General features: G+C 46.5%; 3 protein-coding genes across 6 annotated transcripts in view; 1 reads left to right on the top strand and 2 right to left on the bottom strand.

Annotated features, from left to right (window-relative positions):
* Positions 1–4,818, bottom strand: part of LOC135911294 (sulfotransferase ssu-1-like) — a 7,239-nt gene extending 2,421 nt beyond the window's left edge. Inside the window, exons 1-3 of the mRNA XM_065443494.1 lie at positions 4,671–4,818; positions 2,377–2,567; positions 1–1,402 (exon numbers count right to left, since the gene is read on the bottom strand). The exon at positions 1–1,402 is cut by the window's left edge and continues 2,421 nt beyond it. Coding sequence (XP_065299566.1) covers positions 640–1,402; positions 2,377–2,561 — 948 coding nt within the window. The 5' untranslated portion in view covers positions 2,562–2,567; positions 4,671–4,818 and the 3' untranslated portion in view covers positions 1–639. The remainder of the gene's footprint in view (positions 1,403–2,376; positions 2,568–4,670) is intronic.
* Positions 4,819–16,183: 11,365 nt separating this feature from the next.
* Positions 16,184–34,681, bottom strand: LOC135911293 (sulfotransferase ssu-1-like). Of its 4 annotated transcripts, none has more exons than XM_070531848.1 (4): positions 34,581–34,681; positions 32,246–32,436; positions 20,416–20,601; positions 16,184–17,192 (listed from the first exon to the last, which is right to left on the bottom strand). In XM_070531848.1, exons 2-4 carry the CDS (start codon positions 32,428–32,430, stop codon positions 16,427–16,429), a joined length of 1,137 nt encoding a protein of 378 aa, XP_070387949.1. In that variant the 5' UTR covers positions 32,431–32,436; positions 34,581–34,681; the 3' UTR covers positions 16,184–16,426. The 4 variants fall into 4 exon arrangements, with proteins under 4 accessions (XP_070387949.1, XP_070387950.1, XP_070387951.1 ...); XM_070531849.1 differs by having other exon boundaries at positions 32,246–32,448; positions 34,581–34,679; XM_070531850.1 differs by lacking the exons at positions 32,246–32,436; positions 34,581–34,681 and adding an exon at positions 25,930–25,991 and having other exon boundaries at positions 20,416–20,606.
* A 1,587-nt stretch (positions 34,682–36,268) lies between these two features.
* Positions 36,269–49,605, top strand: LOC135911273 (zeta-sarcoglycan-like). Its single transcript, XM_065443471.1, has 8 exons — positions 36,269–36,530; positions 37,120–37,388; positions 37,587–37,691; positions 40,625–40,712; positions 42,351–42,470; positions 46,182–46,254; positions 49,007–49,130; positions 49,344–49,605. The coding sequence occupies exons 2-8, from the start codon at positions 37,200–37,202 to the stop codon at positions 49,536–49,538; spliced, it is 894 nt and encodes a 297-aa protein (XP_065299543.1). The 5' UTR covers positions 36,269–36,530; positions 37,120–37,199; the 3' UTR covers positions 49,539–49,605.
* The last annotated feature ends 21,712 nt before the right edge of the window (positions 49,606–71,317 follow it).

Below are 71,317 nucleotides of genomic sequence, written 5' to 3'. Positions count from 1 at the left end.
TCGAGAGGGGACAGTGTCCTTGACCACGTTTACGTACGAGGTCTACCAATCGTTACACAGTTCAATAACGCAACGTACTAAAGCACGCATTGGCTAATGCTAATCTTCCATGAAGCAGAGCCATCATCCAAATGAACCATCATATAATATGAGTGAACGTTGCTACTACTCACCTCTTCTTCGTCATCTTAGACTGGTCTCGGTTAATATTTCGGAGTTGCAACCACGCTTTTCCGTTTCACGCTTCTTTCACGGTGTCTCTCACAAAAGAGCAAGTGGTTAGTAGGAAATGCTTGCGCATCATTTATATAACTCCCGCAGGAGATTCTGCGTGTAATTTTTTATGTGAGTTCTCATGAGCGTATATATTGGCTGTTTATAGAATAAACCTTTTGTTAGTTTGGTGCTTGTGTTGTCTGCTTGTTTTCTTCATCCACGTGAGTTTTCATAGGCATAAACCTGAACCAACAAGCTTTCATCCTTGCCACCTTATTCATGAGCTGTGCATTAAAACTACTGACTTGAATTGCCTTTAACATCAATAAAAAGGTTTACACGCAACATGCGACACAGAGATGACAGTGAAACCACGGTGCTAACTTCCCAGTCCCTGCAAACTAACACTTGTTTACTCGGCGTTCAGACAATCCCACCGAGGTCCATATCGGCCCAGATCTCTCGAATTGCTGCCGCGGCGTTCCTCTTCGCAATCCACTCGCGCATCAGGTCTAGATGACGCTGCGTGAAGTGTGACTTCCAGTCTCCTACGATGCCTTTTCTTACGATGCCCGTGCCCTTGAGCTTGCCGGAATCGGACAACGTGAATCGATGAGCGGCGTCTATAAAAGGCTGATCTTTCTCTGTCAACCTCGCCATGGTTGATTGGTCAATATAACATACTTTGGACATGTACGGTACGCTGCTCTTCTCAACAATGTTCCGGTACACGTCTTGGTCTTCTTCTAGTATGCGTCTGTACTGCTCTCCCATGAAGCCTGCTAGGCACAAAACGGTGTTTCTAAAATCGCTCTTCAGCTGTTCGTATGTGAGAAAGAAAACGTTTTCTTCGAGTCGATGCGAGTACCAGGAGAGAAGGTGATCGCAGTAGTCTCCTCGCTCTACTTCGCCGAGAACGAAAGCATTGACGAAGTCGTCGAAGGTGCCATCGGAGAAGTCGTATATTGGGCCGTTCCGCACGTAGTAGTAGAATGAGACGCAGACATCTAGCGGGTTGCGGGTCAGGTAGATGAACTTGGCCTTGAGGTTCTTGGGCTGCTGTTGGTACTGGAAGTGCGTTTTCAGAAAACGTGGTGGCTGCATCTCGTCGAGGTAGCGCATACCCGTCAGCTCAGGGTACGGACACCAACGGTGAAATTCGGCGTAGTTTTCGGCGCTTTCCCCCCTAGATAGCAAAGTTGATAAAGAGGGGAAAAAATAATGCGAGGTTGGCAAGCGCTCGTGCACATAATTACACGATGGAATTGACACTTTTCTTCTAAATTGCAGCCTTACGTGTCAGCCAAATTTTCGAAGATAGAACGATATCGTACATAGAAGAGAGGATTGGAATGAATAATAAATAAATTGTTTATGTTCATCAATGATGTGAAAGAAAAACAACGTCGGAGTTAGGACAGCTACGCCTTTTGACTTACTTAACAGATAGTGCGCTAAATCCTGCAGAGCTTGCACAGATCTTGTCTGACTAAACCAAGAACCTCAGGTTCAAATCGTAACTGACGCATCGGCCTGCGAAGTTGTGACGCCAACCTTGCCATCATCCGGTAGCCGTATCGCGCACGCTGTCGGGGAGCGCGTCCAAGCTTCGACCTACTAGCATGACTTGTTTAAACATTCATTAGAGCTTTCCTTGCCTACCCACCGGAGCTTAGCATGGCTGCTGGCTTCTGAGTGGGTCAATATTTTGGTGGATATCTTTATACATAAATGCACGATAGTTATATGTGCACCGAATGAAAACACCGGCGAACGGGTTGTTGAACCCTTGTAGGTTCAACGGCAAAGTAGTTAAAGCAACCATGTTTCAGCGTAAAAAAAAATCTCCGCAAAACCTGTACAAGTGTTCTCAGCTAGCTCACAGGTATATTTAATCGCACCGACTTGGTAACGAAATACTGAATTATAATGAAATATTCTTTGATTCACTTTTTTAGCCACTCGACATGTGCTAGTGGGTGTGTGGCCGCTCTTGGCTAGTCCGCCAGTTTGGCTATGTAGAACTTGTCACTTACATATAAGGCTGCATTAGGCTTAACGTACAGTTAGCTAAAAGACCTTAAACTTTTGAAAACACTCTGCATTGGCATATGTTCTATCGGCGAGGTTTCTCACTGAGGCACGAACATTTATAGGTACCTGTGAAGAATTAGTTCGATGATTTGTTCCAGCCAGTTGTTGCCACATTTCAGGTAGGACACCAGTACAAGGTCATCGTCGTGTGGAATGTATGCGCGGATGGCGCGCACATTCTCAGGCAAGTACGTCTTCGCGTATTTCAGGCCGTCAATAACTTGGTAGGCAGGAAACCTTTTGGCTGTCATGCCTTCCTGAAAATGTGTAAATTGCAAGAGGTGTATGCACCTTTCATGGTCGTGTTGAGCATACAATAAAGCAGATTTTTTTTCTTCGAATCATGCCCCTTCCATTCGTAGTGCTTATTTCGTCGCCTACCGAGAGTGACTAACCCGGTAGGCAGACACGCATTCTGCACTGAAATAACTGCAGAAAAAAGACGTCAGCGCTGACTTCAATTAGAGGAACTTAATAAAGATGAAGTAATTTAACCATTTTTTAATGTTTAGTGTGCGCATAAACTGCGCACTTGGTGTTTGGCTGTGTTGCTCAATCAAAAAGCAGAATAAAAATATATGCAAGCTAATGTTTTTTACAGGCTTGTTGCGGTTACCACAGAAACAATATGCAGCACCTACGACAATAATAGAAAATACCTTAAATATTCCAGTTGGGTAAATGAAATAGTGATCTTTGCAGCGATAAAATTCTTGCTCTACAGTTGTACTAACCTGCGTCATGAGGCGGGACGATCAACATACGAACCGACATAAGTTGAGACAGGATAAAAACATTTATGAGTGACTTGATGGCATCTCGATAAGTGACGTTTACCACTGTGGCATAATCCCTGCCTCTTAGTTTTATGCTTTCAGTACCTGGAGGATGGAGAGAAGAACGAGCAGATATGTTGACCATAAAGATCAAATGGCCGCGAGAAGTCGGGCTTCCAAAGTTTATTTTCGATGTTCAAAATATATATTTGTAATGTGCCAGAAGTCAGTAACATGAGCAGATGCGTTGGTTTTATTTCCTGCTAATGTCAATAATAAATGAGGTCCATGGCCTGTTTGTCAAGATTAGACCATATTTTCTGATATTCAATGTATATGGACTTACTATTGAACCCTCATTGTTTGGAAACTTGCATTTATATCACATGTACCAATCGGACGAGTGTCACAGCGTTGCCGGTACGGTGAGGTTTTACGATAAAGTAGTGTATGTTTCTCTGTAGCCGATTATTGATTTCTGTTAACACCTTCCTACCAACAACCACTCGGATGCATGACAACGTGCGTCCGAACCCAGAGGTCTTCACGAATTGATTAGCCTACCAAGCGACCAATCTTCACGTCTCTGATCCAGACGGTAAATCCTATCTACCTTTCAAAGTTACCTCAATTGAGGCATTCCTCATGTTAGCTGCATAGAATCCGTTCCGATGTTGCTTCCATTGAGCGCTAAGCACAAGATAAGCACATATCCTTGGCCAGGTGAATAGCGCTGATTGCGAACACTGCCATACACTCCTAAAATGCTGCAACGCACATTATGCGACTATGCAGCGTATTTGTGGGTGAGATGGACTCGGGACAATTTCCTGGCCAGAGTTTACGGGCACCCGCTGTCTGCTCTCCTTTCGGCCCATGGCCGGACTCCAAAGCACGCGAAAGCCGCATTGAAATTTCCTTTGTCCCTCGGGAGCGGACGCGTAATTTAGGTAGACGCGCTGTGTAATGCCCACATACACATTCGCTCCTTTCTTTCTGCTGATCATCATTTATTTCTACGCCTTCATTCGCCTTCCCTCTTCCTTAGCACAGAGCAGCAGGCTAGAAAGCATCTACTCAAGTCGAACTCTTTGTTCTTTTCTTCAAGTAAAATTTTTCTCTCTCTCTTGACCACATGTAGCGGTTCATTGACGTGCACTCAATGCTTGTTACACAAGAGTTCCGCCGCTATGCGGGAGTAACGAACCTGTGACCTCCCGACGCAGCACCGTAACGACACAGCGACTGTGTCACAGTGTTTGGCGGGAAACAAGTTTAGAATGCAACTAAAATCCCTAACTGGGCTACGCAAATATGCGACTTCATATTCGCTACATCAACGAAAGTAGGTGAACTTATGTAAATGAACGTACCACGATTAAGGTCCTTATAAGCGCCTTTGCGTACCTCTAGTTCACACTGTACTTGCACTCCAGTTTAACCGCTATCATGGACCCTATTCAGCAACAATGTTGTGTAATTTCATATCCGTGCAAGTGAGCAGGATGTACTTAAATCATAGTGACAGCGAGAAACCACTGAAGGCACCCCACAGTGCCGGAGTTTGATATTCATAATACATACCCGCTTGTAGGAAGCCTCCTGGTCTAAGCTGTAGCGCTCCAATGACGCCCTGTTTGTGAAGACACCTTCTGTGCCTCTGGAATGGCAACGCTGTCGCGCTTATCGGTATGGGGAAGGGCATCTTTCACAGCTGTTCGCCCTCATTGATAAAGGTGTTGCTGCACATTTAGATAATCCAGTAGAGCGCTTGTACAGCCTCCATATCTTTGTTTGTAATTCTACTATTTCAGAGACAAAAGATGCTTCGCTGTAAATTCTGGGCAGTCAGTGACAGCACCATTTATCAGTGCTCAGTGCTCTAGTGAAAGCAAATGCAGGCAGAAGCTCGTTTTTGGCAGAATGCTAGTGTTATCGTGTTTGTTCAGGTGAAATCGACCGCAGTGAGGAGAAAGAAAGAGAGATAGCTTGCAAATGTCACCAGGAAGGACAGGACGCCTGCCAGATCTAGGACAAAAGTAATAAGGGGCAATAAGGAAAGAAGCCGGCAATGATAACTGAAGTGCCTTGCGTTATGGAGGCAAGACTGATTAGTCCTATGGTTGACACCTTTTCAAGATATGCGTTTTCTTATATTCTGAGCGTTATTGCATTCAATAAATTCCCCGCACGGATGTCTGCGTCAGCAGGCGTTTGGCGTGTTGCGACACCACGTACCCGAGCACACGAGGGTTGGACCCTCCCGCGTGTAGCCGTGCGTGGCTTAGCGGTGTCTGGGGAGAGGGGGATCCTGGAGGTTGAGCCAATGCTGGGTGTTTGGACTTTTAAGGCCACCCGGCGGAGGCGACACACCTTTTAAGCCTCGGCTTCACATAGACGGCATCTACAGATTGACCCACCTGGAGGAAACTGGCACTCACATTTTCCTGTCCTCTTCAACCTTCTTCTTTCTCTCTCACTTTTAATCTTTCCTGTCCTCACTTCTCCTCTCTACCGAGATTCCTGGTGGAAAGGGTTAACCTTGAGTGGCAAGCTAGTCTTGGTTATGCTCTATTTGGTTATAGCAGCGATGTACGGCTGGCATTGCCAGGGCTTCCTTTGCAGGAACTTCTGTCCCGTCACCCTTCTACTATTCGCGTCCCCCTGTTGGGCTCCATAGTGAGTGGTTGGCATCGCTGCCGAAAACCCCATGTATGCTTATGGAGAATGCTTTCCCGCCCCGAGAAACCAGGCCATACCGCAGCTTTCCAGTTTTTCGGACGCCATATCCAGAACTTCCCCCGTTTTTATGTAATCCACTTTGAAAAACCAGACAAACCAGTGCGAGCCATTTCACCGTTGCTTGTTTCAAAGTCTTTGGCTGAAGTTAATGGTCCAGGTTTAAGGCGTCGAGGATGGCAAGCGGTGATCTCTTGGAGCTCCGCGATCAGAAGCAATATGAGGAACTGCCGAAACTAGTGTCATTTGGGCAGACCCAAGTAAAAAAAAGTGAATTATGGGGTTTTGCGTGCCATAACCACTTTCTGATTATGAGGCACGCCGTAGTGGAGGACTCCGGAAATTTCGACCACCTGGGGTTCTTTAACGTGCTCCTAAATCTAAGTACACGGGTGTTTTCGCCCCCATCGAAATGCGGCCACCGTGGCCGGGATTCGATCCCGCGGCCTCGTGCTCAGCAGCCATACACCACAGCCACTGGGCAACTACGGCGGGTGCCCAAGTAACACCACCCGCGGCGTTATGCAGGACGGTGATTTGCTGGAACCGACTGAGGCTGAACTCTTGGAGGGCTTCAGTGAACAGAATGTCATAAATGTTAAACGAATTAAGATGAGACGGGATGGCAAAGAAATCCAGACCAACCACCTGATACTCACATTCGGCTCAAGTGTCCTTCCCGCGTCCATCGAGGCCGGGTATATCAAACTTCGTGTTAGGCGATACGTGCCCAATCCTATCAGATGTTTTAAATGCCAAAGGTTCGGCCACAGTTCACAGAATTGTCGAGGCCGGCTGATATGTGCCAAGTGCAGTGACAATGAACATCTCTATGAAACGTGCCAGAGCACACCCCATTGTGTCAACTGCGATGGCAAGCATGCCGCATACTCGTGGTCCTGCCCATCTTGGAAAAAAGAAAAAGAAATTGTCAGAATCAAAGTCAAAGAAAATATGTATTTCAAGCAGACACGTAGGCGGGCATCATATTTTTTTGTAAACGGAAATTAGGTTCCCAAGGTGGAGGAAATCAGAATTCTGGGCATGTATATCCAGAGAAATGGATACAACCTCACGACAATCAAGAAGTTAGAAGGATATGGGGCGCAGGTCACAGGGATCTTTAGGGGAGTTGCACTCAAAGGCAGGGGCCTCACAGAGCACAGCCTCCTCAGACTCATGCAAGCCTTTATTACCAGCCAAATTATTACCAGCCAGCCACATCGTATCTTGTGTTTAAAAAGAAGTAAAAGAGGAAATAGATCCGATGATTAGGAAGAGCGTTAGGAGAGCCCTAAGGCTCCCAGACTCGAGCTCGACAGACCTCCTCCTCAAAATGGGGGTTCACAACACGCTATTTGAGCTCACTGAGGCAGTTCGAGTGCCTCAGTTGGATAGATTAGCTCAGTCCAAGAGGGAGAAAAATCATGGAATGGGTAGAAATCCAATGCGACAGGGGTGCCCCGACTGGCAAGAAGGAGATTCCGTTGGACGTGCGCAAACGCTTCTGAATTGCTCCCCTACCTGAGGATGGAGATCCTATCTACAACAAAGAGAGGAGAGCTCACAGGGCTAAGGCTCTAGTAAATAAACTTAAAAACACACCGGCGCATAAAGTAGCGTACGTGGACGCCGCTTGCGGCATAGACGGGGCTGCGGTATCGACGGTAGTTGATGGCGATGGGTGCGTTAAGATAGCGTGCTCCACGTGCACGAGGGACGCCTGTACGGCTGAGGAGGTTGCAGTAGCGCTCGCTTGCGCGGGTACAAAAGCGGGAGTCATATTGTGCGTTAGGAAATTTGCTATCCGAAATTTTAGCAAAAGGAGAATCTCGGAAGAGACCCTTCAAATTCTACTCAAAAACCCTCCTAGGAGGAACATAACTTTTATTTGGGTTCCGGCCCATGAAGAAGTCCCAGGTAACGAAGCCGCTCTCGAGCTCGCCAGAGCACTACTACCGGGCAACTCCAGAGCAGCCAGTTCCAGAGATCAAAGGTAACATCACGTACAGGGAAATCGTAGATCATTACAAAGCCGAAAGAAGAATATTTCCGCATCCGCATCGGTCTTTCTCTCTGGAGGACGCTCGCATTTGGCGTCGCCTCCAGGGAAACAATTATACATCACCATATAGGATCTACTTAGCTCAGACGTGGGACTATAACAACGCCTTGTGCAAAATTTCTAGGGAGAAAGGTACCCTAGGCCATGTAATATGGGCCTGTGCTGGCTCCCCAAGGGCCAAGGAAAAGATTGACAGTAGATGAGCATGGGAGGCCTTGCTCCAGAGCTAGGCTGAAGACGACCAGCGTCGAGCAACAGCGCTTGGTCGTTGAAACCGTGAAGACTCGCCGACCTCAACGCCCGGAGACTACTTCGTCGTCCCCCCCCCCCCCCCCTACCTGCCTGTCGGTTATGAGGCGGGCACCCCAGCTCGGTGGAATAATAAAGTTTTCAATCAATGAATCAATACTTGCCTAACAGAAACTTTGCCGATGTGTCGCGTCAGGGAGCAGCGCCACAACTGCCCCCGGCGGCTGTCCGGACCACACACAGTGAGCCGGCAGTGACGTCACCCACCGCCTCGGCGGCTGCGGCTGGCGCTGCTCCGCCATCCGAGAAGAAGGGGCTATCGAACTCCGCGCTGGTGGCCTCAAGGGCCTCATCCTTTGAGAAGAGGCTTTCTCGACAAACAAATCACTAACAAGAGCAGGTGTTCAGCGCTTCGCAGGAGGCGATGGATACGACACCTAGTCAAACGGCGCCACCAGCACCTAAGGAGCGGCGAGAATCTCTCGACCGCTCCAAAAGAGAGAAACATCGCATTACGGGACCGGCAAAGGGCCTTATAACCAAACTTTTCTTGCTAGACACACAGCACTAACCTCGTTCTAATCATGGATACCCAAATATTACAATGGAACGTGACAGGACTTCTCCACAATCTTGACGATGTTCACTCCAAAGCTGCTGTGTGTCCAAGAAACACACCTAAAATTAACGTAGACCAACTTATGCAATATGCCACTGTCCGCAAAGACCGCGATGATGCACTCGCCTCCTCTGGGAGTGTAGCCGTAATAGTCGATAAGGGCGTTGCAGGTCGGCAAGCTCCGAACTTCCCTCGAGACAGTTGCAGTCCGAGCTGTGCTGTTTGGTAAGCTAGTCACAACTTGTTCGATGTACGTCCCCATTGTTGTCAACTTTCTAAAACAGAGCTTCAAAGCTTCATCGATGAACTTCCTCCACCATACATGGATGTTGGTGATCTAAATGCTCATACCCCCTTGTGGGGCGACTCGCGTTGCGACGCGCGTGGGTGCGTGAAATAATTTATTTTTTTTCTTCAGGTGCCTGTTTACTGAAAAAAGAACCAACGTGCTACTGTGCTGCATATAACACATACTCGTCCATAGATCTGAGTATAGTTTCGAGCTCACTCTTTATGTACCTGGAGTGGTCTGTTCTCAAGAACCCCTATTAGAACAACAACTTCCCACTTTTGCTAAGCCTAACAAGACAAGATGCATGCTTGCCACGTTTCCCTCGATGTAACCTCGGATCAGCGAACTGGGAACTGTTTCGAAAACTGACATATTTAGGCGGGGACATTTCTGATTGTAATGTAGACGATGCTGTAACGTACCTAATGGGTTTTATTATTGACGCTGCAACAAAATGTATTTAAAAAATGAACAGACTGACAAAGCACCGGCGCATCTCAGGGTGGAATGACGAATAACGGAAAGCACGCAAAAATCAAAACAAAGTTAGGGGATTGCTTCGTAATTCTCCATGCGCTGAAAACCTTACTAATTTCAAACAGATTAAATCACAAAGCAGGAGAACACGTGAACGTGCAAAAAGAGAGGGCTGGGAGCGGTACATATTTGGGATAAATTTTTACACAGACGAGGTAAAGGTGTGGAATAGGGTGAATAAATTAAAAGGCCCGTAGACGAACCCCTTGCCCTTAGTAAGTACCCAAGAAGATGGCCCGGAAGACCAGGCCGACTGTCTGGGTGAACTCTTTGAATATATCTGCCGACCATCTCATTACACACAATCATTCCTGAGGTTGAAAGAACGTGCAGAGTGACACCCCCTTGATCGGAAATGCACCCGAAATGAAGAGAACAGCCGCCGACACAGTTTAGCTCAGCTTAAAACTTATCTTGCTTGTTGTAACAACTCAGCGCCAGGTGGTGACCCTATCATATATAGAATGATCAAGAACCTCCACACTGAAACACGGAGAACACTCCCCTCACGTTTTAATGTCATTTGGGCTGCTGGGTATATACCATCTTCTTGTACAGAAGCTATAACAATCCCAATACTCAAACAAGGTAAGGACCCGTTCTTACCTAGTAGCAACAGACATATCGCTTTGACAAGCTATCTGTGAAAGCTCTTTGAAAAAATGATAAACCGGCGCCTAGTTTATCTCTTGCGAGCAACAGAATACTAGATGCTTACCAGTGTGGTTTGAGAGAAGGTAGGTCAACTGCAGACTACCTTGTGCGCATTGAGGCAAATATAAGGGAGGTCTTCATACACAAACAGGTTTTTCTCTTTCTATTTCTTGATTCGTAGAAAGCATATGACACCACATGGCGCTTAGGTATTATCCGAGACCTTTCCGCTATGGGTGTCCGCAGCAGTATGTTGAGTATCATCGAAAGTTACCTTTCTAACCGAACCTTCCGTGTAAGGGTGGGCCTTGTCGAGGTCTTTCACCCAGGAAACTGGTGTTCCGCAAGGTGGTGTGCTAAGCTGCGCACTGTTTATTGTGGAAATGAATTCTTTGCGCATGGCTATCTACTCTGTATAAGCAGAAGATGTGCAGATTGGATTTAAATCATGCAACTTTGCTATCTTCACAAACACAAAAACCCGCTACTTACTGAGCTCTATTTCCTTCTCTGTAGAGCGTATATCTCTAACCAGTATGTCAATATATGCTCGGTAGCTGGCCCTAGAGGCATCGAGGGTAATGTACTAGCTGGACAAATGGCCCCAACACTAACATCACTGGTTATTATTCCTACGGATGCTGTCCCTGTCACAGAGATGAAGCCTTTCTTAAAGGAGAAACTGTGAAGCCACTGGAAACAAAGAATAAGCATCCCTTGATTAAAGCACAGTTACGTTTCTGGACCCCGAAAACGAAAACATGACGAACTGATGTCCTATTCTGCCGACTCAAGATAGGACACACCTATGGCACCCATAACTTTTTACTCACTGGAAATGAGCCTACAACTTGTGGTAGATGTAGTGGGAGGCTGACTGTCCTCCACGTCCTGATGGGGTGTCGGAAAGCCGAAGCTGAGAGAAAGAAACATTTTCCTTTTGTATAACGCCGGCACATGCCTCTCCAACCTGCAACATTTTTTTGGTTCAGAATCATTCTTTGACACCAAAGCAGTTCTATGATTTTTGAATGATGTCGACTTGCACGTTCTTAGCCCTATAAATTCATAGCACATCCTTTTTCAAGAGGATGCCGCTGTGATCGTAGTTTTGTACAGCACATGCCTTCAAGCCCTTACATAGAGGGCACGGCAGCTTACCGGCGGACAACATGCCTAAAGCGCCATTACTGCTTGTGCAGGTTTTGCCGTGGTTTTTCGACGTGGTGTCTACAGCAAACAACAGGACTCAACCAGGATTCTTCAATGTGCCGCAACGCGGCAATGACACCGCGGACCGTCTACTTGTCAACGCCCACCCTACAAGAGTGACGTCATCGCTGGACAACTTAGAAAAGGCCAAGCTCGGCATCGATTTGTTCAGTGGGAACGGCAGCTTACCGGCATACAACATGCCTAAAGCGCCATTACTGCTTGTGCAGGTTAGTCATCTGGGCAAGTTTCCCGTTTATCGTAGCGATGATAGGTTTCTGTTGGTCCTGCCGTGCCCTCAAAAGTGTTTTGCTATTTTGTCTGATTGCTGGTCGATGCTCATGTTATTGCTTGTGTCAGGTGACATAGAATAGAACCCTGGGCCCAAGGCTAATGAAATGTTGCAAGTCATTATCGATAGACTGGAAGAAAGCGACCGCAAGATGGACCGCATAAGAGAAGAAATTGCTGCTGTTAATTCTAAAACTGATAAGCTACAAGGAATTTTGACAGTGCTTTAGGATATGAGCAACAGAATTGATAAATTAGAATCGGTTGTCCAACAGCAAGCATTGAAGTTAATTGAGTACGAAAACAGAAGTAGGCGAAACAACCTCCTAGTATTTGGAATCAACGAAAGTGCTGATGAAACAGAAACCAAACTCATAGAACAGGTCCTGGACGGTATTTTTGACGATACTTTGGGGGTCCCCGTCAGGACAGTAGAGAGAATTCACCATGTTGGAAAAACGAAACCAAATAGACCAAAACCAATTATTATGAAGTTCCTTGATTCCAGGGAAAAGGACAGTGTTCTAAAGAACTGTTTTAAACTGAAGGGCACTAATGTTCAGGTGAGCCAAGACTATGCTAAAAAAATAGCGGAAATAAGAAGAAAACTTTGATAAACTGCAGCATTGGATCGGTCAAAAGGCACGAAAGTCAAGCTTATCTACGATAAACTTAAAATAAAAGACAAGATGTACCCTTGGGACGTAACTTTCTTTGCCAGTTTTGCCAGGCAATAGATGAGCAGATCATCCCCTTCAAAGGAAGGCACTCGCTAAAGGTGTACATGGCAAACCAGCCAAAAAAATGGGGATACATAGTCTGGGTAAGGGCCGGTCAGTCCGGGTATGTTCACGAAATAGAGTTTCACGGAGACAACCTGAAGTCCGACCCGCCTGACGCACCCCAGACTATTGGCCCGTCAGGCCGCGTAGTGCTGCGCCTTGCCAGAGCTGTACCTCCAAGTACGTTCCTTTTTTTTGACAATTTCTTTGCGTCCCCAGAGCTCCTGGCACACCTAAAGGATAAGGGACTGCATGCGACATGCACCCTGCGCAGAAACAGGGCAGCTAAATGCCCGTTGATGCCTTAAAAAGAGCTGAGAAAACAAGGCAGGGGCTCGTTCGACAACAAAGTCGATAGAGAGCATGGCATCATTGTTTGTGAGTGGTACGATAACAGGCTCGTAATGGTGGCCTCAAATGTGCATGGTGTCAACCCACTTGTAAAAGTGAGGCGGTTTGACCGAAAACAAAAAAAAAACATGTTGAGGTCGAAAGCCCTGCACTAATCGCAAGGTACAATGAAAATATGGGCGGCGTCGACAAGTGTGACATGGTACTTTCTATGTACCGGACCCACCTCAAGACAAAAAAATGGTACAAAAGAGTAATTTTTCACCTGACCGATTTGGCTGTCGTAAACGCATGGCTGCTATACCGCTGTGTTGCAGCAGAGTGTAAGATGCAGCTAAGCCACTTCAAGTTATCGGTGGCGATAGCACTGATCAAGGCAGAATCAAGGACCACTGTTGATGAAACTGATTTTTCTAATGCACTAGCATGCTCAGCCGCAACGAAACGAAGGCCGCCTGCGAAAGCAAGCTCGGTGTCCGCAGACGTGCGGTACGACAGCGTAAGCCACTTCCCCCGCCAGCAAACGTGTGCAGCACAAAGGTGCAAAATGAATGGCTGCAAGCGGAAGACAACATACCTCTGCGGGAAGTGCAAAGTGTTCTTGTGCATTGACGGCAAAAGTGACTTTTTTTTATTTCATAATGAAGAGTAAAGTGCCATTTTGTTATTGGAAGAACTTTGCCTGGTGAAAAAGGCAAACAAACATTTTTACTTTCCCCTACCGGAGCTGGTATTCATGTTGTCCACTGTAGTGGACATTCTGTATCTTCCAAAATAGACATTTGAAAGAGATGAAAAATTTTTTCCCGTTTTTTCTGATGCAGAAAGACACGAAACAAGAAAAAAAATCACAGTTCGCGCACGTAATTATTCCGCATGCAACAAAGGGTTAAACCAAGTTTTCCCTGTATTTCAAACCGATTCTTCATTTCAATCCACGCACCCGGTTGTCAGTGGCACCTCGAACAGCGGCGGCGCTCGAACCAATGACGACAGAGGAATAGAACAAAGAAACATTTTTAAAAAGAACATTGATAAACTGCCTCTCGTGCGACTTTGTTACACGAAGTTCGTTCAGAAAAATTCACGTCGCAGACTGTAGTGGCACACGCAGAGAAGTCAACTCTGATTTTGTAGCCTCAAGATGCCTCGAGTGCTTCTTAAACAGCGGGAAGATATAATAGAAATGTCCAAAAGAGGTTATACGGAGCGCAATATTGCCCTCGCGACAGGCCGTCCATTGAAAACACTCAACCGAATTATCCAGGCTTACAGAGACGAAGGACGCATAAACGATGCGCTGCACCGCAGGCAATTCCGATCAACAATGAACGACCAAGACCTTTGCATCGTGGCAGCCGTCAGCGACGAACCATTTCTAAGTGCAAAGGACGTTCGAGGGGCTCTTGGCTTGGACAACTTGAGTGACAGCACGGTACGACGAAGGCTTAGAGAAGCAGGACTGCGAAGTCGCATCGCCGTACAGAAACCTCTGCTCACCGCAGCCAACAAAGCAGCTCGCCCGAGGTTCGCTACTGAACACAGCAGTGGAGCGAGAGCGAATGGAAGTATGTAGTTTTCTCTGATGAGTCCACGTTCTCGAGCCAGGACCAACGAAAGAGAGTGTGGCGGACCGCAAACACACGCTTTAGTCCGCAGAATATCCAGGAGGTGGCCACCAGCGGTCGCGTGTCTGTGAACGTCTGGGGGGCGACCTCCCACGAAGGCCTCGGCCCACTGGTGAGAATTGATGGGAGGTTCACCAGTGCTGCGTATTGCACTCTGCTCGAGCGCCAGATGATTTCCTATGTGTTCAACGGGCCGCACCTAAAGGGGTGTTATTTTTTCCAGCAGGACTTGTCTCCCGTTCACACATCGAAAGACGTGGCGTGCCTTTTGGAAGAGCGAGGGGTAATGCAACTTCAGTGGTGCGCGAAGGGTGCCGACATGTACATTATAGAGCACGTTTGGGGCCGTATGAAAGTGAACCTTTCGAAGAGGTCACTAGAATTGGCGAACTCCGACGAACTATGGGAAGCAATAGAACATGAGTGGAAGTGCCTTCAGCGTGATACCGCATTCACCGAGGCTCTCTACGCGTCTCTGCCCCAAAGAATGGAGGCCGTCGTTCAAGTCGACGGTGGCATGACGCGTTATTAGGCCACCAACCAACAAAACAAAGGACGAGCGTAAGCTGCGATGACGCTATTACCTTATTTCATTTGCTTCAATATCTTTTTAATATTCGGCAAGCGTCAATAAACTTATTTTGAACTCACCCTTAAAGACCATTTTCTTCCTGATTTACACGATCTACCATACATCAATATCGAAGTCAGGAACAGACCTACCTTTTGCAACGATTCGGGGCGCTATAACAAAGACATTGTTACTAAACCAAATTTGCCATCACAAGGGATGTGCGTGTGAAGTGCTATACCGAAACTGTGACCTCAGGAATTTCATTGAGTGCATAAAACAACGAAGAAACAAAAATTTGTTCTTTCCAATGGTCAGCGCCAACGCTCGTCGGTATGATGATATTCAGGTTAACAATACTGAACTAAAACAGTGCCTGTTCTCTTTTTTTTTGTGACAGACAACACTTTTAGAGCCTTGCGCTGTATTACTTTTATTATGAATATTATGAAACCATAGATCTGATCTTTACAAGCAGCCGTCGCTGTCGAAGAATGTGATGTTTATAGAAGCATATTGAAGAGGACACAAAAGAATGCCCTGGAATATGCATTCCATTCTGTACTTACGTATTTAAAGCGACATCGATTCTAAGTTTTAAGAAGCCGAAATGATCAAAAGTAAGGAACCTTCTACTAAGTGTCTCAGCTAACCTTCACCAAACCGTTCAACGAAAAAGCAAAAATTGAAAGAGAACAGGGGGAACTTCAGCCCGCAGCTTTCCTTGCGAGAAAGCTTTGCAGCGTCGTGATAGAGTCATGTGCATAATTTTTTTTCACAATGTATTTAAAATTAAAAGAAAACCAAGCCGATATCTAGCCGCTGTATGAAGGCGTTCGTACCAACTTATTGCGCATGTCAGTGCTAGATACAACTATAAAACGTACGGTGTTCGGTAATCAGAGGTGTGACGGCGGAACACCATAGGTCTCTAAATTGTATCTTGCACTGCGTCTTTTGTTAATATTTTTTTTTTGTTGAACAACTCGGCTGCATTGTACCTGGGACACCCTATATAAATCATCTTTTCTTGTGTATGATTCTTTACCACGGAGATTTTTGTTATTCAGCAATTCTCGGCAAAAGAAAAGGAAACGAAGTCACAGAACGGCTTTATGAGAGGCGCTTTTTATTAGTTCTCAGCGTATAAAAATGATGGAATTTGAACACTTGCAATTGTAAGAAGACGATGCATAGGCTCCTCACTGCCTCCTTTTATCAGAGTCAGGATATATTAAGATTTTGCCACTCAAGATTATGCCTGTCATAGTATACTGAACATTACGGGGAGACCTTATTTGCCACAATATGCGTAAAGCAACAAAATCAGCAAAGCGCGTCACAAACATTTCAAACAATTCCACCCAGGTCCATATCTCCCCAGATCTCCCTGATCACTCCAGCTGCCTTTTTTCTCGCAATCCACTCACGAAACACATCTATGTGGCGCTCAGTGAAGTGAGACCTCCAGTCACCTACAACACCTTTTCTCACGATATTCTTGCCGCTCTTTAGACGGCTATTGGTGGTCGCCGTGAAACGGCGATAACCTTCGAGGAAGGGCCTGTCTTTCTCGGTCAGCGAATCCAGAAGTGCCTCGTCAACGTGACAGAGTTTGGACATGAAGGGAATGGCACTTCTCTCGACGACATTAGCGTAAATATTTCCATCGTGCTCCAGCATGTCACGATACTGTTGACCCATAAATCCGGCCAACGATAGCACTGTGTTCTTAAAATCTTTCTTCAGCTCCTCGTACGTGAGAAAGAAGATGTTTTCTTCGTGCCGACAGGGATACCAGGAGAGGAGGTGGTCGCAGTAATCCCCACGCTCTACATCTCCAGCGATGAAAGCCTCGACGAAGTCGTCGAAGGTGCCATCCTCGAACTCGTAACTAGCAGCACCTCTGACGTAGTAGTAGAACGAGACGCAGACGTCTAGCGGATTGCGCGTCAGGTAAATGTACTTGGCTCTGGGATTCTTCAGCTGGTGCTCGTACGAGAAGTGCGTCTTGAAGAACCGTGGTGGCTGCATCTCGTTCAGATACCGCATACCCGTCATCTCTGGGTAGGGACACCGCCGGTGGAACTCGGCGTAGTTTTCGGCGCTTTCACCCCTGGACACGTATAAGTAAAACAGCGTATCATGAGGATTCTTCTATGTTTTGGGATAAATACGACAGCCTCGTTTAAACGCGTGAGCGGATTTTAAACACGTTGAAGGCAATCCCTCTAAAGTAAAAAAGGAGCTTTTTGCGTTCCCTTTTGCTTTCGATTGAGATTTCTTATTTAGTGCTTCATTGAACAAATAACTTCTCTATTTGGAATTTCTTAATGTCCTACATCGATACCGTTCATTGCAGGAGCATCAGAGTCACCACAATACAGCACTCTGAATTGTTTAACGTACACCTGAATGTAGCATCGTAATGTTTTCTCGTAATGTTTCCATTCCTCTGCCGCTTCCAATGCAGTCAGTACAGTCGAACAAGTAATAATTAATGATACGGATATAACGAAGTAGGTATAAAATGTTCCTGTTATGATGGTTGTAGGCAGCTGGGCCCGCGGCTCCCGTCGGATGACGGCGCAAATGCGTGCTGCTGGCCGAGCGCTGCCGAGGAGATAAAGAACGCCCTGCCGCTTCCCCTTCGCCAGTCACGGTACAGCCGACCTTGTTCACCGAACGCACGCTTGAGAGCAGCGCGACACCACTGTGCAAACGCTCCGTCACGTGGCGTTTTCCCTATTTCGCGGGCTTTCATTGCAACCCGGCAAAAAGGACTGCGTGATAGGTGTCATGCCGGAAACAGGGGTGCTATAACGTAAAACTATTCCAAACTTTTCTATTTTAATTCTGCTTTCAGCCCACCGCGATTGGTCAAAAACTTTGTTGACACCACCCCCACTTCACCTGTCTCTCACGCGACGTCACGAAAACCGCGATAGCTCCCCATCCGATATGACGTGTACACACTGATTATGCCTAATTTGACCGAACAAAACAAAAATAGTTATTTCTGATTAGACGCCTTCTTGCCATTAGCCCTGGGCTATTGATCAAAAGTTTTCGGGCTGCACCCACTTCACCTGCATCTCACACGACGTCACAAAAACGTAAAAACTTACCACGTCAAAGTGACGCGTCGCGTTAAAGATGCATTAATGTGCCGAACAAAACTGAATTTTCTTCTGAATAGCCGCAGGCTGCCCCGTTCCGAAAGGAATAAAAGATGACTGCCGCCGATCGCTTCGCCTCTGGCTACTCGCCCCTGCTGGAGAGCATGGGTTTATTTGCGTGTAATAAATCTTTTTGCGTGGCCGTGTAACGTTTTCGAGAACTTTCGGCACGTTTACGACCTCGTTCTGCCAACTCTTCTTTGCTGAGGATCAGGTTTAGCGTCATTCTTAAAGGGACACTAAAGGTTACTATTAGGTCAACGTGGACTGTTGAAATACCATCACAGAAACCTCGAAACGCTTGTTTCGTGGCAAGGAGAGACTTATTTTAAGAGAAAATGCGTCCTGAAGCGTCCGCGTACCTCTAGCGCAGTTCAAATCGCCCGCCCTCCGATCGAGGAGAACTGACATCATGGTCTCATAGTGACGTTGCGCCATCGGTGAGTAGAACGGCGTCCGCAGACGGCGCTATGGCTTTTCTGCGCAAAACGCAAACGCGCGGCCAGAAACAGAGCCAAGACAGAGCCGACAGCAGAGCGAAAGCGGGAGTATGGTGGCTAGCGGAAGGAGAAACTAATTACGTCCCACATTACGTCCCACGGCACACGGAATGTCCGTTTTCGTTAAACTATAGGCTTCGGCGAGCTCGCAGCGTGGTCGGCGTGGTCTGTGAGAAGTGACGAGCCTTTCCGCACTCGCAACAGGGCATAAAACAGTGCGAATCGACGCAAAACTCGGCCTAGAAACGTGCTTCGCCACAGCCGACCCAGATGTCGTTTCCCGCACCGCCACCAGGCGCCGCTACTATACCTCAAGCTCCAGCGCAAGACGCCCATAATCTGGTACTTCATTCTATGACGCAAACTTCGACGCTCGTCGCAATGGACCCTGACACCGACAGATTGGCTCGCGATGGTGGGCTCAACTTCAGCGATTTGAGCACCGACAAGCGCGACCTGCTGCTGAGGGCTCGCACTGCCGGCGTCGTTGCGTACTACGACGGCGGCCTCGACACCGGCTCTCCGGAGCGGGAAAGCAACGAGGGCTTCCCACGACATCACATGGACGTGGCATTCTCGCTGCTTGTTCCAAATGAAAGTTTCGCGAGCCAGCAGAACCCTCACAGCACGACGCGATAACGAAAGTACTGAAACTCCAAAGCGTGCGCGGCGCAGAGTCGTGCGCGCAGAGTCGAGCGAAAACGAAACCTTTCGACCACCCATACTACTGAAGGGTAACGTCAAAATCTTATTTTTTGTTAGAATCGAGTAGACGTAGACAAGTAGCATTTTCTTCCGTCTTATAATCGAATGAAATGATATTTTTATTACGAGTAGTTGAGTATTAGTAACATAAATTACGGGGAGTCCTTTCGTCATCGGTTTAGTACCGGAATGTCGCTGGGGGGTCTCAAATCGTGTCATGCATTTACCTCAATTTCTCGGTTACGAAAGCTCTGTTCGCGATTATATTGACACCTTAGACGTTCTAGAACATTGCTCTACCACTTTAACTTGACTTTCTGGTAACCTTTAGTGTCCCTTTAAGCTTCCGTTGCATGCCGACGCGATTGTCAACGTGACAGCGCAAGCTAACAACGAGAAAGCGGACCAATCGCAGACGCCGGCGCCACCCTCTTCAACCGGTTGTCGATATTTAGTGCAGTGGCTCGGCTCCATCGAATCCCTCTCCACTTGAGCATGCTCCTCGCCCCTTCTGAGCCAATTAGATAAGACAAGCCGCTCAGTGCAGGCAATGTTATTCGTTTTTCAAGCAAAGAAAAGTGACCTCCTATGAACGAGGGGAGCACTTCATTGGTTTGTTAATACAACTCTGCGGGTGACCGCCCGATGCTTGCGCCGGTGGTTACGCAAATTTGACCTCAGGAGATTGGAATAAAAACATATTGGAATAGTTTTACGTTATATGGCCCCAGCTCGATCGGTGGTTTCTAAAGGTGCTCTACAAATCTTTGGGTCCTCAGTCAATAACTACAAAGGTGGGTAATTAAACGTTATTAATGAGTGAGTTACGGGCAAAACAAAAAAAATGCCTGAGTTATTATAGTTTGGGTTCGGTTCAATTCGCTTCCGACGCACGTTTAATTTTTAGAATTTTGGCTGAAATTACGTGGGACACCCTGTAGACGTAAGCAGATACCTATGAAGAATCAGTTGGATGATCTGCTCCAGCCAGTTGTTGCCACACTTGAGGTAAGACACCATTACCAAGTCGTCGTCGTGGGGCATGTAGTCTCGGGCATTGCGCACACTCTCCGGCAGGTAAGTCTTGGCATACTTTAGGCCGTCAATCACGTGGTACACGGGAACATGTCGGCGCGCCATGCTTTCCTGAAATGACGTTGTGAGACATTTAGTTAGACTGTCAAATGAAAGCATTTTTATGTAAAGATCACTATATCAACGAAAATAGGTGCTCATCAAACTCACGGTGTAGCATTCATTATATTGTACAGGCACATGTCATGAAATCCTTTTTCAAATAGCGTTCTGAACGTTGCGCGAATACTGATTTAAAAAAAAACAGAATTGTACAAAATTTGAATAACAATGATTGTTACAAATCCAGTACTTATGACACAAAACTGGCTCGGAGTAGAACGGAGATGGTGCTGAAGTAAAGAATCGAGAGCAATTAAACAACTTTTGAACCGCTTCGAACATGTCCAAACCGCAGCGATAATTATTTCGACTAATTTGCTTCATATTTATCGTCCACTGATCCATTACGCGTAAGGAGATAACTTCGCTTTGTTTCAAATTCTATCTTCTGTCATTGCCATGTGAGCGCAAATTATCAGGAAATTGTTCATTGCAATAAAATATTCAATATCAGGCTAATTGATTGCAGTACCGAATGAGAAATCTAGATATTCACTTCGCTATCAAAAGTTTCGGACGTTAGCAAACCCTTATTAATGAGACTTTTTAAACAAACTTGAATAGTCATAGCCCCACACGGCTACAAACGCGATGTCCACCGACCTCGTCCTGATGGAGACAGGTATACTTTATTGGAGTTAAAGAGACTAACTTAGCCATAGTTTTGACATAGCCCCGCAGATGATAAAAGAGAGCCTTTAACCGCTGTCTCGCGAAATAGAAACCATCAGGCGCTTGTTTACTACAGGCAGTGGCTTAAGTCCAGGAACTTTCCACAATATATTTCAGCTTCAACGAACGCAGTAATATGACAAAGGCGGGAGGAGGTGCCCGTACTCGTCCTTAACGTCATTTAGAACAATATGATGACCATGTTACTACTTTACACAATTATGGCGCTGGAAAACAACACCAAACGCACTTAGCTTTATCACTTCTTAATTCTCATTTTGTGCGATAAAAGGAAGCATATTTGTTGTCACGAAGCACGTAGGATAACAAGAAAATTACGCACTTTCGGAACCACTAGCGACAAATAGATAGAATAAACTTTACTTTCCAACGAATAAGGTAATCTACCCCCCCCCCCCTCCCACGACAGCCTGGTCAGGAGGCGGGTGCTACCGCCTCAGATGCAGGCTGGGAGGTCTTGGGTCCCAGCACCCTCTTCAGCCAGTTGGACGAGCCGGAGCTGGAGCTCAGAGTCAGAGCTGCACAGCATGGTCTCCCAGGTGTCTCTACTACCAATATTGTGTGTCCCCCCGGGAGAGTTCGGGCATTCCCATATTATGTGGTCGAGGGTCCCTCTCGCCCCACAAAGATTACATCCATCGCTCCTGGCCTCAGGGAACATGTGGTTCACCACAACCAGGTGCGGATACAATTGGAAAGGGCGAGAGAGGAAGGAGCCTTCGTGAGGTACATGCCTCATACATTAAGTCACTCCACGTGCCTCGTTCGACGAGTGCTCTTATTATCTCCATGGCCGCTATCTTATACACGTTCGAAAAGCCGACGTTCGATTTCGCCTCGCGCGATTGTCCAGGCTGCGCCGATATCGCGGCCTAGGCCAATCTAGTCCAATCGCGTGAGGCGAAATCGAACGTCGGCTTTTCGAACGCGTACAAGATAGCGGCCCATATCTCGCCCAAAGAAGCTGCTTAACACTGAAAAACGCAAGCGCCACCTCTTCGCAGTGTAGCCGGCAGACGCCCGTGTGGTGAACCAATAGACACGTCCGCCAAAAATATATGTAAACAAACAGACATACGCGTGCAGATATATACAGGGTGTCGTACGTAACTTGAGCCAAGATTTTAAAGATGAAAGGCGCGTAGGAAGCGAGTTCAACCGAACGCATACTATTTCCACTGACCTATAGTAACTCGGGCAGTTTCTTGTTTTCCCCGTAACTTCCTAATTAATTAAGTTTATTTACCCAACATTTAAGTTATTGGCTGAGGACCCCAAGTATTATACGCAGATTTGTAGAGAACCTCCAGAAACCACCGATTGACTTATTTCCCGTACGATACGTCTCAAATAGTTCTTTTTTGGGGGTTGCAAAGAAAGCTCCGAAATATGAAAAAATCCATGGGACGGAGCGGTTGCGCAGTAGTATTGTGCTGCTCTCAAGCGTGCGTTCGGTGAACAAGGTCGGCTGTGCAGCTGGCCCGAAAGAGTGGGAACCGCTGTTGCTACTGGTCTATGTGGCCGGCGCAGTTACTATTGAAAGAGGTGAAAGCAAGTACAGATCACTTTATGCTTTGTCATTTAAAAACGCATAGCTGATCGCTTTATAAAGGTGATACGCCAATATTAAGCTTACAGAAAGCGCTCACCAAGTGCGTGAGTTATGTAACTCATGATGTACGCATTCACGCAATAAAGCATGGCGCGAACTTCGGTTTCGAATCTCTGTTCTTTTTTTTTGGGGGGGGGGGGGGGGTTGCATAGTATTTTCGTACAGTTTAAGTTCGACATCTGATCGCGCGATGACTTCGGATGCTATGGCACATTCATGCCTTTTGTGCCACCTAAGCCCTGAACTGCTCTGGCATATATCTTCACATATAATTAAGCGAATGTATCTCCTTGTTCGGAACAGAACGTGAGTAGACAGTTCTTGTGATGCATCACAGTCATTTGAGAAGCGTCACAGTAGAGCTTTTTTTTAAATGCGGAGCGGTGTTTTTATTTGCAGGTTTCCCTTCCCTTCGAACTGCGGCGGCTGAGCCTGCTGCACAGGAGGAACGGTCGGTCTGCGTGCAAACATGCTGGGGCGAGGGCGTTCTACAGGTCGGTGTTCGGGCGTAAATGTGCCCTCACGTGGCCATGGAGCTCCTCTGTGGTTGACGTCTGTGACACACACCGCCGGTTGCCAGGAAGCGCAGGGTGCGGCAGGTGCCATGTGTTGCGGGTAATAAGCATCAGGTTGTCGTATGATGACGTCACGCACAAGTTCCTGGTGCCGCAGCAGTTCTTCACGCACGATCTGCCGTATAGTAGACGAAAGATCGGCGGACGGGCTCTCATCGATGCTGGCAACGGTTGCCACATTCGCCAGGCGTCCAATTTTGGCTCAGTGCGACGTGTTTTCAACGTCTCAAACGTACGGCAATGACGCACGACATCTGAGATGGAATCAACGTGTTCCCGGCTTATGAGGAAATTGTATACATCTTCTGCGATTCCTTTGACCAGATGTCCGACTCGGTCTTCCTCAGACATCTGTGCATTTACGATTTTGCACAGCTTGAGGATTTCCTCTATGTATATAGTGCATGTTTCTCTGTGAGCTTGAGCTATTTGAGCTAGTGTTCTCTCAGCGCGTTTCTGTTTGGCGTAGGAGTCGCCTAAACACTTCTTAATTTCCTCAACGAAGCGCTCCCACGTTGTTAGGGTGTCTTCGTGGTTTTCATACCACATCAGCGCTGTCTAACTCAGAAAGAGTACGACATATTCAAGCTGAGTGACAGAATCCCGATGGTTGTAGCGGCTCACCCTTGCGTAGTGCGTCAGCCACTCGTCGACGTCTTCGCCCACTTTTCCCGCGAACGAGCGTGCTTCCATGTAGTGCTGCAAAGGTCCAACTGGCGCTGACCTTTGAGCAGGTGAAACTAGAGCTGGCATTTGTCCACCTCCGTCCTGAGCCATAGGGAAAGTCATTGGCAAGAGACCGGCAAGACGACGGCTCCGGCGAAGTTCTAGATGTGGCGACTCCGTCGTACGTTGTGTCGTACCCCGCACCTCCACCACTCTGTTACGCCCACAAAAGGCGTTACTTTGAAGCCGGGTAGCATTAGATGCGATGCCCTTGATCAGCTGAGCGCCTGTGGAAATTCAGCTCGCCAGCCACCCATCGTCTTCTTTTTTTTGTTCACCACTCTTCAGTGCCCCCGAATACTGCTTGTTGAGGCGTGAACCCACTATGCACGCAAGAGCACCACAATATATATATATATATATATATATATATATATATATATATATATATATATATATATATATATATATACTACGAAATTATCATGTTAAGCTCTTTAATAATCACTCTAAATTTGTACGTACATATGCCAACTCTGTGTATCCGTATTGTAACTGCTGCCACCACAATAATCACCGTAATAATAATCGTAACATATAAAACATGCCATCAATTACACACCCATAATAAGAAATAATGTTAATCGTATTAAGGTCGTCAATCGTCTCCAAAGATTTGTTGCGCTATCAATTATATGACGGGGAAGAAAAATAAAAAGACAGCAAATATTCATGTTGAATGGTGGATAGTCGAGAGTAGCAGGATCCTGTTCTATAGTACTGCTATCTTCTATAAACATACTTGTACGGAAGACTATTGTTCTAAGATACGACAGGCACCATTTACCAGACACTGCGACGCGTGTTGTATGACATTTATCACAGATATCTTTGTCCTCTATATGAGCAGCAAAAAAAAACAAGAAAACAAGAGAAATTAGGCATGAGACAGCCAGGTAGACACAACAAACCTACTTAGTTATTTTAGAGCCCCAACACGCATGCACGCACGCACACACACACACACACACACAAACACACAAACACACACACACACACACAAACACACACACACACACTCACACACACACACACACACACACACAAAAAAAAAAAAAAAAAACACGTGCGCACGCGGATCACACGCCACACACGCACGCAAACACGCACGCACCATATCAGTTCAGTTCAATGATTTCATATAATGTACAAATAAAATTGTGTACATTTAAGTTCATAACTGTAAGAATGATGTGGTGTGCAAGGCCCGACATGTTTCAAACCATGACAAGTTTTCAGCTCATTGCATTGTTCACTGTGGCAAAGGGGCGGCAGGCACAAAATCAAATGCTGAAAAGCTATTGAAGTTAGCTCTTGCAGATCCCTGTGTTGCCCACGATATTCAGTGGGCGTCAGAGGAATTTCATTCCACAGCTCACAATAGTACTGAACAGACAAACAAGTGGTTCAGTGAATCGAATGCAGTAGTCATGCACAATGTCTGAAACGTTTTTGAGCCTCGATTCTGGGCTCAAAGACGTTTCAGACATTGTGGATGACTACTGAAAAGGCATCACTGGTGCGTTGTGGTCTGTTCATAATATCAACTTAATGACATCTTCCTCTATTATGGATGTTTGCAATTAGGAAGTGCATGTGCACAAATTATGCCGCTATTATAATTTCGTCACGGAGATGAAGATGTAAAATTTCAACCAATACGTACGTTTTCTAGTATGTCTTCACGGTGGACATCCACAGACGCGACGCTCAGTTAAGCTGTTCGAGGCAGTCTCTTTTTGCTTTGTTTTATCACATTCACGAAGGGCTCACACGGTGTAATCTCGTAAGAGGAAACAGATATGTCTGTCTCGTCTGTAATAGCTTCGCGATAAGAGGTGGACGTCATAAACGGTATCGCGAGTTTGCTCCGTATCTCAGCAAATGCGTAGAAAGGTACGCTGTATTGGAAATCAAATAGCGACTCGCAATGGCTTGTGAAGATAAGCCATGCACAAAACGAACACAGACAGAGCGAAAGAAGCCACACCACAAAGCAATGGAAAGAGTACCGGCCCGCCAAGCAGTTTGGTTTCAAACAGTCAACAAATGTTAGACGGGTCACATGTCTGAAATGTATCCGCTTTGCCAATGTGGGTCTCGAGCATGAGAGACGTTCGACTGCGACATCGAGAGCAGTCAAGAATAGCGCAACTGGTCATACACTTTCATACGCCTAATATGGTGCTTGTAAAACAGGATAGGCAAGGACATTAAGCTGCAGAAAATTTTGATTACTCTCTGCAAAGTCCTCGCTTGCGAATAGGTGGCCCTAGAAGCTTTTAAACGTTTAACGTCCTGTGCGCCATATAGAAAGTTTGCATACTCATAAAAGAAACGTCACCGAATTAATGTCGAAACTTCATATAGTGACCATCTAGCGCTGAAAATACAGCGTGATATCGAAGAAAGGGAACTTTGGCATTGATTGGTTTTCTGCCGAATAAATGAAAACAGACATTTAAACTAATTATTTAATAAGCTAAACTCATTCAGTGTTGAGATTTAGTGTCCCTTAAAAATAAATAAGATTCAAATAACTGTGGTTCCTTCAGCTGTCGTTCGAAATGTAGTTTGATACCCGCGCGGATCTTGTTGCTCTTTCTGTTGTCGTCATCGTCGCTTTGCAGTCGTTGATAAGGCGTCGCTCGAAAATTCAGTCATACCACTCTGTGAAGGTGAATGACCAACGGAGCTGTATATATGGCGATAAATATGCGGATAATAAATATGTTCAGTGAAAAGAAAAGACACATACCACAATGAACTTCGTTTTTTCGCGATTTCCTTGTTGTTTAAATAAATTGCAAACTCAGCGCCTTTTTTGTATTTTTAACCTTCTTTTTTGTTTATTATTTGGTCACGAAGGTGACTATCGCTGTATGATCGTTATAATATATGGCCAGTGGTTCTGTGGCAATACTGGAAAGGTTTTTGGCCAATGTGTAGATTATATACGACCGATGACGCGTCTTGGGCATACCTATCTTTGTGTAATAACCTTTCCAAGAGAAACGCCACGAACCCCTTTCCGCCTGGCCGAGACTTGTCTATGTTGCAATCCCCCACCATTACGATGGGAGTAGAGTCGGTATAGATTACCCAACCATGGTGCAAAGCTTGGCGTTTTCGGCCCGATCTTCGCTCGTATTACGTGCCACCCGCCGTCGTCGCGCGCATTGCCGCTCCTGTTCACGACAGTGTTCATCGTAGGCACGCTGTTCTTCCGCGGTACTCACCGCACGCGGCCTACCTACTGCGCGGGTGAAAGGGGGCTGAGATAAGGTAGCGTAGTTTGCCTATAGATCACGTGAGTGAGTGAGGTAGTAAGTGAGTGAGTGAGTGAGTGAGTGAGTGAGTGAGTGAGTGAGTGAGTGAGTGAGTGAGTGAGTGAGTGAGTGAGTGAGTGAGTGAGTGAGTGAGTGAGTGAGTGAGTGAGTGAGTGAGTGAGGAAACTTTATTGCAGGTCCAGCGAGGACGCGAACTCATCGCTCACCCGGCTAGTCCCACGTCGGGACCGGCAGGTATAGCCCACTGGCCCGGTCGCGGGCACGCCGGACAGCCAGGATTTGCTTTTCTTGAGCAGGGCTATGCAGAAGCGAGTCCCACTCCTCCTTGATGAACTTGGGGTATGTCGACCCGCACTCCCAGAGCATGTGCGCTAGAGTGGAGGTCTGCCCGCAGGAGGGGCAGGCGTCGTCGCGATACGCGCCCGGGTAAGCCTCGTGGAGAACGGACAGATACGGATACGTGCTGGTCTGCAGAAGCCTAAGCGAAACGGCTTGCGCCCTATTCAACTTGGGGTGAGGGGATGGAAAGACCCTTCTAGACATGTAGAAGAATTTAATAATCTCGTTGTGAGTAGCGGGAGCGTCCCTGCGGCCGTAGGGAGGAGGGGAGTCGGTGCTTTTTGCAGAGGAAGCGCGGCCGGTGAGGTCACGCGCAGCCTCGTGAGCAGACTCATTGAGGTTCGGGGGAGCACCCTCGACCGAGCTTACGTGAGCGGGAAACCAGTGGATTGAATGATCGTGAGAGCATATCGACTCGAGCTGTTAAGAAGACGAGCAGCTTGTTTGGCGGTGCAACCCTTCTGAAAAGCCCTAACTGCCGTTTTGAAATCGCTATATATCTCGGACCCACGACCGTCTTGCAGGGCGAGGGCGATGGCGGCTTGCTCAGCGACTCCGGGGTCTGAAGTGCGAATGGAGGCGCTATTGGAAATCTTGCCGCTGGAGTCGACCACAACGATGGCAAAGGTCTTCCCATCGCTGTACTCCGCGGCGCCGACGAAGCTTGCTCTAATGTCTCGTTGCTTGATCTGTTTGAGGATTGCTGCTTCTCTGGCCTTGCGTCTGCCCTCGTTATGGACGGGATGGACGTTTCGGGGCACAGGGGCCACTTCGAACTTGTCTCGAATGCACCTAGGGATCGGGGTACTGAGCATCGGGAATCCCGCAGGTTGGTAACCCAGCTCATCGAGGATGTGTTTACCTGCCGCTGTGGTGCTCAGGCGAGTGAGTTGCGCGCGTTCTTGGGCTTCGGCAATCTCCTCGGCAGTGTTATGCACCCCAAGCTTGAGGAGATCCTCGGTATAGGTTCTGATGGGTAGCCCGAGAGCCCTCTTGACTACTTTGTGGATGAGAGCGTTGAGCTTGTCTCGCTCCGCTCTGAGCCAGCTGTGCATAGAGATTGCGTACGTAAAGGGACATAGTACGAAGGCATTGATAAGCCTGAGGAGATGACGTGACATCAAACCGCAACCAATATTAAACAGTGTCTATTCCGGTTGAACATTTTTTTATTGCGATATTTCTTTATCACTATATGTTTTGACATTTCTCCCGATTAAGCGGTGTTGGGGCATACCCGGCGATACGCTTTTGCTTTATGCTTTAGCTGCTTTATTTAGCTCTGGGGTGGCCGCCATCTTTTTTGCCTACGCACACAAGCCACCATAACCTAGCGTATACCAGCTCCGCTGTATAAACTCGTTAGTGGTCGTAGGAATAGTTTATTAGCTGCGCCAGTGCAAGGAATTATGTGATCATTCAGAACGAAACTACGGACCGTATGAAATGGTGACTTATTTCGTCCAATTCTATTCGCTTTTTATCGTACACCGCTGAAGACCAGCCGATACCGGTGACAGCTGCCAGATAGCCGTCCGATCTACTGACGAAGAACGAAAGGCAGGAAATAGGAAGATTGCCGTAACATTATACCGGCCTATAGCTTCGTTAACAATACCCGCTCTTCAAAAGAAAATTCACTTTTCGCACTAAAACTGTCATCTTATAGAAATAGGTATCGACGAAGATTTTTTATGTGAACCACACCAGAAATGTCACCACAATGTGTGGAATCATTCCCATTGGTACAGCCAAAAGGAGAATTCAAATATTTTCAAAAATACCAATGCAACGCTCGTCTCAAATGATTTACCCATGCGTTACAACTCACATGGGGCACTTAAGTAGTTCTGCGTTATACAATTCCCCCAAGATCTAAATCTCCCCATATCTCCCGAATCACTTGAGCAGCCCCCTTCTTCTCGATCCACTGACGCACCAGGCCGAGATGACGGTTCGTGAAGTGATTTTTCCAGTCACCAACAATGCCTTTTCTTGCTATGACCGGGCCTTCGATCCTATCGCGGTTCATCGCATTGAAGCGTCTACAGGCGTCTAAGAAAGGTTGGTCCTTTTCGGTCAGCTTTGTGATGCTGTCCTTATCGACAGAACAGAGCTTCGACATGAAAGAGAGATTGCTTTTCTCGACAACCATACGGTAAACGTCCTGCTCATTAGCTAGCAGCCGCCTGTACTTCTCACCCATGAAACTTGCCAGAGACAGGACAGTGCCCCTGAAATCTTGTTTCAGTTGCTCTAATGTTATAAAGAGAACATTTTGTTCGTGCCGGTGCGGGTACCAGGAGAGCAGATGATCTAAGTAGTCCCCGCGGTCTACCTCACCGCTCACAAAGGCTTCGACAAAATCGTTGAAGCTGCAGTCTTCGAAGTCGCACTGTGGACCTTTGAGCACGTAGTAGTAGAATGAAGTGCAGACGTCCAGTGGATTGCGAGCCAAGTACACAAATTTCGCCTTGGGGTTCTTCAGCTGGTGTTCGTAGCGGAAGTGCGTTTTGAAGAAACGTGGCGGTTCGATCTCGTCGAGGTAGCGCAAGCCATACAGCTCCGGATAACGACACCACCGGTGAAACTCGGCATAGTTTGCAGCGCTTTCTCCGCTGTGCAGTGGGGAAGGAAATGAAGCAAGATACACATTTACGTTTTCTACGCAATGAGGTGAAGTAAATTCATCACTCTGTAAGTTGACGAACTCTTACCAACCGTTACACACATTAACCGTAGGTTTTCTTTTATTATTTTATTCGGACGAGACTTGGTCACTCAAAGAGAAAATTGACATCCATCCGACTGTAGCATGAAAGTATGGGTTTCTCAGAAAGAAAACTACGCTGCCGAAGAAAAATTTGTCTCGTTCTTGGTCTTCATCTTCGTCTACGACTGCGGAACTTTCTTTGAAACCTTTAAGAGTTTCCTTCGTAGTTGTGTGCTACAGTCAGGTAGATGATAACTTTTCCTTTCATGTACTTTCCTCCCCTATTTGGGTATCCACATAATTGATTTCTCAGATTTGTTCACTCTCTCACGACACCTTTACTCTACTTTTTCTATTTCCGTAAATCTGAAAAGAAAGGTTCTTGGTAAAAGACTACTATGCAAAACATTGTTTTCGGAAATTGCACAACTGTGCCTCTGTAGTGACAGCTCGGCTAACTAAATGAATGCTAAGCATAGCGTCCACAAATTGCTGTGAAACGAAAACACCTAGAGACAAAAATAACTATTGTAAAACTAACGAATATTAGTGCTTTTACATTTCTTAAAATTGCTAATTGATCACGCTGACGCAAAGGGCGTGCTATCTCCAGCAAAAATGCACTAAATTATATTTCGTCGACCGAAAATTGTCGGCTAACTACTAGGGACTAAAAGTTAAAGGTATGATGGCATTGATCGTTATGAACAACGCAGAAAAGGTCGGAACATCTGCAAAGGCGGACACAAAGGTCTGACATGTTTCCTAGACTGATACTTCGACTCACTGCGCCACGTATTTCAATAACTACGGCCATTGTAATAATTATTACTCAACTAACTTCCCTCTATGGCGACTCCAATAACTTTGAATCTAAGTAGCTTTACGTAGTCTGTACCCAACATTTTAGGGCCCGAAAAAAGCGGTGTTACTTAGTTATGACATACGGAGAAGGGAATGCGGCCATGCCACGATGCTTTTACACCCGTCGCGGTGACCTAGTGGCTATTGCGTTGCGCTGCTGAGATCATGGGTTCGATCCCGGCTGTGGTGGCGCATTTCAATGGTGGCGCATTGCAATAGCGCTGGTTTTGCCTGCATTGAGTGTACGTTAAACAAATCTCAGTGGTCAAAATTATTTCAGAGCTCCCCCTCCCCCTCCCCCACTCCCTTCCCCTCTACGGTGCGCCTCACAATCAGACCATGGTTTCCGCACGTAAAATCCCAGAACTTGATTTTGTGAATGCAGCTCGCGCAGTTTCTGCTTAGCACCGGCAAGGCAATAAAAAAAGGCACCATTTTACTATGAAATAGGAGTATATCAAGGTTGGCATAACTTTTCCTTGCTAGAATAAATAGATTCTTTTTTAAATAAAAGGAACTAAGATTAACAAGTCGTTCCTCACACATTTCTTTTTTGATTTATTACAAAAGAAAACAAACAAGCTCAATTTGAGCTGATATACGGAAGCAATGAAGGCGTACCAGACCGACAGTGCCCAACACTCCGTGCAAAGCTGCAAATAATTTCGTGGAATACTAGGACAGCGTCTGCAGCCATAAATCAGACCTTGGCCACTCGGGGACATCGTTTTCCCACGAAGTGCTCGGGCAAGTATGACTTAAGTCACCCTATTTACCCGTGCAGAATGAGCTGGACGATCTGCTCCAGCCAGTTGTTTCCGCACTTGAGGTAGGACACCAAGACTAGGTCGTCGTCTTGGGGCCTGTAGGCTCGGGCAGCACGCACGTACTCCGGCACGTACACTTTGCTATACTTCAGACCGTCGACCACCTGGTACACGGGAGCTCGCGTGAAGTTCATTGTTCCCTGAAAAAATGGCTGACGTGATAGTTGTAATGCGGAGATTGGAACGAGCGAAACCAAAGTAGCTGACCATTATAAAAATATCGAATTACATTTTAAGTATCATGTTCAATTGACTGGAGTTCTGGCAAGTCCAATTAAAGTACGTATCTCTCGAGATATGGGAGGACAGCTTACTTAACCTGTGACGTGCGTCGCTTTTAAAGAAAGTGGAATGGAGAAGGCCCCTCTTACGCTATGAGCCACCCTGGCTATCACCCTGAACGTTGTATTGTTATTTATGTTTGTATCTTGTTTTTCTGTTTTTTTTTTGCTGACGGTGCGAACCAAATGGAAGAGACGTAATGGTTATATATCAAGATGTCAGCACCTCAAAAATACGCATTGATTAGTTTTGCTTGCCTTTTCAAGAGGAGTAGCCGGCGCAAGGAAGGTGCGAACTTGTCTTTTAATCACTTCTCAATAAAGAAAGTGATTAGTTACTGTTCTCTACCTTACTTTCCTGTTGAGCAGGTTCTACCTCTCTGCCTTCTCTCTTTATTTCCTCCCCATCCTCTCACACGCTTAATTGCGCTTTCTTCAACTAGAGTAAAGAATCTGTCAGTATAAGATATCACCGTAAATTTTGTCTTTTAGTAGCTCTGCTTTCCGGATCTTCCAACTAATCCATGCGTGATACCTAGCGCGTATAGCAAGCTGTATCGTGCATGTCCAGTAGAACCTCGTTAAACGGAAATTGCTTAAACGGAACAACTGCCTCTGTACTGGTTGGTTTTCCATATGGATAAAGCAAAGCAAGAAAGAAATCTTTCATTAATCGGAACCAAAATTTCCCAAATGTGTGCTCAGAAGAAAAGAAGCAAGCTCTAAGCATTCCTTTCCCCTTTTTCTTTTTCATAAAAAGCCATAATCGGATGTTTATTTTGCGACTATTGTCGTCATGCAGAAAGCCTTCCCTAAAGAAACAGTGGCGATGACTCAAGCAAGCTAAAAATTTGATAGATATGTAAGGGCTAGCATGTGCACACCGAAGAGCTTGGTGTGGACACCCCACTCACCCCATAAATGGCCGAAATCAGAACGACTGAGAGTTTAGAGATTTTACAGCGCGCTGTTCGATGATTGTTGGAACCCCGCAGCACTACCTCGTACTAATTGAGCCAGCGAGTCGAGCACAAAAAGCGATGTTTTTGAGCCGAGTAACTAGTTGGGCTTCTTGGGTGAACATAGTGGAAGGCTACAGCGCGAGAACCGACGGAAACAAAGGAGGCACACAAAGTACACAGGCACAGTGCTTTGATACGTCACCGGTGTCTCCTCTAAATCATGACTAGTGAAGTCTACACAATCCAGAAATCGTCTTCATCCTTAACATCTCTAACCTTGGTAAATGACGCATAGGGGTTTATGACACATAGTGTTACACCTCCGCAGATCTCTCTCAGAAAACGGAATTCCTCTGTACCGTCCCTCGAGGTTCCGTTTAACAAGATCCTACTTTATAGAAAACTCTGACACGCTGCTCCGTGGGGTTACTGCAAGGATTGAACAAAAGGAATAGAACCACAGCGCAGCACTGTCCTTATTGACAGCGGCATACCTACTTCGCAATGAACTTCTCGCGATTATCGCGTCAACTCAGGCTCATGACCTGTTTCAATTGCCTAAAGGAACTCAATGCCATGGTCCCCTAAAAATACTCTCCAGCTGCTGCGAGCACAAAAGGATTCACCCTAGGTCGCCTAGGTGCCTAATGAAACACATCGTTTGAATCAAATTATATAAATGTGACTTAATCCTTTTGACAGGTTCCTGAGAAGCACTCTGGCATCCATACTACAGATTACCAGCTGCAACTGTGTACTGCAACGGGATTTTTTCACTCAGTAGTCAGTTGAAAAGCGAGTGAGAAAACAGAACGCATTCAAAAACGTATGTGCTTTTAATAAGTATTTTGCCTCTCGCATAAATTAAGTGCCTTAATTATTATCCGGCATCCATTAAAAAGTACAATAAAGCATTTCAATGAAACTCTCAAGCAGTCTGTTAAACAACAGGCCTCAATGTCGGCAGTATTGCAACATAAAAAGCAGCGCTGTGGGGGATTTCGAACGGTGCAAGAGATGCCTCAGTGTTGGTATACGCACCCGAAAGGGAAGGTTTTCCGGCGAGCACTGCTGACTCTGTGCAATGTCTCGTTCCTGTGCGGATGACCTTTTCTTGCAAAATGGTTATGTCCCCCTTAGCGTCACCAAGCATGGCCCCCATTGCCATCAGAATAGCTGCGATAACGTTGAGATAAGGCGACAGACACTCCTTCACACGATGCTGTTATCTATACTCGTCTACTGTGCAAAGATTGCAGCTCGGCGAACGTTCGCAAGTGAAACGGCCACAGCTTATTCACCGCTTTGTCAATGGTTTCTCAGCCTGTTAAGATACTGTGGGTAGCGGTGTTAACGCCATTTTGTTGTCGTAAAAGAAGTCATCATCATCATGATTATCATCAGTCCATCTTTATGTCCAGCGACCTCCGAAAACCCTTGTCTTGTCATAGCTGATCACAACATGCGCCTCCGCATTTTCTTAATTGAAATCACACCACCTAATTTTCTGCCGCCATCAACTGCACTTATTATTCAATTCTTTAACGCCTCCCTCCTTATGGATTATTGTAAGGTTGACTTTCTTCTAGCTCTCTGTTGCACTTGAAGTGCTCAGGTATTGCGTATTCGTAGAGTGGCATGTATTGGTATTGCGTAGAGTGGCATGTTAATGGTATCGGCCAAGCAGAGAACCTCGAACTACAGCATCGGTGCCAATATCGATAGACCCAAATAAACTTGATTGACACTTACGCTTGATGAAGCGCGATGTGAGCCAACATATTTTGGGGCAGCGAAGTATAAACCGAACGCAACAGAGACAAGCATCTGTTCCCAGACGCTACCCTCTGCAATCGTTCATTCAAAACTTACTGGGAAAGCGCCATTTTGGATAAGTTACGGACCCTGTAGTAATAATGCGGGCTTACCTTTAGTTACTTAAGGAGTTCATGTTCGGCAGTCGTGTGCCTTTTTGCTACACGACTCAAGAGATCCTACAACAAGAGATCCTACACCCTGGACGTTTTTGTTTTGTTTTGTTTTCATTCGGCTGTGACCGCCTAAGGTTCATATCGAGCATTGTTACTGTTGACAAAATTGTCGTTCTTTTCTATTATTTCTTTTTTTATCATATGGCCTCGCTCTCAGTGCAAGAATGTACTGTACTTTCACGTGTACTATGACAATGTACTACTACTCTGGTGCGCTGTTCAGCGCATCAAAAAAGTGTTAACTCGGTGTTGGGTCACTAAAAATGGTCGTCTGGACCACACGCTGTGAAGCTATGACACAGCGTAAGGAACCCCTAATTTAAATGTTCAAAACAGTCTGCCATTCGTTACTGAAAGAAACGCGAAACCAATTGAATTGAAATCTGTGGTTTTACGTGCCGAAACCACAGATTTGATTATGAGGCTATGATTTTGGCTACCTGGAATTCTTTAACACGCCCCCAACGCACGGGACAAGGGCGTTTTTTTTTTTTTTCACTTTGGCTCCACCGAAATGCGGCCGTCGCAGTCAAGATTCGATCCCGCGACTCGTGCTCAGCAGCGCAACACCATAGCCGCTAAGCCACCGCGACGAGTCGCGAAATGAAGAGCGAGCCAAAGGAACACAGTGTAGGTGTCGGCATCTATCGAGAGTACGAAGCGTCTGCATTCGCTTCTGCACCAGGCGCCACTAGATGGCTCGGTATTCACCGAAAATCTTTCAGCCCTGAATCTCTCGTATCTCGTGCGAAGTTTCAGATAGGTTGACTAGGACTGTGGAAAAGAGCAGTAATTATTGTTACTCGCGCTGACAGCAAAAATGACTGCATTAGATTGGCTCAATTGACATGAATGAATGACAACTTGGCGCCATTTGAACGCACCACTTGCACAAGGCTGAATTTTCTTGCCAGCGGCGCCGCTTCTAAACGACCGCTGATCCCCGAGTCCTCGGGAGAGCGATTGATCGAAGTTCAGACGGAGGCCCGCCCTCATACAAGTGAGTTCCATCCATTTGAACGCTTCTTAAAAGAGAATATTCTGCTTTAAAAGTTTGGTCCGGTGTTATCGTGCTGTTCCATTCTCTGAAAATATAAGCACACATGCGCAAATTGGTACATCTGCCGAGGGCGCTAGTGGGAAATTTTATTCGGCTATATTATTATAACACCACACTCTTAAAAGAGTTGCATCTATTAGGGTGTATAGTTGTCCCACAACGATAATCGTCATCTGCCTCACCTGAGTTGAAAACGCTGCGCACGCTACTGTCCTGTCGAGGATGCTATGTCACGCTGATAACGCGCATGCCGTTCGTCACTTGGAAGTACCGCGCTCGCAGCACTAAAAATAGGAAATGTGGGCAAAGTAGAGGACGATTATCGTTGTGGAACAGGATACGTCCCAAAGAGTGGAAACGTTTTAAGAGTGCAGCCATGGCTAAGGAATCTGTCCCGTGTTTAAAGAGCTATGACTTTAAGTTACCTTTTATTTATAATGTGTCACTTCTATACCATTGCTGAGCGAAAGTTTAGATGTGTGCCAAACCAAAAAGTGTCAAACGGTTTGTCCCCTTGTGTCTCACGCAGTTCTCATGGCGGAACGGCGCAGCGAGGACTCGTAAACTTGCATACCCGCGGCCGCTTGCTGTGGCACTTGGGCCACCGGAATGGCATCTACCACAGTGTCACGCAATGGAACCATGAGCGTGCATCTGACACCACCACACGGAGACACTGAACTGCTGAGCGGTTGGCGCAAGAAAATGCTCTATATGCTCGTGGCGACCACCATCATCATAACGTCGCTGAACGCCTCCTTGTTAATGTGGGCCATAAAAGTCCTAGACCTGAGCTCGGTAAGTAATGCACAAGCATCCTTAACAGGACAATGAATTACTCGGAAGTGTAATACACGCAGGTTTGGCAGGCACCAGTTCAATAACTCCGTTTACCTAACTTTTTCAGCCAGCAACGCGTTGATGTTGTTTATTTGTTTTGTTATTAGCCTTGATCTTTACCAAAAGCGTATTGTTAATACCGTTTTCACTGCGCAGGATGGACCAGGTGCTTTGACTTTGACAACAAGCGGCATGAAAATCAGTGGGCATGGCCAGTTCTTGGATATCCTTACTCTAAAACGCATTCAGCATACTGCTCAGGTAAGCACTATCCTGTTATGCTTGTTTTCGTTTTATAAATAATAACAATATTAAGATAATGACAAAGTATTCTACAAAGCGAACGAAGGATTCGGAGCTCCTTTAGCTGAGTTAGCATTTTCATGAAATATCGGAATGCCGTGAATGAAAAAAAAAATGAGGCCTAAGAAACAAAAAAAAACATTCGTCACTATGTACATATCTGGAACCCAATACTAAAGCAAGCAAAGCTACGTGCTGAAATACTTTTTCGTGGTGAATGCCTATGAGTGAGAAATGCAAAATGAAAGCAACTAGTACCGAGAAATTGTGCTGCGATATACAGTGGGATCTTTGGAAACAAAACTTGCACATCGACTGTAAATTGAAAACCGCGTGACCCTATGTATGCTTTTCAAATATTCCTCATCATTTGATTTCTTGTGCAATGGACAGTGTGCCGTCATCACGTTGCAGGCCGGAGCTAGGATGTTCCACAGCGAGAACTAGTTCTCCTTTACATTGCTAAAGAATAGATTTTGTGAACAAAATAATAAACGTACGTGTGCATGAACACCACCCATTTAAGCATAATATCGGCCTGGAACACTACACAGCACACTGTTTCGAGCAATATACTCGTAACTGTCTCCAGCAATATTTTAGTGAAAGCAAATTACCTGCTATTTGTGTAAGAAGGAGCAGCGTAGTCTACAAATATTTCTTTATTAATAAGAGTTTGTCTTGGCCACACATATTATTCACCAACAACTTTCCCAATATTATGTTCTCTATCACGAGTGATAGGCATCGGTTCGTGCGAAGCGCTCAAAATTAATCTGTTGTCGCCCCCTGCTGCTTAGCGAGTTCCAGCAGCTTGACCTTTTTCTAAATGCACTAATGATTTTCGCATTGCCGTAAGGCCGAGCTTCAATTCGATACGCGTCTAACGAAGTTGTGCTAAAATTCTTCTCACCTACTGGAGTAAGCTGTCATTTGTATACTGCTTATACTCTTTGTATTACGCGATGTGTTGTGATGTGCCTTCCTCTTCTCTCTCCATTTTTTTGCTCCTTTTCGAAGAGGAGGGTGTGGTGCCTCTTCTAAGACACTATTTATTGCCTGCCTCTATATGTAGGGTGGTCATTATTAAGCTTTGCGTAATTTTTAAAAATCGCCTCTAGTAGATAACATAATTCTAGGCCTTGAACTGGATTATTCTGAGAGTCGGACGTTGCTTGCAAGAGAAATGGCAGCACATACTCAACTAATTAACGAAAAATCACTAATTAGCTTCTTGTCCATCATGTCCTCCTGGAAATTAATTTCAAGTGGATGTGTCCTGCAAACTCACCGGCTACAATTCGTAAATTGCAATATCTGCTATAAAGTAGTTATTAAGAGGTTAATTATTTAATCTTTGTGAATTAATTAAACATGTGCTTCAATATTTCATGCTAGTAATGTCCGCCTTTTCGTATAATCCATCTCAAGGGCAAGAACTATGCAATCTACCACTAGCGATTTTTACCATTTCCGTAAAACTAAAAAATCATCACCGCGCATATGATTACACGAGCAAAGACTTTTTATATGCTTACACGACTAATTCATGTATAGCCTACAATCTGCTTTCTTAGTGTCAACTTATGATCTTTTCAATATTTTCTGTACACACATATTAACAGATTACTTGTCATCTGATGATGAAAATATTAATATGGTTGATCTGACGTCACGTTCTGTCCACCATCTCCTTTCTCAAGATTTCTGCTTTACTCGCCATGATCACTGTGTACGATTGGCTCTTATTGAGAACTAAGTTATCATGACGTATAGGAGATGGCGCGGAGGCTCTTACGTTATGTATAGGAGCGTGGGAATAGTAATTTTGAAACCGAAGCAAGTATGAATGGAATATCGATAAAAGCGAATCGAATCGAATGCGTAATACTTTTCGAATAGTTTCCGAGTAATGAACAGTCTCTTTTTCTATTACTATAAAACAATGTTAACGTCTCCGTAATCGCTACATTAACAATTTTCTGTATTTACTCTGCATATTACGAAATAACCTTTATCTAAACCTCCAATAGAACATCTCACAATTAATCAAGTTTATTCACAGTATGCATGGCCATTCATTATCAGATTATAGTTGAAGAAAGGCAGTATTATGAACCTATTAGCATCTTCGCATACCTTCGAGACTAGAACGGAAATGGGCGTTGAGTGCTGCGATGACAGAGCAAAAAAAAAAAGAAAAGAAAGAAAACATATTATCAAGTTTAGAATTACAGCTAGTAGTCAAGATTCCGGTGCAATTCGTCTGGTCAGAATTATAGCTGCAGCTGGTGCCACTATGACATCAAATAATGTTGACATGGCATGAGTGTAGAGTTAATCTCAGCCGAACACTTAATTAACGCTTCGATAAGTAATAGCAAACAAGAACCATTACTGAATTTCATGTCTGGGTGAACTTTAAGAGAGAATGGTTGCAGCTTAGTTGGAAATGTCTGACGTAACACGGCGTGCTTGTGTAACCTCCTATTCTTTATCTCCTCTCTGACAGAAGGGGGAGGGGGAGTAATTTGCTTCAGTTTTATGATTGATCTTGAACACCTGACAATGTGAAGCACTCGGAAAGCATTAAAAAATATTCTTGTTTAAGAACAGGGACTATTTGACACAAGTTCCGAATCGAATAGAACAATATTCGATTCGTTGTGCGAAAGTTTTTTTAAATATTAACGCACCCCTAAGATTAGACGCTCAAGCGTTTTCTTTTATTGCCAGCAGTCAACACTAGCATGGCTAGAGGTGTTTCACTCGACGAAGTAGATGCGTGGCGATTAAAAAAAAAAACTTAGTTTGTTATATTCCCTCTAAAAAAATTACTATAAGAAGCTGCAGTGTACTCTGGCTAACTAAAATTTGCATTTATTGTTTAGGAGAAAGGCCTAATAATAGAGTCGGCTGGAGACGTCAAGCTGCAGTCGCTGAACCGACAAGGTCGCTATCACAACAGTTTGACTCTTGGTAAGTCTGATAACATTTAGAAAACTTCCTTTAATAATTTTCGACTGTACAGGATGCACCGTCCTAATACATGTGTCTCACAGGCAACTTTGCGTACCTCATGAATGCCTAAGCAGCCGACATAGGTATATCATAACTACAGTATAACCTTAACTCGTCTTTACTTGCTCGCCTTAGGTTTTTTCTTTTTTTTTGTAGCTTGGTACTGATTTTGACAGCGTACTTAAAATACGGGCTCGTTGATAAAATGCTTCCGCGTCTGTCTTGTGCAGCTTCCATCGCGGCTGTCTTGAGTGCGGAAAGGGTGTGTGTAAGTCGCCTGCTACCACAGGAGCCACTGATTCAGGAGTGGCTTTCTTTGTTAGCACGCGCTCTCGGATGGATAAAGCGCTGCCACTTGAGCTTGTTACCTCGAAATTTAATTTTGGCGACCGACAATAAGAGATAGCAAACGCTACCTTCTCGTATGGAGTAGGACATTGATCAGCTGGAGTCACTTAAAGCAATGCATGCAAAGCATACCATACGGACAGGGGTGGCCTATCCGTGTAATACAGCAGGTTACATAGGCAGCAGAGGCCTCGTGTTTCGAACCAGTGTCTTATCCTCGAGACCATGCAAATGCTCGGCGCCGCACATGCATGGTACCGTACTATAGAAAGTCTTGACAGGAGCTGCATTCAACGAAGCCCGTAAGATTGCCCGTGAAGGCTAGGCAGAGATACACTTCATCGAAACAAGTTTGCACCATTTTTTTAAGCTACAGCGGAGGCTTTGTGAGGAAGAGAAATGTTAGTAGCTTTAGATTAGCGATGAACCATATAATAAATCATAACAAACGTGGAATTAGCTTTATTCTAACAATTTAGAAGATTTTGCGCTGAACATTGCTTTGTGGTGTTCAAATTTCTTATTAACATCACATTTTACGGTCAGCATCGGTGAGCTAAGTATCTGGAATTTCTGCTTGCTTCTTTTATGCCGGAAATCAAATTGTTCAGTTTTAACTTTTTTGAAAGAGCTTCTTCAAAGAAGCACCATCGTATGCACACTTTGCTGTCGCATTAGCAAGTTGCTGCAGATATGTGAATTTCTTATCGCTGCATGTCGATAAGTAAATGTATGTGCCAACTATAGGCAAACAAGGATGTGACGTATTTAGTCGAATGATTCCAACTGAAAGTCACAGTGCTATTGCAAAATTTAATTGGAAATAAAGCCTTAAGCAAAGAAAAATCTTTTGAATTTAGAACTAAAGCGCAGATCACTGTCCACGAAGTGCCGTAAGATCGCAATTGTATTTTTGAACTTAGACATAGTTACCGACGAAGTTGACACCACAAGTAAGTTAGGGCAGACAAGTTCCGAAAAATTATATGACTGTTCGAGCTTTTCCGATGGTGCTGGTTATAAGTGTTTTGAACGCACTGGAACACGTTGGAACACAAAAACATCGAAACGTAGCTTTTGGCTAGCGGAACATAAAACAAACTATTCATTATACATCATTAGGTACGATCCTTTACTGACTCCTTATCACTTAAGTTTGGTGGAGTGGACGTATAATCTTGGACACAAATGTATTTTTACTGGTATTTTAGAGCATACAAGTGATACAATTTCCTGCGTTTATTTCAGGCTCTGGAATTCTAGAATCGCGCGGTAGCCACTTTTTGGTGCGAAATCCTCAAGATAATGTCTTATTTCGAAGCGACCCATCTGAAGTCGTCGTAGCAACTGACAATCTCCGAATTTCCAGTAAGTATACCACCAAAAAAAGATTTATAGAAATATTTGCGTGCAGATGTGCACGAGTAGCATTTTGTGGGCTTTTGACACCATTTCGCGCATGTTTTCAATACTATGCAGCACTACGTTCGCAATGATTTGCGCCCATCATGAAAGCGTTGTGCTGTCTGAAAGCTCTTTGCTGAAAAGTACTACAGAACGCATCACTGCATGTCGGAACATAGCGTAAATTTTTATGCGAAGCATATTACGAGAGCTCAACCCAGCTCCTCAGGCGCCGCGGTGTCGCCTTCAATACCACGTGACAGCGTGACGTCACGACGGCGGAGAAACGGGGCTCCAACTCGCGCCGTCGCTCGCGGCGTCGCGGCGGTATATAAGCAGCTGCGCTTGCCTCTGCTAGACACTCACGAGGTGAGATGCCTCCTGGAGACAGCTGCTCGTTGCAATGAGAAGCGAAGGTTGCGGCGTGCTACATAGACTGATTTTCTAGGTGGCTTTGGCTCACCTCTTGCAAGAAGGGCTGGGTGGGAATCGAACCAGGGTCTCCGGAGTGTGAGACGGAGACGCTACCACTGAGCCACGAGTACGATGCTTCAAAGCGGTACAAAAGCGCCTCTAGTGAATGTGGTGTTGCCTTAGAAACGAGCTGTTTCCTCAGGAGTGCGTCGCTTGCTCAGGCGCACATTTCGTTGCCGCGCCGAACGCTGCGTTGCTCGACGCTCACCGCGTCCAATGCGGGGCGCGTAGTCGCTGCGCCGTAGCCCATTGTCTTCCACCCCTTGGCGGGTCGACGGGAACGCTGTCGCGTTCCACTCTTGAAGGCGAAGCAGAGTAACGCATGAGTTGTTTCTTCGTCTAGCCGAACCAAATATAACCAAGCAACAGCAGTTCACCAGGCTAAACAGTGGTTCAACAACTAAAATAAAGGCTAGTATGCTTCGCATCCTGGGCTTAACCTTAGCTAAGCCACAGCCATTTTTAAATGTTATTCCTAGTTTACTATTATTTTTATTTTTAGCTTGACTCTTGCTGACATTACAGAGAGCACTGTTTACCGATAAAACACAATGACACCACGCATTACCGCCGCACGGCTTATTGTCGGAAATTATTCAACTGAGAAATGCGCGCCTGGCTACAAGCACGTATAGCATGCGACAAGGTAATTTTAAACAAGCTCTTCAACGACAAAAAAAATGAAAAAACCCTGTTCAATGCACAATGTGAAGACCTATAGCGTTCAGTCGTCAGAGGTTTGATGACCAAACACTGTAAATATTGTAATTGTATATTGCACCGTGTATTTTCTTTTTCGTGGAACAGTTTGGCCAAAGTTAGCTGGTACACACTGTATAGACAAATCCACTTGGCTGTAAAATCAGCCAGCCTTTGTTTAACGTTAGTCACTTCCTAACATTATGGCGCAGTGACGCGCTTGGACTTTCTTTCACATTTCTTTTTGTTTTTGTTACTGCGGAAACACTATTGCTGAAGACAATTGCTAAAACGATATGTTGACAAAGCCAAGAAAATGAAAACTTGTCGTGAAAGTGTTTCGTTTCCAATAAAAAATTACAGAAATGTCGAGAAACAGAGAGGCAAAATAACGAGGTTGCTACGACAGGATGGCAAGAATTCACGTGTGCAAATTGCAGCAACTGTAAGTAAAGCACTATGGCGTTGGCACGATGTGCCACCTCGAAGGACTATAGGTGTTCGTGCGTAATCTGCGCATTGCTGATACGTATCGTGCATCATGCTATATCTATCCTGGAGGAATTCCGCAGCGCACATCACGGCATTCTTTATCTTTTAAGAACATGAGCGTATTACTCCTTTCACCGCTGTAATATTCAAATAAATTCATAAGTAAAAGCGCCATCAGGAAAATATTTATTGGGATGAGAACGGAAAAGCCTCCAACGTTCTTCTGTCATTCATTAGGTATGGTGTCAATACGTAAATACATCAATGTGAAGCTCGCAAAGTTTTCTTTTTGATATTTTGTATATGCGCATCTCATTTTATCTGCTTATAATCATAATCTTAATATTTTCGCTCTCCTTTTGTTCTCCTTCATTCTTACTCCAGCACTCAGCATCATGCTAAAGCACAGCTGCACAATTAAACCGACCTCACAACTTTTCTATTATATTAATGTTCGCTCTCTTGTAAGATGCTCTACACACACACTCTAAAGACAGCATAATCTCCCTAACATGGATCCCGGCCCATGTGGGCCCTGTCCACCCACACCTACCCAATCTCAACGAGGTCACCCACTCTATTGCGCGAGGCCTAGTCAACCGCACCGGAGTCACTTGAGATGAGTTGGACACCAGGGACAATCTGACAACTTATAACGATCTCGTTAAGGCCTTTTACCTCAGTCGCCGAACCTTCCCCCCGCCTCACCCAAAGTTCAGCCGGGCGCAGGCTACCACCCTGCGTCTACTACAAACAAACACATACCCTTCACCCGCCCGCCTCCACCTTATATTTCCGGACGTCTACACTACCCCCAACTGCCGGTGCTGTGGAATTCACCCGGCTACGCTTCCGCATATGCTGTTTAAGTGCCCAGTACAGTACACACAGACTAACACCACGACTCTCTCGTCGAGGTTGCATGAAGCTCTGCGGAGCTCCGCCCTCGACGACCAAACCTGGGTTACCCAGCACGCCCGCGAGGCGGCGGCGAGGCAAGCTCTCGACGTCCCTTCGTGGGAGGCTTAGGCCCGGCCATCATAAAGTGCTGGTTCTACAATAAAAGTTTATTCCTCCTCCTCCTTGTCAGGTGCTAATACATATTCACCCTTTCAGACACTACTTTATCCTGTTGATTCATAGTTCATGTTGATTCAGAATCATAGAAAGTGTTGAGCTGCAGAAAAGATAAAGAATTTTAAATTGTTCAGTGAGTTTCGTCAAGTTTGCAAAATGTGCACTCCAGGCGAAAACTCATTGCAAGAACATCAAATATGAGAACATGAACTATTTCGTGTTTTCAAAAACTTGCAGATCACTTCTTCAGTTACTTGAAAATTATGCCTAGTGCATGCCATTGTGAAAAACAATGAAAGAAGTGAACCCTCTACATGCAGCATACTAACACCGAGTAGAATCACTCAACCGTCTGCCTTCCCACTTATTGTGCTAAAACATTCCGCACGTTATTCGAAACTGCAGCACAGTTCCAATCATAAGTGTTTAAGGATGCATGCGACACATTTTAATATCGTTACTTCATCAATGCTTTTGCTGTTAATGCACTATCTCGCTGTACACAATTGTGTAGACAGCAGCTGAAAAAGCTAAACAGTGCGCCACGTTACCTGATCTGCACGCTATCGGCATACAATTAAAAGCAATGGAAAGAACAGAAACGCATATTTGTGTTTCTTTGTGTACCAATGTGTCTGACTGATCTGACTGTATTTTTACGCTGGGTTTTACATGTGCGACATGTTTACAGACCGTATGCGGGGCGCTGCTGTAGTGGCTTTCAAGTATCGCATTTAACGCAACTTCCCATTGAATGTTGTTCCATTCTCCTACCCTTCCAGCCTCGTAGTACGCAACAGGCAAAATATGCAACATGAATTAGGAGTACAAAACACACTATATAATGGGTGACAATATGCTGAAAAATATGCCGGCGCATAACCGAAACTGATTTTAATCTTTTGTGCTGGCTCTCCGCCGTGAATTATGCAGCGAAGGCTGGATTTCAGCTGGATGGATCCCTGCACGCTGAAGTCGTCAGAGGTGGTTCCGCCCGAGACCTCAAGTGAGTTTGATTGAAATTGAATGCCAGTTCTGAGGTTGAACACGTCAACACAGCTGTTTCACGTACTGCTGTAAGCAAGCGCAAAAAATCGGACTTCTGCTCTGTTCAGTTCTCTCGAGCAAGTTTCCGTGCTCGCTCAGTGCAATCCAGTGCGGGTACTGTTGTTGTAAATGTCTGTGGTCAACATAAGTAATCAACGAAGCTAGCTTTGCAAAACAAACATTGATAGTCACTTTCTCTAAATATGATCTGCTGGTGCTGACAGACTTTGAGTTCAATTCGAGAAAAAAGAAATTGGGCAGCCTTGTGGCAAAATTAATGTGTATCTGTTTTCTACGATCGACAAACTCAAAACGACTTTGCTCGAAGTCCAATTCATGAGATAAAATTTCTGAATGTTCTTAATGTCTTTCCCAGCAATGCTGTGCATAAACTGCACTCGATCTGCAAAACACCCGTCACAATGTGAGAACAGAAAGATTTCGACTGTCGCGGTAGATTTGATCAGCGATAAAAACTGGCCGTCTATTGAAAGCTATCACGAAAGGACTCTGAAAAATGCGATAGCATCAATTAGCACTGGCTTCAATGAAGAAGAGAGGAGAAGAGAAACCCAGGGGGTGTGATGACGGCATGCAGCATTGTGTATATTTCGCAAATGGGCTCCCAAACTATTGTGCCATGTCAAAGGAATGTGACCGAGTCACACTTTCATGTTATGGTCGAGCTGCTTTGGCTACACATACAACGTTCGGTGGTAGCTTTCCTTCGACATATATTGGCGACTTCACCACGAGCACTATGAACGCTCAAGAAACATGATTACAGAGCCTCATCGATTCACAGACTCCACTCGCCGCGGTTGCTTAGTGGCTATGGTGTTGGGCTGCTAAGCACGGGCGAGGTCGTGGGATGGAATCCCGGCCACGGCAGTCGCATTTCGATGAGGGCGAAATGCGAAAAAACCCGTATGCTTAGGTTTAGGTGCACGTTAAAGAACCCCAGGTGGTGCAAATTTCCGGGGTCACCACTACGGCCTGCTTTATAATTAGGTCGTGGTTTTGGCACGCGAAACCCCATAATTATTTTTTTTTCACAGACTGGCCGCCTTACTGCTGGTGAGGGATGGTGATGGCTCAGAACCGCGTCTGATCTTTGCCCTGCCTCACTTCTTTTCGCTAAGAGATAACGTGCACAATTACATCTCAATTACATACAATTACAGCCGGGAAACCGCGACGTCGCACTTGGGACTGTGATTTTGCGCGCTAACCTTGTTCTGTAGAGTTCTGTAGATAGGCTCGCCCGAAACGCAGGTTCCTTTTGTTCCCTTTAGCAATAGAAACAAACCTTGCGCATAGCTATGGTTTCAACACGATGGTTCTCCTGCGCATAAATAGTCTCGAGCTTGGCTCGACAACCTTCTTAATGGACAGTGGATTGGCCGGCACGGACCTGCACCCTGGCCTGCAAGGTCACCGAGTATGACACTGCTGGACTTCTTTTTGTGGGCCGGAGGGAAAGATCATGTGTATAAGAGCGAAACCACCATACTGGACGCTCCAAATGCAAAAATAAGCAGTCTGCCAAGAGCTTCCAACGTCGTTGATGAAAGCTGCAACAGCACTAGTGTTGGAAAGAAGCAAGTACTGTATTGCTTCAGATGGTGACCTGTTTAAGTATGCGCTCTAATTGGCAGTGGAAAATAACCGCTCAAAACTGGTGTAACACGTCACTGTTTAACGTACAGGCGCCGACAAAAGTAGTATACTCCACGCAGAGGGAGCCGGAGCAACGGCAAACTGCATCGCAGTGCCATCTACAGGCCGCATCTGGGATCGAGACAGCCAATGGTTGCCCTTTCTTATCTGCAGGCATGTCGCTTGACTCGTGTCAGTGTAGATGGCTTCGCGATGCTGTGTGCCGCTGCTCCGGCTCCCGCTGCGTGGAGTATACCACTTTTGTCGGCACCTGTACCTTCATGGTGTCACCCTATAAAACCTTGCGGCGAAAATAGAAATAGGTAAAAAACTGCTTTGTTCTGCCTCTTTTACGGAGTTCAAGAGACAGACAGCGTGAATGACTAAACCAATTGCACTTTGGATGTTTGCGGGCTGCTGTGACGTTTTACGTGCTTTTGGTTTATGCTTTGTTGAAATGAACTCCTGAGTAGCTCTTTTTTGTTCATCCGAAAGCTACTCTTTTTTTTTCCTTTTTTCGTGCTGTTTCCATTACAGTTTTTTTTTTTACAATGGTTGAATTTCTTTAGCAGCTTTGTTCTTGGATTGGCCAAGAACTGCCCGGTAATTGGCCAATCCCGCAGAGTGGGTATGTATGTGCCACTAACATCTATGCTCTACATCTGCATCTACGTCTACATCGCTGTTGTTGTGGCACCGCATGCTGTCGCTGTGTAAATATTGCACAGGAATCCTTTTTGACACCTCCCCGTAACAATATAAGGTAAGACGGAACTGATGGGGAAGCGCTACTTCCGGTGTGTTCTGAGCATTCCTAATTTTTGGAAAAGAAAAGAATTCTTCGCAAAGTACACGAAACATAGATCTATGAATTTCTAATAAATGACAGTAATTTGTATGATCTTGCGATGCTACCTCTACGGTATACTACAAGATAGTACGAGTATAAATTAAGGTAGTTCGTCACGAAAGCGAAAAGTATTTCGCTTTGATCTGAAACATGGCAGATTAAACGCGGAAATAAAATTAGCGTTCCTTCTTTTATATTCAAGGGTCGAATCCCCCACGAAGCGAATAAGCGTCCACGGAGAAGAGCAAGTTTCCATGGTTGCCCGTGCCGGTGATACATTAGTCACATCTCTTCAAGATATCCATTTACACACCAGGAAAGGACAGGTATAAAAGATGCATGAATTCTGTCTTCCTTTTTTTCCTTCACCTTTTTGAAAAGCAATTATTTGCGATCTACTTGGTGTTCGAATTTGTCTTCCTTGCCAGAATTTATATGTCAGCTTACTCTGTACGCCCACTTCCTTACTCTTTGGACGTTTTGTTAACTTAACGTAGAGCTTTAGTAAACCTGTTTTAATATGGTGTGCTTTATTCCAGATTGTGGTGGACTGCAGCCGACTAGAGATCAAAGACCTTGAAGTGGCAGATCCTACTGTTCGTTCAACAGACGTACGCGTCTACCAGCTCTGCTCTTGCGACGACGGCGTGCTCTTTCTCACACCTTCGGAACGGCACTGCCGAGCTTCAACAGACCTCTGTTCGAGCATTCCTGCACCATCGATCACTGCATAAAACCGCGGAACTTGTATGCCAGCCAATTACATAGCGTAACACTGAATACAGGACCTACATGCATGGAGTCATATGCTTTACTTGTTGCTGGGCTAGTTGGTTTAGCTTATTCCCCGAAGTTAAGACGCTCTTCGTGTTAAGATGCTATTTCCTGTCCTAAAGCTTTTTTCCGCCCTCACTTGCGTCTAAACTTCGGCGAATAATGATATGCTTTGTCCAGACCTTCGAACATGCCTACAGTTTTGTGCGAGGAAACACATCAACTGCGGCCACTACCTGCTGCGAGGGGGGGGGGGGGGACGTTTTCTAAGGGGAAGGTTTAAACTTGAGCATGACGCTACTACTGCACATCGTATTATTGTATTTTATGGCTGCGTGATGAGAAAATAATGCTAATGGGGGTGATTTAAGTTACTTCCTTCGAGTGCGCTTTCTCTGATATAGTTTGCTATTCAAATAACGGTGTAAAAACAATGTGTCGAAACGAACATGAACTGCGAATTGCACCTCAGCTGTAATTCCCTCGATAATGGAACATAATCTGATATTGTTTAGAACATGCATGAAAGAGAACTGGATCTGAACAAAAAGAAATGAAAAGAGAAAGGTGCCGAATATAATTTGAAACGAAAGCGTTCAAGCATTAAGGCGGCGGAGGTACGAGTCCAAAGTGTCGCTCTTTTCGAAACTAGTTCTTTATTTCGGCAGTCGGCAAGCGCCATTATCATTTTATCACATACAGACTCCATGCGTCGTTCTATAGACGTCTGCGGACAGGCGCTGGTTATATGCCGATAAATATGGGTACCAACGCTTAGGCGTTTTCGTTTGTGTTGAGCTTCATTTATTGGTCGTTAAGTCAGCGACTTACCTACCGGCCGTGATGAAAAGAGCTGTAAATTGTGATAACGTGAAAGCACGAAAAACACGCATGCCCAGATAAGCGAAGAGCAGCACGAGGGTCTGCTCGAAGAAAAAAAAAAGGAAGCCAGTGAAATGAAGTTGTTCGTCTTCTCCTAACGATAAACCTTCCGCCACAAATAAACATTTTTACTCCGTCAGCGTGCGGCACAGACGCTGCGATAAACGACACGCAAGGTCTTTTTGTTTCTAGACATGGTGGAAGGTAAGTTGCACGTGCCTTTAAGCCAAGTAGAGTTAGCAGAAGAGTGTGTTCGGAGCTCGGTTAAGCGGAGGCAAGTAATACATGTTTTGACTGGTTGAGAACAAAGAGTAGAATGGCTTTATTCCACAGTAAAACAGGTTTGCCGAGTGGCAGTGATGGCACCCCTGTCGAGCAGCCGCAACACATCCCAAGACAGTGTAAGGGGCAGTGACCCCTACATGGAGGCCAGGCGAGGTAACTGAACTTCAAAGAAGCGGGGGACAAATAAGAGTGGCAGACGGTCGCTACAAGTAGAGTTACTGCATATGCTACCTTTGGTAGCATATGCAGTAACGCTAGCTACAAGCCCCCCCCCCCCCCCCCTATAGAATGCCGGAGGCTTAGGTGTGAATGGCGAGAGGAATGAAGCGTAATGTTTAACATAAGCGGGTGTCACGCGGTCGCACGACACTGTCTCTTCTTTGCCGCATACGTCAATCTTCAAGGTTTTCTGTGAACGCGAAACCGCACGAAAGCGGCCTTCGTAGGAACGTGTCAGCAGTCGCGCCGCAGAAAGACGTGCGTGGTTGTTTCCATCGTCGGAAAACTAAAGACAGACTGCCCGCGGGTGATACAGGGGAGGGGGGAGGGGTGCAGTTCGAAGGTGGTCGAGCAAGGAATGCGCCGCCCCTGGTGGAGTGCCTTGCTGGGTGCCGAAAAACTGGCCTGGAAGGCGGATTGCCGATACATAGAACGTCTCGGCAGCACTGGCTCCAAGGTCATCCTTGATTGTTGTTCGCAGCCCTAGTAGTACTCATCATCATCATCAGCCTGTTTTATGTCCACTGCAGGACGAAGGCCTCTCCCTGCGATCTCCAATTACTCCTGTCCTGCGCCGACCGATTCCATCTAGCACCCGCGAATTTCCTAATTTCATCGCTCCACCTAGTCTTCCGGCGTCCTCCATTGCGTTTCCCTTCTCTTGGTACCCTTTCTGTAACCCTAATGGTCCTACAATTATCTAACCTGCGCATTACATGACCTGCCCAGCGCCCATTTTTTTCTCTTGATGACAATCAGAGTATCGTCTGTACCCGTTTTCTCTCTGATCCAAACCGCTCTCTCTCTCTCTCTCTTAACGTTCTGCATAGCAATCTTCGCTACATCGCTCTTGGCGCGGTCCTTAACCTATTCTCAAGCTTTGTCAGTCTCCAAGTCTGTGCCCTATATGTCAGCACTGGTAAAATGCACTGATTGTACACCTTCCTTTTCAATTATAATGGTAAGGTTCCAGTCAGGAGCTGGCAATGTCTGCCGTATGCGATCCAACCCATTCTTATTCTTCTGTGAATTTCCTTCTCATGATCAGGGTTCCCTGTGATTATTGACGTAGGTAAACGTACTCCTTCACAGACTCGAGAGGTCGACTGGCGATCCTGAACTCTTCTTCCTTTGCCCGGCTATTCATCATTATCTTTGTCTTCTGCATATTATTGTTCAATCCCAGTCTTACAATCTTTCTGTCAAGGTCATCAATCATTTGTTGTAACTCGTCTGAATTGTTTCTGAATAGAATAGTGTCATCGGCAAACCGAAGGTTGCTGAGATATTCGCCGTGATCTTTACTCCTAAGCCAGTTTACTAAGCCGTTTAATAGCTTGAAGTAGTTTAATAGCTTGAATACTTCTTCCAAGCACGCAATGAATAGCATTGGAGAGATTGTGTCTCCCTGTATGGCCCCTTTCTTTATAGGTATCTTCCTGCTTTTCTTGTGTAGAAAACAGGTAATTGTAGAACCTCTGCAGATATTTTCCAAGGTATTTACGTAAGCGTTCTCTACTCCTTGATTACGTAATGCCGCTATGACTGTTGGTATCTCTACTGAATCAAATGCCTTTTCGTAATCTATGAAAGCCATATAGAGAGGCTGATTGTACTCTGCAGATATCTCGATTACCTGATTAATGACATGGATGTGATCCATTGTAGAGTATCCCTTCCTGAAGCCAGCCTGTTCCCCTGGTTAACTAAAGTCCAGCGTTGCCCTTATTCTAGGAGATTATTTCGGTAAATATTTCGTATAATATTGGGAGTAAGTTAATGGGCCTATAATTTTTCAATTCTTTAACGTCTCCTTTTTTGTGGATTAGGATAATGTTTGCATTCTTCCAGTTTTCTAGGACCTTTGCGGTCCGTAGACACTTGGCATAAAGAGCCGCCAGTCTTCCAAGCATTATGTCTCCTCCATCTTTGATTAAATCCACTGTTATTCCATCTTTTACTACCGCTATTCCTCGCTCCATGTCTTGCAGGGCCCTTTTGACCTCATCGCTAGTTATAGGAGGAGGCTCTGTATCCTGTTCACTACTGCTTCTAATTGAGGTATCCTGGCTCCTCTGGGTACTGCACGGGTCAGTATAGAATTCTTCCGCTGCTTTTACTATATCTTCGCGATTGTTTATGATATTCCTCTGCTTATATTTTAGGGCATACATCATGGTTTGTCCTATTCCAAGTTTCTTTCTCGCTGATTTCAGGCTGTGTCCATATTTTACGGTTTCTTCAGTCTTTCTCTCGTTATAGTTTGGAATATCGCTTATTTTCGCCTTGTTGATCAGTTTTGACAGTTCCGCAAATTCTATCTTAGCTCTTGAGTTGGACACTTCCATTTTCTTTTGTCGTTTCATTAGTAGGTCCTTTGTTACTTGTCAGAGCTTGCCAGTAGTACTAGGGGTAGCGTTGCCATCCAGTGCTGTTTATCGAGCGTGGCGGGTAATGGCGCCTTCAGTTGTCGGTAGAAACGCTCGACCATGCCGCTGCTCTGTGGGTGGTAAGCCGTGGTGCTATGCAGGCGCGTGCCGAGCAGTCTGACTAAGGCAGAAAAAAGCGAGCCTTGGAAATGTCCGCCTCGGTGAGTAGTTATTCGCAAAGGACAACCGTACCGCAATACCCACGTAGCAACAAGTGCTTCCGCCAGTGTTTCGGCCGCGATGTCTTGCCGCCACCTTGAGTACCGGTCAACACGCGTGAAAAGGTACCAGAAAGCTTGGCAGAGTGGAAGAGGCCCCACCAAGTCTAAATGCACGTGACCGAAACGGCTATCTGGTGGTCGAAACGGCTTCATCGCTGAAGGCGTGTGCCGGGTCATTTTCACGCCTTGACAGGCTTGGCAGCATCTTGCCCAGATTCGAACATCCTTGTTGATCCCTGGCCAGATGAAGCAGTCTGTGATAAGCCTCTGTGCCGCTTTGATGCCGGGATGGCTTAGGCCTGCAGGCAATTGAATATTGGCTGCCGAAACTGATGGGGCACGAACGGGTGAGGAACTGCCTGCGATATGTCGCACGTGACCAATGTTGTTGTGTAAGGAAGTGGCATCTCCCGCAAGCTGGAGCGACGAGCCTTTTTCCCGCAATTGGCATAGCTCGGGGTCGTTTTGCTGGACGGAGGCTAGAGCTTAAAAATTCATACAGCCAGCAGGCACAGCGCCGATCTGCGACAGTGCGTCAGCTTCATGGTTTTTAGTCCCAGAGATACGGCGGATGTCCGTACAAAATTCGGAGATATTATCGAGAGTTCGGAGGAAGCCGGTCTGGTCGGGATGAGGCATGACAAAAAAGGACGTACACTGACCAAGTAATACTTATTAAAGGAAAAGACGTTTCGGGCTTCCATACGGAAGCCTTGTTCACAATGGAGCGAAAAAGGTTGATGTGCGTGCTTGAATAGGCTTTAGCATGTGGCTCAAACACCGTGCGTAAGTCAGGGGGAGGGTTCCTTCGTTTCGATTGAACGTGTGTTCTCTTGATTGTATCTCGAGAGACTCCAGGTACAGACGTGACTTGCAGTTTCTTTCTTGACCGATTAGACTAGATTTCATCCAGTCAATACTGTGCGTAGTCGTTGCTGCGTCCTCTGCCAAAACATTCGAAGCCACTCTTCTCTTTATAATTATTACACACAGTGCGCACTAAAAACATGGACGAAGAATATAGACAAAACACGAAAGGTCCTGTTTGCGCAATATTGACTGGATGAAATCTAATCTAATCGGTCAGGAAAGAAACTGGAAGTCCCGTCTGTACCTGGAGTCTCCCGAGATGCAATAAACAGAACACACGCTCTATCGAAACGAAGGAACCCTTCCCTCTTCTTAAGAGCGGTGCTCGCGCCACATGCTAAAACAACACATTTAAACAGGCACATCAACCTCTTTCGCCCCACTGTGAACAAGCCTTCCGTATGAAAGCCCGAAACGTCTTGTCCTTTAATAAGTTTTACTTGGTCGGTGTGCGTATTCTTTTGTCAATATTCGGATATAAAGGAAAGTTGCCGAAGCTCACGTTCTGAATACGAGGAACTGTTGTTCTTGGAAACGAAGGTTAACGACTTGTGGCCGGTCAGATTGTAAAACCTATAGCCTTCAAGAGAAAAACGGAAATGCTTGACATGACAATAGATAGGGCCAACAGTTCCCTCCCGAAGGAGCTGTAGCGAGCTTCTGAGGGTTTTACGCGGTTTGAGAAGAAACCCATTGGCCTCCAGTCTGTGCCATCGTGCTGCTGTAGTACTGCACCCACTGCCGTGGTCGACGCGTCTACTATAAGGCGAGTTGGGGCGTCGGGCAAGGGATGAATCAGCAACACTGCAGTAGCCAAAAACGTTTTGGCTTCCTGGAAGTTGTGTTCGTGCTCCGAGGACCAGTTGGAAGGTAGGCGGTTTTTTGGAGTCACGACGCAGCAGGTCGGTAAGCGGCTGAAGAACTTGCGCACCGGATGGTATGAAGCGCCTGTGAAAATTTACGAGCCCCTGGAACTCGCGCAACTTTGTGAAGGATGTTGGAGAGGGGAGGTCCTCGACTGCCCGGCACCCGTGGTTCCAGTGGCTTGATGCCTTGGGATGAAATGCGATGGCCGAGAACATCCAGGGCTTCAACTCCGAAAATGCATGTTGGGGGCTTTACGACTAGGCCGTGTTCATCCAGTCGCTCAAATAGAAGGCGAAGGTACTCTTTGTGCTCTCCGTCTGTGCGACTTGCCACGAGAATATCGTCAAGGTAGACGAAAATGAACAGGAGTCCGCGCATAACCTCGTCCATGAACATTTGAAAAGTTTGCGCCATATTCTTCAAACCGTAAGGCATACGGAGAAACTCAAGCAGGCCAAATGGACTAGTGATTGCTATCTTCGCAATGTGGCTGGGTTCGGCAGAAATTTGGTGGTATGCGCTCATCAAATTGATCTTGCTGTATACATTGTTTCCTGCTGGACGAGTGCCAAAGTCATGTATATGGGGAAGGGGATATTGATCCGGCGTATTAACGGCATTCAAAGCTCAGTAATCACCGCAAGGACGCCAGACGCCACTGTCCTGCTTTGGAACCAGACGGAGAGGAGAAGACCAATTGCTGGAGGAAGGACGAATAACGCCGAACTGAAACATGTGTTCGAACTCACGGCGGGTGACTTCCGACCTCCTTCCAGCGAGCCTCCGGGGCCCCGAAGTGACAGGTGAGCCGGGAGTGGCAATAGGATGTGTCACCTTGTGTTTCACATGCAGCGCGTAGTTTCGGGGTTTCGTGAGTTGTGGATACTAGGCAAGTACCTTGTCGTACTTTAAGACCGGCCGAAACGCACGCATGCTGGGTGAGGTGAGATTTGACTGCAGGCCGAGTAGAGCGAGGGATGTGACGTTATCCCTTATGGTGTATCCACACGACGGACGCCTCCGCGCAAATCTGTGCCGCGGACGCTTATTCCGCCGCCCGTCCGGCTGCGAAGCGCATCCAGACGACGGACGGACTGAGTAGGCGACCGCGCCGGAAAAATAAAGATGGTGGCTACGCCCGAAGCGACTGCGGTCGGCCTCGAACCTGTAAAGTCGTCGTCGTCCACTGTGAGGCCCGTAACTTTCAAACTGAGGATTGTATTTGGTTCGACAGCAATATATTGTGATGTAATATAGCTTCGACAGCAATATATTTCTGATGAGTGGGCACCGTTTCCGAAAGCGATGCTCAGATTCTCGGCGTGTAGGCTTAGAGCGGCTGTATTGGCTGAACATGGCCTCGAAGATGTTGCGGCGGCCCGGGCGGATCTCAGTGGCCGCAAGTTAGCATGATTGCTTGTTTCTACTCACTCTAGATGGCGTCATCGGTGTAACAAACACTTTGTCATAGGTGTTTTTCACTTTGAATGAAAATGGAGATCGAAAGGAAACGACGGTTGGCCGCAATGGCTGTTGTTTTGTCCGAATTGAACACGAATGGTGTTAGCAGCGATGAAACTATTTCAGAAATATACCAAAGCAGCGCTTGTTGCCAGACTGTAGAGCATGCTAGGCTAAATCCGCAGCATTCGACCCCCAAAATCCGGATGCGAAAAATAGCTCGGCATTTTCCGTCCGTGGGGGTCGCGGACGACGCGCGGACGGCACAAATCCGTGACGCGTAGTCACGTGATGCGCCGTCCGCCGCGAAAAAGACGGATTTCGTCCGTCGTGTGGATCCACCATTAGGCGCCGAACGCGAACACTCACATCTGGGTTGAAATGGTAGAGGAAGTCCTCTCCCAGTATGGCAAAGCTGACGTCGGCGATCACAAACACCCATATGTGAAAGCGCCGGAATCCGATGTCTATCGTTATTGACCGGAGCCCATACGACGCAACTGCAGTGTTATTCACCGCGTGGAGCGTGGGTGTGAACTTTCCGCGTTGGCGATCTGCGGCAGTGGCGGGAACGATAGACAGCTCGTCGAGGTGGCGAGTGGTGGCGAGGATAGACAGATGTCGATGAGGTGGCGGGTGCCGGGGATGTGGTCGACTAAGAAGAATAGGTGGCTTGAGCGAGGACCAATGTTGAATGCCGCTGTTAGCGACTTGGCGGTGCGTTTCCCGTCCCGTCCACGAACAGGGACGGGATGGTGCAGCGACTTGCTTGTTCGCGAATCCCTAGGTGTGCTGCGATACTTCGAAGGCGAACGGTTGCGCCGAAGTTGGTCGCCAGTGTTACCACCCGTCGTCAGCTTCTCCAGTGCACTGGTAATGTGGTCGACTGTTTCCTCCGAGCGCGAGAGTCGGTCTCCTGGTTTTGAGACTCCCGTAGCGGTGACAGGTAGTTGTGACGCAGACGAGCAGTCGCATATGCGGTGAGCGAGTGCAGCTAGCCGATCAAGACTCGTCTCGTCGGAACCCGCGAGCAGCATCCGTTCGGACTCTGGGAGGCGCTGCAAGAACAGCTCGTGCAAAATCGGAAGCTGGCTCTCGTTTTCGGAGTGGCCATCCAGCAGCTGAAGCAAACGGTGCAGGAGTTGTGACTGTCGTTGGTCGCCGAATTCCTCGGAAAGGAGCTGTTGAAGCTTACTCTGTTGCGATGGCTCGAGGCTCTGCAAGACCTTGTGTTTTAGGTTGTCGTATGCTGTGACCGAAGGCATACTCGCGAGCAAGTCGTCTATGGCATCGGCGATGTCGGAGGGTAGCGTGGCGACGACGTGCAGGTACCTTGCTGCATGTGACGTGATGCGCCGGAGTTGAAAACGGGCCTATACTTGTATAACCCAAGCTCGAGGATTCTTGTGCCAAAAGCTGGGAAGCTGAAGCGCTGCGGCGATGACAGACGACGTAATAACGGCGTCTTCTCTGTCAGCAGGAGCAGGAGCAGCGTCGTTCAAGGCTGTGTTCGAAATTTTTTTTAAAAAATCCGTAAATCTCCTGGGTCAGCACTTGTTGGGAGCTCGGTTTAGTGGAGGCAAGTAATACACGTGTTGAGAACGAAACGTAGACGGCCTTTATTCCGCAGTAAAGCATGCTTGCCGAATGGCAGTGGTGGTTCCCTTGTCGGGCAGCCACCTCACATTCCAAGAAAGAGCAGGGGGCAATGACCCCCACGTGGAGGCCAGGCGAGGTAACTGAATATCACAGAAGTGGGGGCAAAATCCCAGTGACAAATGGTCGATACAAGTGTAAAGCATTGCTGAGGCACAGTGCGCGTGGTATAGACATTCTCATTCACCTGCAACCGTCGCAATACTCGGCTAATGCCTTTGTTCGTTCAAATGACGCAATCATCGCATTTGTTTGAAATACGAACGGTGGCAAAGGTAGCGAAATATCAAATGCTCATTTTTTTCGTTTTCAGAGATTCCAATTTTGCAGCGGCAATTAATGAAATTACGGTAATATAGCGCAAATACACGCTACCTCCAACGCTGCAGATTGTATCCCGCATGGTTCACTAGCAGTACAGCAGCATATATTTGGAGTAAATGATAAAGACCTGCTTATGCTACCGTCCAGGTAACAAAAAACACACGGAGAGAGAAAGAGGGACTCTTTTCTGAAAGCAAACTAGGCTTGTATCCCGCCACGCGTAGCACGTTAAACTACAAATGGTAGCAAAGAGAACTGAATTGATACGCACAGTGCACGTCACACAAAACATACAAAATGCGCGCGTGTGCGTGTGTGCGTGTGCGTGTGTGTGTGTGCGTGTGTGTGTGCGTGTGTGTGTGCGTGTGCGTGTGTGTGTGTGTGTGTGTGTGTGTGTGTGTGTGTGTGTGTGTGTGTGTGTGTGTGTGTGTGTGTGTGTGTGCGCGCGTGTGTGTGTGTGTGCATGCGTGAGTGCGTGCGTTCTTTTCCGTCAAGGGCCTCCGCCCAATGCAGTTATGGCGCTATCTCTCAAGCTACAGCGCATGGAGAGATAAAGACACGCCTGAAAAATCACTCCGCAAAGCACGGTTACGAAGCGGCATGCTCCCGCCGGCATCGTACGGCATCCTGCTTATTCAGCGAGCCTCCAAACGCGTCGCTTATTTAAACACACTTTATACCAGCATCGCTTTCGAACGCACGCCAGTCTTGTCCAAGGGTTTGAAAACAGGGTTGCGTGTGCGTGGACGTCGAGGAGAGAATTGGGGAGGGCGCGTGCGTGCTGCCTATTGATGCGGGTTATCGGCCTTTCCGCTCAGCCTGGCAGAAACAGGCAGCCCATGGCCCAGCGATGGGCCGCAAGAGCCGCTCGACAAGCGTCGGCGCGACGGCTCATCTGCAAGCCGCGGGTCTGGGGCGGTACCATGCTCTGGAGCAAGCCACACACTAAACTGCGCATGCGACCGCGGCAGCGACCACTTATCTTGGGAGCCGCCGATTATACCATAACTCGCTTTCACTAATTCTCGGCAGCGCCGCTGAAGCCGAGTTTGCCTGGAATGATGCTCGCTCGGAGTCAGATGCGAGAAGTGGTGCTGTCCCAGGGGCGTACACCGGACACTTGTGCCGAGGTTCCTGCCAGCAATGACTGTCATTTTTATGGTGTGATTAACCAAAGGAAACGGCTAGTCCCCTCGCAACCAAAGACCGGCGATCAACTGCTGAATTTGCCTGCTGCAATTTCGGTGAATACGCGAAGTTGCACTGATTGGTGTATACAGCTTGAGAAAAAGCCACGTTGAGCGAGTTGAACGACTCAAGGACAGATAAGACAGGAAAAGTTTCGATGTCATTTGCATTGTTTTTGATGAAAGAGCACTCAACATGCCTGTCTTTTCAGTAGTCAGTGATGACGCAGAAACGCCATAAGTTATTTTAAATGGCACTCATTTTTTCAACAGATCACCTACCGATGTACGGTGACGCGACGTCTTGGTGAGACCGATGGACAAATGGCTAGGTTATTACAGTGTCGTGTTGCGGCGCCAAGATGGATTACGTTAACACCTCCCTCTCTGTAATGGACGGGCTGTGTGCAGCTCGTGCAACGCGCGTCGCATCGCTCATTCCTGCGGACCAATGCGTGTGGTGACGTCATAAGTTAGCTTAACAGCTACGTCAGCTGTTGCAATGGCAGTTTAACGGTTATTCGTGTCGCCAGGCCGAGCCTGCAGTTAAGTCTTACCCTACGAAAGCCAGCCTTATCCTAACGTGTCGGCAGTCCTCGATGAAGTCCTCGCTGTTACCGGAGTGGTGCACACAACTGCCGATACTGCATAGCCCTCGACAGCGAAGATGAAGGAAGAGACTGGAAAGGATGACGAGGAGGATGCGGAGGGACGCGCACGCTGCCTCGAGCATCGTTCCCGCCAGTGGCGCTCGCGCGTCTCTAATTAAGCCGCAACCGCCGACGCCGCAGGAGCTCAAGCAGCGCTATCTGCCTTTTCGCAGCCCATGTGTTTACGCACTCGCCCAGCGCGGCCGAGTAATGCCCGGTATTGTTAGCGCTAATCGCTTCCAAGTGCGCTCATAACAATTCCTCTTTGCGTCGTCGGTTCGCGCACTTCGTTCTTTCGGCTTTCGTTTATTTATTTTGGTTAGCCTCCTCTGTGATGATTTGCTTTCGCTCTTCCTTTTCTACACGGAGTTATCGCGCTCATTTGTCTCAATCAAGTGGAGCAGAAGTCGGTATGCGGGGGATTAGGAAGAAAAAGGAGGAGGAGCAGGAGCCGCTCGGCCAGCGAAGCCAAAATGAGCCGGAAAGACGTTGTGCGAGAGCCGAGGCTTAAGTGTGCCACGGACGTTAGCTTGGGTGACACCGCGAGTGTTATTCGTTTTCTTTAAGCGAAGAATTTGGCTAATTTGTGACTTTCGCCGTCCCTCGTCTGGTTACTTGTCAAGACTTCTCCGTTATGCTGGCGCAGAGCAGTGACCGCCAGCGGCATCTGTAACAGCGTGGTGTACTAGCTAATTACCCAGAAAAAAAAATAGATTAGCGCATGTTGTTCTGCGCAAGTATAGCGAACTGTTTGCCAGGTATGTGTGCCCGCAAACTAGGGCTGTAGCATTTTCAATGCACGTTGTGTGTATCTGTTACTTGCCAGCGGGTGCATACACTCTTTCCTACCTAAATATTTCGGAACTTGGTGGTTGGCTCAAGTAATCAACGTATCATTTCTTGGCCTCTTTGCACTCTTTTCCCAACAATAGCTTTCAGTCCGTACTGTCAGTCGCGACTGTTAATCAACTCTAGCTTTTCCTTGACGACTTCGCTGCAAACGTACTTTACTCAAGGTCGACAATAGGCCACGGAAGGAGCCTCTCGTAAACTTCAATATCACTGTGGCACAATAGATTAAAAAAAAATGATTATAAGGGAAATGAGCATGTAGAACGTATGGTGGCGCTCTATGTTTGAAACAGCGCAGAAACTGTTTCGCAAACCTGAATGATAATCATGCCAGCATGGTCGTTAACTCCTTAGTTCTTATTAAAACAAATATTTTTTTTTTCATTCGCGTGTAGTATCCAAGTATCCTTTTTTTTCGATACAGTCACTTTTAGAACATTCGATGAAATAGTTGAAGCGCTGGGAAGCCATGAAAGGAATGAAACCAAAGCCGCTAAATATAGTTTATGCAATATCCCAGTGAACTATTAGCATAGGTCGTTGCTCCAGCTAATAAGTGCTGCCGGTACAAAATATATCTATCTCGTTTTCTTTATTTATAAGAGAACACTCGCTGTCGCTATATTATTCATCCATTACACTGAAAACGCAACTGCAAATTAACCATACGTAACCGAATACCAACAGCTTTCGCCTTTCATGTAGCTCAGGAAGGCTGTGGCCTGCAAACATTAACTGTACATAACGTTAGAACGGGGTTCAGTTTGCGCATGTAAGCAAGGCATTAGAAAAAGCGCATTTTTCATTCAAGGAAGTTCATGTTTGCCTCAATAGGCTATTCACCCAACAAAAAACAGGACGAAGAAAAAAGAAAACAGTGCCGTGATTATACAGATCGAGACTGTTTTTGTAACGCTCACTGTGACTGGACGCCCGCATGTCGCCAATACAGCGCAGTCTTTATTGCTTTGCAGGCTGCACCGTCGTTAAGTAATACTGTACACTACGTTATTTCTATCTTCCTTATTTTCCTGCTCCACCTCTTTCTGTCTGCTTTGTTTATTTTATAGATTCTTCAATGGCAGAAGTTAATTTTTTGATGATTCGGATAGCCGGACCTTAGGTGGCCTATTATCGCACGGCTCATCATTTAATAACAACAACACCGTCACGCTGTATCTATGCTACACCACCATGACCTTGTTCGAAAACTACACAATACCCCGTCTAACCGGACTTGTTTCTCGCGGCCGCTTGAATGCACGGCAATTCAATACGTGATGGGAGGTTAGCGCAGGGTAGACCCATCTAAAAAAGCTGCACTCACACAGCGTCGGCCAGAGGGCTATACCGGTGCGCGCATAATGAAGCAAAAGAGGCATGCGTCAGACCTAACAGATAAAGCAGAAAAGGGTCCATTAGAAACCTTAGCAGGCACCAGGTTCGGGCTGAAACGCGACACGAAGCCGGTGGCTCGGGGAGTCATGACGCATGAAAAGGGTCTGAAAGCACGCTGGCACCCGACACCAGGGCTCTGTCGTGCGTTTCTTGCTCACTTCTCCCCGAACGAAAAACCAGAGGAGAACGCGAGAAGCGAGGAGCGCTTCTTTGGCGTCTTTGGTGACAGCTGCCGAGTCTGTATATTTATTTAGTATTTCTTACCTAGTTTGTTTCCCTTTCTGGCTCCGTCTCTCGGTGTCTCAGATTGCGTGCTTTCGTTCTCTGTTTGGTTTAACGTTGAAGTCTCTCTCACTTTCGGACAGACGGACAGCACTGTCATCACGCAGGCTCATGCAGAGGTTACTTGCTCATGTATGTACTGTCGGCTCCAAATACGCGTGACAGTTATTTATGCGAGATTGTATTACGTGGTGCACCTGCCGACTTTCATCTTGGTTGTTCCAACGCAAGTGATATGAAGGTGGACCCTTAGGCTTAGTGGACCATGATTAAAGTGTCCCCACGTAGCCTACTTTAGCGAAAAATTAAGAAAGGAGGAGTGTGTGTAGGGCGTGTTCTTCACATTCTCTACACCATACAGTGTCGATTCTTGCGGAGGTGAACTGAACGTGACGTTAAAATACACTTATTCATCTTATGTGGTCGTTGGTACCGTGATGACCTTGACATCGAGCATGACGATACTGTGATGATCGACCTGTCAAGTGCGAAAAACGTTCAGGCGTGCGTCCCCCTGACGATATAATTGCCCTCTTCCCCAAAAAATCGACACCCGTTTGTGCCCTGAGCAAACACAAAGGGAAATGGACGAAGAGAAGAAGACATAAAGGGTAGGAGCTCGACGACTGCGGAACCTGACAAAGACACTGATACTTCCACAAGTTCCCCAAGTTTTACAAGAAGGCATCGACGACCACAAGACCGGGAAGGGTTATTTAAGACCGTTCTGGTCCCCCTGTTATTGAGAACCGCTCGAGACTCGGATAGAGTCACAACCATGTACCAATGAAGTGAATACATCCTTTTCTACCTTTTTTTTTTCATCATCACAAATGCCCGCCTTCGTCGTCATTTCCTGCTTCTTGCGGTGAAGATCCACCTGACCCGGTCGAAACTGTATCAGTACGCATACTGGCGAGCATAATGCTGTTGTTGAAAGAAAGCCACATAGAAGTGGTCGGAATGTTGCGCGTCTGTGCCGAACGACCATCAATACGGATGGCTTATAGTGCAAGTGTTAGAACGATAATCTTTCGTTCGTGGTTGCTTTCTTCCTTTTTGTAGCTTAAAAGTAGAAAATGAGTTGCACCCATCGTTGTACCACCGATACTGGAAGCTCATTAGTGTGAATTCTAGGGCGCTTAACATTCACGCAGCTATAAATGTATGGGGTCATGAGAATCCATAAATTATTATCATTCTACACCACGAACTGTTTCTTTATACGAATTGCCGTTGTTTGGTGAATACAGGTTCCAATATACCGGACAAACAATATAATAAATATAAAAACGATTAATATTCCACTCAAAGCCACACGTGAACGAGTCCAGCGCCTGCATTTGCCAGCTTGTTGCTTTCAAAACAGGCCTCTCATTAGGGCAGAAGGATAGCCACACAACAGCTCATGCTCGGTAGCCAATTTGATGGCCCAGAATTAGCTCGCTGAATGCGTCCCGACCCGCTCATTACCAGGCAAATCCATACGCCTCAGCTGCTTGCAGACTCGCGCGCGATGTCCATCCTCTCTCTCTGGATGATTCAGCTTGGGCTCCGGGAAACAAAATTACTCCTCTCTGATGCCGTGATTACGCTGCTAGCAGCCGAGATCGTCCCTCTTTCTCTGACACTTTCAAGTGCGCAAAGACAACAGGGGCTCTCAGTTATGTTCTTGCCGGCTTGGAAGCTGATCCTAGTCATTAAGAAAGCTGTGGCATGCGGTTATCTTTTGGAAGTCTGGTTGAGGTCGCGTTGCAGCGCAGGCGGTGCACAGCATGCGTCAAAGATGCATCACAATTACTGCAGGATGAGACAGACAGGCACTGCAGCTATCACTCGAGCGCACAACCTCTTCAGCCACAGTCATTCTAGCTAAAAGCCACAGTGATAATATAACAGAAATCAACGTTTAGGTGTGATAAACACTGATAAGAACCACCCTGTATATTCCTCTTCAAATACTTGAGCCTTTCGTACAATCTTCAGAGTAGCCATCACACGAGGTATTTTGTTCGTGTTCATGAAGTTTTGCCTAATGGCATGATATTATACTATATGTATGCTACAAGGCCACCGTGGTGTGTCAATTTGAGGAGCACGAAGTTGTATTCGTTATCGCGTACCAGCTATTATATGTGCTATTGTAGAGGAGGTCGGCATTCAGATGACGGCAACGTTCCGTATGTAAGGTTGGTCAAATCTGTTTTAAGATGCGAGCACTTTTTCCCGTAAGTGGAGGGGCCAGTTAGAACGTGTTGCCATCTATTAACGCATTCCGCCTGCTACATACAGAGGTGGGCCCTATAACGCAAAACTATTCCTATATGTCTTTATTCCAATCTCTTGACGTCAAGCTTGCGTAACCGCCGATGCAGCCATCGCGCGGTCACCCGCAGGGTTGTCTGAAGAGACCAATCAAAGGCTCTCCTCGTTCATAGGCGGTCACTTTTGTTTGCTTGAAAAACGAATAACATTACCTACACTGAGCGGCTTGTCTTATCTAATTGGCTAACAAGAGGCGAGAAGCACGCTCAAGTGGAGAGGGTTTCGACAGGGCCGAGCCACTGCAATGAAAATCGATAACCGGATGAAGAGGTTGGTGCCGGCATCTGCGATTGTCCACTTTACTTGGGTTGCGGTTGCTGGTCGAAAGTCGCAGTGGCATGCAATGGAAGCTTAAGAATGACGGTAAAATGGATTCTTAGCAAGGAATAGTTGGCAAAACGAGGTCGTAAACGTGCCGAAAGTGCTCGAAGATGTTACACGGCCACGCCAAGAGTTTTATTATACGCAAATAAACCCATGCTCTCCGGCAGGTGCAAGTAGCCAGTGTCTGAGAGATCGGCGGCAGCCATCTTTTATTCCTTTAGGAAGGGGGCAGCCTGCGGCTATTCAGAAGAAAATTCAGGTTTGTTCGGCATATTAATGCATCTTTAACGTGTACACGTCACTTTGACGCGGTGGGTTATTGCGGTTTTGTGACGTCGCGTGAAAGGCAAGTGAAGTGGGTGCAGCCCGAAAACATGGTGGACACAGGCCAAGCTGATTAACTTCTAAGAAACTTAAGTTCTTTATCACAAAGTGCTATGGAAGGTGAACTAACACAGCTGGCTCCTAAATGACACATTGAAAATGCCTCAAAGATTTCTCTGGCCATCTGATTGCTGTACCTTTTCAACACACGTGTGTCGTCAAGGAGTGGTGAACAGCCACACTTTGCACAATGAACAGCCAGGTTACTGCTAGTCTTGATCTTTATACAGTGCGCATGCTCACGCAAACGTTCATTGATGTAAGTGCAGCCGCAAGAGGTGGGAATGTAATACACTACACTGGTACTACAGGCTTGGCGACATGTTGCTTATTGCACAGCCCAGGTGTTCTCCGGCTTTCGTTGACTTTTTTGCACATCCTTGCCAGCTTGTTAGGCGCAGTAAACATGACCTTTATACCAGCCCGGCCTGCGGCTTTCTTGATGCGATGGGACACACCACGTATATACAGGATCGCAACAGTCTTAGTTAAGACATCACCCGCTTCGCGCTGCTTCTTCGGGGAACGAGCCTCTTGCAATAAAACTTCCGCCAAGGATGACAGCAGTTGTTCAGGATAGCCACTTGCTTTAAGCCGCTGGCCTTTATTGGAGAGGCTGCTGGACATCGAGTGGTGGCAAGAGTGAACGACCGCATTTCTAAGGACCCCTAGGGCGATGGAGCACTTCACCACTTTAGAATGGTTGAACGTGTAGGGGAAAAGGTGTTTTTTGGAACGCGGGGCATACATCCAACACGTGTGCCCTTCCTGGAGGTGTAGTGCAAGGTCAAGGAAGCTGATTTGGCCTTTTTCCGGCAATTCTCTTGTGAACGTCAAACCTCGATACATGCTCCTGAATTTTTCAAACACTTGGTCGACCAGGGTTGTGGCCTCCCTTGTCCGTGTCTTTATTTTTGGCGCTGTTTTAAATATGAATGATCCGTACCAACTAGCTCGCGCCAAAACCCTTCTAACCCGCCGCGGTTGCTCAGTGGCTATGGTGTTAGGCTGCTGAGCACGAGGTCGCGGGATCGAATCCCGGCCACGGCGGCCGCATTTCGATGGGGGCGAAATGCGAAAACACCCGTTTACTTAGATTTAGGTGCACGTTAAAGAACCCCAGGTGGTCGAAATTTCCGGAGTCCCCCACTACGGCGTGCCTCATAATCAGAATGGAATGGAATGGAAAACTTTATTCGCTCTTTAAAGGTTTTAGCAGGTCGAGGCCGAAGTCTTCATTCTTGAAGCTTGAGTCCTCTTCAGCCATGGATGGGCCCCTAGTCCAGGGCTCCACTGAGCCGGGCCGCCTCGCACGCGTGCGCTATTAGAGCTCTTTGAGTCTCTAGCGCGCGGCTGGTGAGCCAGCTCTCCCATTGCTCCGCACTTGGTGTTTTGTGTTTGTGGAATGCCTGGTTTCTTGTACACTCCCATGTAATGTGGTATAATGTTGGCTTAGCTCCACACCACGGACAGGTTGCGCTATACTGCGTGGGGAACATCCTACTTAGTAGGTGTAAGTTTGGAAAGGTGCCCGTTTGCAGTCTCCGCCATCCTGCGGCCTCCTCCTTTGTTAATGCTTTATGTGGTGGCGGATATTGATATCTTAGACCCTTATAGAGGTTTAATAGCTCTGAATAGCTGTTCCCGCAGTTGATCTGTGGCCCCTCTGGGGCGGTTGACGTTCCTGCTCGGCTGGTCATCCCTCGAGCTAGGCAGTCCGCCCCTTCGTTGCCCCTGATCCCTGCGTGGCTTGGTATCCAGATAATGTTATGTGTGTGTTGTCCCTCAGCGATTGGAACTCTGCTGAGGATCTTGAGCGCCGTGTTACCTATTCTGCCTCTTATATAGCTCCGGCACGCCTCTTGTGAATCTGTTAGAATATTGAGCGATATTCCTGTTCTATAACCTTCTTCCGCTGCCAGTGCGACAGCAATTTCCTCTGCCTCGGTTATGTTTGCCACCTCGGCCGTGAGTCCTGTGATTAATTCTCCTTGATTATTTACTACTACGGCTGCCGCGTTGTTTTTGTGTGCGTGTGAGTATAGGGACGCATCGGTATAGACTGTATTGTCCCGATGTCCCATCGTCTTTTCGTAAAATTCTGCCCTAGCCTGTCTCCTACTCGCATGGAGGTTTGGGTCCATGTTGCGAGGGATAGGTTGTATGCGTAGTTTCTTTCTTAGTGGGTCTGGTATTGTGGCCCTGCTACTTTGTGATTTTTCTACTTCCCGACCTAGCTTTGTCAGGAGCGCCCTTCCCGTCGTTGTATTGCTGAGTCTTCGTACTTGTGCGTACAGAATCAGAAAGTGGTTTTGGCACGTAAAACCCCATATATTATTATTAAAACCCTTCTAAGTCGTATCTTTTACTTTGTACCTCGGAACCGTTGGTGGCATTCTCTCAGAACTTCACGATGAAGCAGACTGCGTAGTTGGCATAGGACATGCCACATAAGATTAAAATTTGATTGTGTTTTGCGCACTAGAGCAAGAGCTTGATATCATAGATAGGCCGTAGTATGATGTCCCAATTCAATTGTCACCAGCTGAGACTCGTTAATATACGCATAAATCAAGCAACTAGGGCTTTCTTTTTAATTCCGCTCATCAAAACGCTAGCCGGCAGCGCTCCTTGGTGTTGCATAACATCGCTCATTCGCTAATGAAGAGCGTATAAATTATCATTCGCAAAGGCGAAAGCTCTCAATAATTTTTTTTACTTACTGCCCGATTTGCTCGGGCAACAACTGTGGGTTCTTTCCATGCAAGATGTCCCAGACCCAAAAAGCGACCATAGTGGATTCCCTTAAAGGAGTACTGACACAAAAATTTGAAGTCGAGATAACTTGTGAGATCGATTTAGTGGGTCACACATACATCGTGTGGAAAATATCAGCGGCTAATATCACTTAGAACATATTTAAAATCAATTTTAAAGTACGTGCGCGCAGCCAACCGTAAAACAGAGCACCTCGCGACATTGACATCTCCCGGGTCTGTAAATAGCCAAGAAAACGCTACGTCATGTGGCAACGTCACGAATTTTCGTTGGCTGCCATGCGGCTTTACACGTGCTCTTTAGACGTGCTCGCCGTCGCCGGCCGCAATATCCGAGTCGCTGCTCTCCAGTGGGTCAAATTGAAAGTGATTGGCCACGTCTAATACGGCGGCGACTCCCACATGCAGGAAATCGTCGCCGCTGGACGACGAAAACGAGGACGATGACGACGATGATGGCAAGGACATGGCAAACCACGTGCAGGCGTAGCAGACGACTAGCAACGCGAAGCTCGCGTGCCGGCGCGCCGCACGCTGGCTGCGCGGCAGAGCATACGTCATGGCTTTTTGCGAACACGTGACCACTTTGTTTACACTCCCGGTGGACCGTTTCGTTGCTCTCTGAAACCGAAACTTGGACTGGTCGCTACAAAAAAGACTGCAGATAATTACCTGCCGCGCTCTGAAGTAAATGAGGTCTCGTGCCATAATTACTGGGTCATTAACTACTTATTAAAGCAGAAAAAACCACATGGATTTTTTTGTGTCAGTACTCCTTTAAACAAAAACTGAGTTAGTTGGGGATTGTGTGAATGAGGTTTCATCAAAGTATGAAAAAAAATGTTTTTTTTTCTTTTTTGGTACCGTAAGTTCTCTCTGAAGGTTCCACAAAGAAGCGAAAGCTGGTTAGAGGAGACATTTTTTTTTTCACCCGCCAGCTGTATTTCGGCATGCATATGCGCTCTGGCTCTTTGACAGGTGAATGTGTGGTGTGTCGTTAGACATCAGTATAAGCACATCGTAAACGGCTTGTTTTCGTCAGTTCAGCACTTCCCATATTTGGGCCTCAGAGTGGTCAGGTATAGGCGAACACAGCATTCATGGTTAGGAGAAGGCGATGCGATAGATAGGGCTTGCTACGGCCCTTTTGCTTTGACCATCCATTTGCAGTGTCGGGTCTGGTCCTGAGCCCTATTATTTCCGACGCACAGGTGAGGCCAATGCTTGTGTAAACACGCGAGTGGTGGCATCGCTCCGCAGAGTGCCCCACAACCGGCGCTTCATGAACTATTGCGACGCAGTCGCAATCAAAGCGAGTGGCCAACAGCCCGGTGGGCGAGTCATCTTTTATGGTGAGTCACCTACCAAAATTTCACGAGTGGCGCTGCGCGGAGCGAGGCCTCGAAAGCTAACCAGGGAAGCTTACCAGCAAATATGCAGCCTGTATAGGGTGAGCAACACAGCAACAAAGAACGTCAAGCGGAAATTCAGAGAGGCTGAAATAATCTCATTTGTAGCGGCAGTGGAAAAGAAACCTGCCATGAGTAACTATTTAAGAGGAAAAAACGAAATCAGGAAAGCAACAATTTATGATAACTCAAAGAGAAGCTCACTACTTTCCGAAGCGAGATCGGGTTGCCTTAGAACACGCACCTATAAAGCGAGATATAAGAAGGAAGAAGGAGCATGTGCTTACTGCGGGAAAGCTAGGGAAACGATGGAGCATGCTTTATTAGAGTGTGAAAATATCTGCCCAGTGGTCGATTTGAGCACCGCGGGCCACCTTGAAGTCCTTGGGTTCAGCGAGTGCAGTGAGAAAGTAAACATGTCTGCAATAGAGGCTAGTAAGAGGCGATTGGAAGAGTGGTGCAAGCAAAGTAGGGAAACGACAAAACAGGGAGACGTACAAAAACAAATTTCACAATAGGGGTAAAAAAATTTGGGTATGGAAATTCATCGTGATATTCTTTTTTTCTCCTTTTTTTTTAGTCTTTAACCTAGGTAGGACATTAGGCAGTATAACAGCAAGAGCTTGGTGGCGCAACCCATAGCCCCGCTACGAAGGGGATGTTCATAACATCCATCCACGAGCTCCCGTGTTCCCGCTAGCAGTGGCGGCGCCTGTACGTTCGCTGTGGCATTGCTTCTTCGCAGTCTGCATGGAAAATGATTTAAAGTAGCGCAAAAGAAGCCTTGCCTGCAGCCTTATCTGTTTGTTGACTGATGACTAGCAGAAACTATTGTAAACTGCCAAGCGCGGGAAAAACTTCTGATTTTCCGTGACAGCGTCATACCGACGCGTTGGTGGAGCATAAGGTGAGTACAATTCGCTTTGAAAGCGAAATG

Source organism: Dermacentor albipictus, chromosome 1 (assembly GCF_038994185.2).
Source record: "Dermacentor albipictus isolate Rhodes 1998 colony chromosome 1, USDA_Dalb.pri_finalv2, whole genome shotgun sequence".
In the NCBI taxonomy this organism is placed as follows: Eukaryota; Metazoa; Arthropoda; class Arachnida; order Ixodida; family Ixodidae; genus Dermacentor; species Dermacentor albipictus.
The sequence above is the reverse complement of the archived record's forward strand: the minus strand, read 5'-3'. Positions and strand labels throughout refer to the sequence as shown.

Excerpts from the sequence above, each read along its gene's own strand:
- LOC135911293 (XM_070531848.1), bottom strand. The coding sequence starts at position 32,430 with ATGAACTTCACGCGAGCTCCCGTGTACCAGGTGGTCGACGGTCTGAAG. Across the intron at positions 20,602-32,245 it reads GTCCAGCTCATTCTGCACGG|CATGGCGCGCCGACATGTTC; the intron begins GTAAATAGGGTG and ends ATTTCAGGAAAG. Across the intron at positions 17,193-20,415 it reads ATCCAACTGATTCTTCATAG|GGGTGAAAGCGCCGAAAACT; the intron begins GTATCTGCTTAC and ends ATACGTGTCCAG.
- LOC135911273 (XM_065443471.1), top strand. The coding sequence starts at position 37,200 with ATGGCATCTACCACAGTGTCACGCAATGGAACCATGAGCGTGCATCTG. Across the intron at positions 40,713-42,350 it reads TCACAACAGTTTGACTCTTG|GCTCTGGAATTCTAGAATCG; the intron begins GTAAGTCTGATA and ends CGTTTATTTCAG. Across the intron at positions 46,255-49,006 it reads GGTTCCGCCCGAGACCTCAA|GGTCGAATCCCCCACGAAGC; the intron begins GTGAGTTTGATT and ends TTTATATTCAAG.